We start from the raw sequence: 72,089 nt of genomic DNA, 5'->3' as shown, positions 1-72,089 counted from the left end.
TGCTCAAGCATCTTGACTGCTCATGACATTCTCAGATCTCAAGACAGACACTAGACATGGATGTACCTTCTGCCCAAGAAGTCCTTTCTAGGAGGGCCAGGGGGAAAAAAAGTGGAGGGAGTTGTTAGGGTAAACAGTGAGGCTTCTAATGCTGCAATACTGATTATTTGGGATGGGAGAAATGACCACAGTGAATTCTGGGCTAATCAAAAAGACCTCAGGTCTTACAACTGGGAGATAAAAACTAGTGGATCAAAAGTTTTAGTACTAATTTATATGGTTTGTGCAGTGTGCAGTTGCCAGAGGAAAAGCTAATCTGTTAGGCTCTTTGGGTTGTAAGGTACAGAGAGGTTTATCCAGATTGCTTTGAACATTGATGGTTTATGAAGCTACATGTATAAGGCAGAGTGCTGGCCATACAGCCAGGTCTCTAGTGAACCTTTATGCAGCTCAACAACTATCCTCCCCCATCCCCCGGGCGTAGAACATAGTTTGAAAATGTGAAGATTACACAGCAGGGATCCCCAACCAGTACCAGTCTGTGGCCTGTTAGGAACTGGGCAGCACAGGAGGAGGTGAGCAGCAGGTGAGCAAATGAAGCTCCATCTGCATTTACAGCCCTGCTCCATCACTCACATTACCACTTGAGCTCTGCCTTCTGTCAGATCAGCGGCGGCATTAGATTCTCATAGGAGCGCAAACCCTATTGTGAACTGCACGTGGGAGAGATCTAAGTTGAGCTCCTCATGGGAATCTAATGCCTGATGATCTGCCACTCTTTCCCATCACCCCCCAGATGGGACCGTCTAGTTGTAGGAAAACAAGCTCAGGGATCCCACTGAGTCTATATTATGGTGAGTTGTATAATTATTTCATTATATATGACAATGTCATAATAATAGAAATAAAGGCTGGGCACAGTGGCTCACACTTGTAATCCCAGCAATTTGGGAGGCCGAGGCAGGTGGATCACCTGAGGTCAGGAGTTCGACACCAGCCTGACCAACATGGTGAAAACCCGTTTCTACTAAAAATACATAAATTAGCCGGGCATGGTGGTGGGTTCCTGTAATCCCAGCTACTTGGGAGGCTGAGGCAGGAGAATCACTTGAACCCAGGAGGTCGAAGTTGCAGTGAGCCGAGATCATGCCCCTGAACTCCAGCTTGGATGACAGAGACTCCGTCTCACTAAAAAAAAAAAAAGAAAAAAAAAAGAAAGTGCGCAATAAACAGAATGCCTTGAATCTCCCTGAAACCATGCCCCAACTCACCATCCCATCCGTGGAAAAATTGTCTTCCACGAAACTGGTCCCTGGTGCCAACAAGGTTGAGGATGGCTGTTATACAGGATTCAGTGTGGGTCTAGCAACTGGGTGATCACTCTCCTTCCCTCAGCAGCAGGAGGAGCCAATGGCTGCTTTAGCACCTCACCATCCTTTCGATTCAGCTTCTCCGTCTTTTCCTCTGCTGTTCACATCTTTACCTGCAAAATGTCCTTTTTTTTTTTTTTTTTTGAGATAGAGTCTTACTCTGTCACCCAGGTTGGAGTGTGGTGGAGTGATCTTGGCTCACTGCAACCTCCACCTCCCTGGCTCAAGTGATCCTCCCACCTCAGCCTCATGAATAGCTGGGACCACAGGCACACACCACCATGTCTGGCTAACTTTTTGTAATTTTTGTAGAGACAGGGTTTTGCTATGTTGCCCACGCTGATCTCAAACTCCTGAGCTCAAGCCGTCCGCCTGTCTCAGCCTCCCAAATTGCTGGGATTATAGGCGTGAGCCACTGTGCCCAGCTGCAAAATGCTCTTTATCTCCATCTGACCCTATAGTGTCTGCTCACTCATAGCTTCAGGTCGTCTTACTGCCTCTTCTGTGTGTCTTTCACCTTTTGCTCCTCTTACCAATTGTTCAATGCCCAATATCTCCTATTTTAAAATTCCCAAATGATCCCTGGGGTCCTCTGTGGCTCTGCTGATCTAATTTCATTCTGCCAGTCCCCAAATACCCTATCTGCTCTTTCAGGCTACTTGTCTTCCCTCCTGTATGATTGCCATGTTACCTACTATTCTAGAGAAGACAGCAAAGACCATTGTCTGTCAACTATGATGTTTAAAGGGAAAAAAGGTCCCTTCTATCCCATTTCCTATCAGAATGGATTGCATTGCCGGATCAGCTGATGGCCCCTGGTAGACTCAGAGGATGTTACAATGTGAAAGGCAGTGTGGAGAGGGAAGAAAGCTTGTTCCCCATTCTTCATACTGTCATGGAGAAGGGGAGAAAGTATGGGCAGACATGTTCACCGCCATTTTCCTCTTTTCCTTCACATAGTCCTCCGGAGGGAGGAGGAGTGACTAACTGGAAGAGTGAGGGTGGACGTGCTCTCAGCTTACCCTCGGCAAACTCAGATTCTGTGCTCCTCCACACAGAGAACTTACCAGAACATGGTCTCACTCTCAGAAAAAGGAGGACTACGATTTTGACAATAAATAGTAGGAAGCCTGGGGAGTTCAAGCCATGGTCTCTTTTCTCAGTTGGAAAGCTAGTCTTTTGATTTTTTTTTTTCTGAGACGGAGTCTTGCTCTGTCGCCCAGGCTGGAGTGCAGTGGTGCCATCTCGGCTCACTGCAAGCTCTGCCTCCCGGGTTCAAGCGATTCTCCTGCCTCAGCCTCCTGAGTAGCTGGGATTACAGGCACATACAACCATGCCCAGCTAATTTTTTTTTCTTCTTTTTTTAGATGGAGTCTTGCTCTGTCACCCAGGCTGGAGTGCAGTGGCACGATCTCGGCTCACTGCAAGCTCTGCCTTCCTGGTTCAGGCCATTCTCCTGCCTCAGTTTCCCGGGTAGCTGGGCCTATAGGCGCCTGCCACCAAGCCTGGCTAATTTTTTGTATTTTTAGTAGAGATGGGGTTTCACCATGTTGGCCAGGCTGGTCCCGAACTCCTGACCTCTTGATCTGCCTGCCTTGGCTTCCCAAAGTGCTAGGATTACAGGCATGAGCCACTGCATCTGGCCATTGGCCTGTGCAACTTCTATGATGATGCTGCGGTTGCCCTGGAGTTGGCTTAGGAAGAAGGGATGTGGTTAATTAGCTCATTTCCCAATAGTGCCATTCCTGGGCCTGGATGCTTGGGAAAGCACGCGATGCAAGCTTTAAGTACAAAATAGAGTGGTTTGCTTTAAGAGTCCTAAAGCAACCCGAGGAATAACGCAAGATACCCTGCAGGAATATCAGCCTCCTGCAAGGGAGTCCCAGGCCCATGACTCTATCCAGAAAGATTCTCCATTCCTCATTTTCCTCTATGGCTACCAGTCAATTTCTGAGGTTTGACTGAATTATCAAATTCAAATCTGCCCAGATGTCAGTGTTATCATTTTCGTGTCTCCTGATGGAAATATTCTTTGATTGGTTACTAAGACCTCTAAACCAGCAGAGCCCATAGTTGAGGAAATGAGAATGAAAAACTATCTAAGTGGGTTATTAGATGTAATAATGAACGATGTTAACACTCATTTCTTTTCTTTTTTGAAACAGGGTCTTGCTCTGTCACCCAAGCTGGAGTGCAATGGTGTAATCATAGCTCACCGCAACCTCGACTCCTGGGCTCAACTCTCACTTCAGGCACGTGTGTGTCTCACCCAAGGCATCGAAAATATACCTGGTACATCTGGCCTCCAAGTCCTGGTAGCATTTTTTTTTGTTTTTTGTTTTTGAGACAGAGTCTTGCTCTGTCACCCAGGCTGGAGTGCAGTGGTGTGATCTTGGCTCACTGCAGCCTCCAACTTCCAGGTTCAAGCAATTCTCATGCCTGAGCCTCCCTAGTAGCTGGGACTACAGGCACGTGCCACCACGCCTGGCTAATTTTTATAGTTTTAGTAGAGATGGGGTTTTGCCATGTTGGCCAGACTGGTCTCAAACTCCTGGCCTCAAGTGATCTGCCTGACTCGGCCTCCCAAAGTGCTGGGATTACAGGTGTGAGCCACCACGCCTGGATGATATTTTGAAGACTTCATATAAAAATAAGTACCTCAATAAGTTTTATATTGACTACATATTGAAATGATACTATTTTAGATATCATGGATTCAGTAAACTGTGCTTTTAAAATTAATTTCACCTGTTTCTTTTTACTTTAAAAAAATTCAGCTACTGCCAGGCACGGTGGCTCACGTCTGTAATCCCAGCACTTTGGGAGGCCAAGGCAGGCAGATCATGAGGTCAGGAGATCAAGAACTTCCTGGCTAACACGGTGAAACCCCATCTCTACTGAAAATACAAAAAATTAGCCGGGCGTGGTGGTGGGCTGTAGTCTCAGCTACTCGGGAGGCTGAGGCAGGAGAATGCTGTGAACCCGGAAAGCGGAGCTTGCAGTGAGCCGAGATCATGCCACTGCACTCCAGCCTGGGCAACAGAGCGAGACTCCGTCTCAAAAAAAAAAAGTTAAACATGTGACTCACATGATTTTTCTGTTGGACAGTGCTGCTCTAAAGGCTTAATTTGCTTTTCTTACCATAATAGCCCTCATGACTTGGGTTAGAGAGTCAATTTGGAAATTATCCCAATTGTTGAACTTACTTTTTCCAATTGTACACTCAACCACAAGATGAGTTTGGGGTCTTATTAGAGACTAATTGGAATCAAAGCTTTATAATCTTATCATGAGGCTGCCACTGACTGGTAATCCGTGACAGCGTTCTAGTCTCCCATTGTTTCAAAGCCGAAGGTTTAGATACTTTCCTTCCCTACGTGTACATCTACCCCTATGAATAGCTGTCTTTTTGGAGAAGTTGAGGGGGAGGAGGCTGAGTATATACCTGTCATGTTACCACAGCCTTTTTTTTGAGGATATGCACCTTTCCTTTTATTAAAGGGGCTCAGAGTCTCTGAAATTAATCAGACCTGGGAATTGAGTGAGGAGGCAGGATTCTATGGTGGTGGTTCAAGTAAGGCCTCTTATCACCAAACTTGGAGTTTTTTGGTTTCATACATCAAATAAAACCTTGTGGTGGGCTACCCGTCTGTTTCAATTCTGGATCTTCTGTTTAGGTAATTAGGTACCACCAAAGAGTCAGGCTATTCAGATGACTACGTAAGTATCTTTGGCAGTTATGACAACTGTAGATTCCATGCCTTCGAAATGAAGTGCTGATGCTTGGCCTTGCTTGTGTGTTCTACTCCCAATTCCATAACCCTTACTGGAATTAGGGAGACTGTGTCATCCCATAAGGAGTGCACTTCATCCCATTTGCATCCATGGCCCACAACTGCTTTACAGAGATTCTAGCTCTCCTTGCACCAATGCATTTCTCAATGGTTTGGTGATGTGAGTATATTGTTAGTCTTTATTGGAGTGGCATGATTTTTTTTTTTTTTTTGAGATGGAGTCTTGCTCTGTCACCCAGGCTGGAGTGCAGTGGCATAATCTTGGCTCACTACAACCTCTGCCTCCCAGGTTCAAGCGATTCTCCTGCCTCAGCCTCTTGAGTAGCTGGGATTACAGGTGCCTGCCACCATGTCTGGCTAATTTTTGTAATTTTAGTAGAGATGGGGTTTTGCCATGTTGGCCAGGCTGGTCTCGAACTCCCAACCTCAGGTGATCCGCCCACCTCAGTCTCCCAAAGTGCTGGGATTACAGGCATGAGCCACCACGCCCGGCCTAGAGGGGCATAATTTTGAGGTGGGTGAATCACATATGATAAATCCATTCCCAAGTCCCCATCTTCCTGTCTTTGCATTCCTTCCTCTACATTGTAGGCAGAAATTTCTGGCCTCTTGGCTTCATTTGGTGTGGTCTATCTTTGAATCACAGTTTCCTGTCAGCAAACTGAGAAAAACAATTAGAATCACTCTTAGCTGCTGGAGCTGGCATTTTCATCCAAAATCTCTGGAAAGAATACCGTATTAAAAAATTTAGCCTAACCTGCCAGGTGAGGTGGCTCATGCCTGTAATCCTAGCACTTTGGGAGGCAGAGACAGTGGATCACCAGAGGTCAGGAGTTCAAGACCAGCCTGGCCAAGATGGCAAAACCCCGTTTCTACTAAAAATACAAAAATTAGTCTGGCGTGGCGGCGTGCACCTATAGTCCTAGCTACTCAGGAGGATGAGGCAGGAGAATTGCTTGAACCTGGGAGGCGGAGGTTGCAGTGAGCTGAGATCGTGCAACTGCACTCCAGCCTGGGTGACAAGGCAAGACTCCCTCTCAAAAAAAAAAAAAAAAATTTGCCTCACCTTTATCTATTTCCCTCTTTCCTTGGTCCAGCCCTTATGCTTACAGGCATTCTCCAGGGTTTTGCTAATAAAAATGAGCAAATGCTTAACATCCTTTTGATGTTTTAGCTTCCTTCTTCATTCTGGATCCTCAAGGGCATGCTGGCTGTCATCTGGAGGCAATCAGAGATGGTAAGAATGCCCGGTATAAAGAGAATTGGCAACGGTAACTCCCTATAGCAAGGTGGGTTCCCTGACAGAAGAGGAAAAGGAGGGAGAGCTGCATTTGCTGGCAAGAGAGGCTCACTGGGACTTGGGATACTCTGAGTCACATGAATTCCCCCAAACCAATTCTTCTAGGCCGACTTCTTCTTTCTGATCAATGCCATAACTTTTGCAATAGATCTGATGAGGCTATGAACTCAGCTAATGTTTTAATTCAACATACTACAGAATGAAACTTTGAGTGTTAGGAAGCAGCAGGGAATACCAAGCTGGTCATCAAATCTGAGTGGTTGGGAAACTGGAGCAGGGAGATAAAGTCAGCAGGACTGAGAGCCAGTCATATGCAGGAACAGATTGGAGAGGAACGTTCTGGAGGAGTCAAGTGAAGGCAGGAAGTCAAATGAAGTGGGTTGTGATCCTGACATGGACTTTTTTTTTTTTTTTTTTTTTTTTTTGAGACAGAGTCTTGCTCTGTCACCCAGACTGGAGTACAGTGGCATGATCTCAGCTCACTGCAACCTCTACCTCCTGGGTTCAAGTGATTCTCCTGCCCGAGCCTCCTCAGTAGCTATGATTACAGGCATGCATCACCACACCCAGCTAATTGTTTGTATTTTTAGTAGAGACGGGGTTTCGCCATATTGGGCAGGCTGGTCTTGAACTCCTGACCTCAAGTGATCCACCTGCCTCAGCTTCCTGAAGTGCTGAGATTACAGGCGTGAGCCACTGAGCGGGGACCGGACTTTTCTTAGGTGTTAGCCTCCTGGGACTTTGGGCAGCCTGCCCCTCCTAAGGAAGGCTTAGGGTTGGTTTGAAACATTAAAGAGTTCCCATTGTAGAAAGTGAGAGTGGTACGTTCCCAACTGACCTGTACGAAACTAAAAAGAAAATATTTCAGCCACATTTAGGTCATAGGAATGGGGGAGAAACAGAATTCCTCACTAGGATTAGAGCGACAACCTTCCTGCTGGATGTCTGTACCTTCAAGCTCATTCTCTCTGATCCATCCTCCACATAGCAGCCAAAGAAATCTAACACACGAAACCTTCGATTACTTCCTACTGCCTTCACGACAAAGCCCACATTCTGGAACCGGACTTTGAAGGCTCTGTGTGCCCCGGAGCTGCACAAAACCTAAATTTGCAATCTGTAGTTAATTTTCCCTGTGTAAAAAGTGAAACAAATACGGGTAGGAACAGAAACAGGGTGAGGAGCTTGGAAGGTAGGGAAAAGAGACTTCGAGGCCAAAGAGAGAGAGAGAGAAAGGATACTACTGCCAGTAAGAAATCCTTGATCAAGGATTTTTAGAACAGCCATGTCTAAGGAGCAACTTTTTTTTCTTTTTTTTGTTTTTGAGACAGGCTCTCACTCTGCTGCCCAGGCTGGAGTGCGGGGGTGCGATCTAGGCTCACTGCAACCTCTGCCTCCGGGTTCAAGCGATCCTCCTGCCTCAGCCTCCCAAGTAGCTGGGATTACAGGCACGCACCACAACGCCTGGCTAATTTTTGTATTTTATTTTTTCAGTAGAGACGGCGTTTCACCATGTTGTCCAGGCTGGTCTCGAGCTACTGGCTTCAAGCAATCCGCCCGCCGGCCTCCCAAAGTGCTGGGATTACGGTTGTGAGCCACTGGCCCCAGCCAGGAGCAACTGTAAAGTTGTTTGTTGTGCACTGTAGAATGGCGTTGCAGCCCCTGCCTCACAATTCATAAACCTCAACAAAGCTTGAAAGCACTTTTACTTCCCCACTTTCTTCTTTCACACCCCTACTCCTGTGTTTTGAGAAAATTTAGAATTTTAGCCAAGGCTATTAAATTTTCCTCCATAATGTCTCATCTGATTTAAAATTCTCATTATTCCATGTCACGTTAGCATCTATTTAGAGTATGACAATTACAAGTTTCATTATTCACCGTTGTTTTCTTGTATTCTTTGTCTTTCCCTGTTGCCAAGTTTTTTTAAACAAACTATTATTTTAGGCTGGGCACAGTAACTCACGCCTGTAATCCCAGCACCTTGGGAGGCTAAGGCAGGTGGATCACCCGAGGTCAGAAGTTCAAAACCAGCCTGGCCAACAAGGCAAAAACCTGTCTCTACTAAAAATACAAAAATGAGCCAGGTGTGGTGGTGTATGCCTGTAATCCCAGCTTCTTGGGAGGCTGCGGCAGGAGAATTGCTTGATCCTGGGAGGTGTAGGTTTAAATGAGCCAAGATCGTGCCAGTGCACTCCAGCCTGGGTGACAGAGCGAGACTCCATCTAAAAAAAAAAAATTATTATTTTAAATTGACAAATAATAATTATACATATTCATGGGGTACAAAGTGATGTTCTAATATATATAATGTAAAGTGATCAGATCAGGATAATTAGCATATCCATCCTCTCAAACATTTATCATTTCTTCATGTTGGAAACATTTAATATCCTCTTTCTATTTGAAACTGTGTCATATATTATTGTTAACTATAGGGATCCTATAGAACACTAGAACTATAGGAACTGTGAATTCTATAGAACACTAGAACTTATTCCTCTTATTTGGCTATAATTTTGCGTCCTTTTTTTTTATTTTTATTTTTTTGAGGTGGAGTTTCACTCTTGTTGCTGAGGCTGGAGTGCAATGGCACAATTTCGGCTCACTGCAACCTCTGCCTCCCAGGTTCAAGCGATTCTCCTGCCTCAGCCTCCTGAATAGCTGGGATTACAGGCACCCGCCATCATGCTCGGCTAATTTTTTTTTTTTTTTTGTACTTTTGTAGAGGCAGGGTTTCACCATGCTGGCTAGGCTCGTCTAGAACTCCTGACCTCAGGTGATCCGACCGCCTTGGCCTCCCAAAGTGCTGGGATTACAGGCGTGAAGCACTGAGCCTGGCCTCCTTGCATCCTTATTTTCTTAAGTACTTTCTTGACTAATTTCCTCAGGTTGAGTACATGGGTAGTATACTTTCTGAGGTCCTACAAGCCCCTAAATACCTTAGTTTTGCCCTCATATAATAAGATTTGGCTGGATCTAAGATTTGCCTATCACATTCCCCCCCAGTAACCTTCAGTATTGCCGATAGTCCAGCAATGGTCTAACTCCCTTTCCTTTGTCAATAACTTGTTCTTTCTGGCTGATGACCGTTAAATTTATCCTTCGGGTTAAAAAATTTAACCCTGTTTAATTTTTCCCCATTTTCTTCTTTTAGGACACTTCTTTGTCTGCAAACGCGTCCACTCATTTTACCCACCTGGGTCTAGGAAGTCGTTTAAATCTAAAGAAGCAAGTCTTTGGTTTTCTTCTCTCTCTTCCTTTTTCCTTCTGGAAATCCTATTATTAGACAATTTAAGTCTCCACCTAAATGGTCCTCTCTGTCTTGTATTTGTGTATTTCTCTTAGTATTTAGTATATTTTGTTTTGTTTTGCACTGGGTTACGGGGATCCCACTAAATGCTATTTTGATTTTCAGAAGTAATCATTCTTTTTAATTTCTACATTGAGTCATACTTTTCAGTTCCATAATTTCATTTTTTATGCTCCAATTGTATCTTCTTAAATGTCCTATTATGTTTCTCCTCCTCATTAGGTTTTAACTGAAGTTTACTTCTCTTTCTCTTATTAATTCTGCCTCTATGTTAGCCGTATTTTCCGGTCATGCAATTTGGTCTTTCTCCAAGAAATTGCATGTTTCCTTTGCAAGTCAGCTGTTGGAATTCCTCAAGCCATAGTGAACTGACTGCCACTGGATGGGCCAGCAGTAATGAGACAGGCAGCTGGGACTTTCTGTTGGGGTTTTTGGGGGTGTGGTCTCTGTTCTCAGATGCAAGAAGTGAAACCTTTTTTTCTAGTGCCACTGAAATCGATGGAATTGATCAGTTTCTCCCAGATGATGGTCATAGCAAGGCAGTAAGGCAGCCAGATTGGGATCCTCATCTCTAGATACCAAACTATGAGCTCTGAGCTGTGTCTAGACTCTTCATTTGGTGGTTGAATTGTCCTAGCTGGGAGGGACTGAAAATCAAAAGTGATCAGCCAATACGGGTTGTCATTTTCCTAGAATTTCCCAAGGATAGGCAAAGACAGCACTGTTGGCCCGAATCAGTGGGACTCTGCGGGACAGTGTTTCCTAGCCCCACTTGGCAGCTTTGGCTCAGTCTCAGTAGTCACAGCAATGGTACTCCTCCATTCATTTTTTGCCCCTTGGGCTAATCCATGAAAATAAAGTAAAAATTTTAAGTTCCAGCCGCCCTAGTGACAAAATTCAAACTACCAGTTTTTAGGAGAAAAAGTATGAAAAGAAAACCTTCTGCTAACTTTTCAACAAGTTTTCCTCTGCCTTACTTTCTCTGTCTGGTGCTAGATCTCTTACTTGCCAGTCAACATCTGCTATTCCGTGGGGCCTGGCTTGCAGAGTCCTGTGTGTTGTAACCTCTGGTGATTACAGGTCTATTACGCTTTGCTTAGAGATCAACAGAGTGGCTTCCTAGAGTCTGAGCCTCAACCCTCTAGGCTGCAAGACTCCCACCTCCACTCCACCATCCTTGACTTGTGGAACATGCATCCCCCTGGGGATAAAACTCTACCGAGATGTTCCTTTAAGAGTGGCTGGAAGTGCCTGCATCGGAACCTCAGGAAAGCTGATAAAGTTGCAGAGTCCTTGCTTTCCTCACGTGGGAGGGGGGCGCTGCTGCTGGCATTTAAGATGATTCTGATTCATGCTACAATCTGACAACCTACAAAGCCACATGGAAGAAAATTCTCTTCCACATGGCCTAGAGAGACGTAAGCATCCACGTGCTCACTGCTCTCAGTGCTCAGAGAAGAGAACACCTGGGAAATTGTCTTCGAATTATATAGAACCAGTTGTCCACTAAATGAATAACAGCTGGAAGCATTCCAACCTGGTAAAACCCCTTGTATGTTGCCTATGATGTGGGCGCATCTGATTCCAGGTCATATGTGCAATGCTCTGCTGCAGACACTTTAGCTTTCAGATTTTGTGGGCTATTGTTATAGGAACACAGGTCTACGCAATGAGGTCTTGTAGTTGCTTCCTAAGCTTTGCACATCAATCCATTAGCTCTAACATTCTGGACAATATTATTGCTGGCTACCACAGCACTATTTATAATAGTTCAAATGAATCAGATTGATTTTCTCCTTGAACACTAGAATATTTACTCTGAATCATCAAGGGCAAAAGGTCAATTCCCCTCAAAAAGATCATGCAACCCTCTCCATCAGAGGATAAACAATTCTTCAAGGATTGAGGAAAGAAAAGTCACTTTGGGCCAGGCGTGGTGGCTCACATCTGTAATCCCAGCACTTTTGGAGGCCGAGGAGGGAGACCTCACTTGAGGTCAGGAGTTCGAGACCAGCCTGGGTAATATGGTGAAACCCCGTCTCTACTAAAAACACAAAAATTAGCTGGGCGTGGTGGCAGGTGCCTGTAATCCCAGCTACTCGGGAGGCTGAGGCAGGAGAATCACTTGAACCCGGGAGGTGGAGGTTGCAGTGAGCCGTGATTGCACTATCGCACTCCAGCCTGAGTGACAGAGTGAGACTCCATCTCAAAAAAAAAAAAAAAAAGAAAAGAAAAGTGACTTTGTCCACTGGGTAGCCAAGCTTTCATTTTGCTTAGTGACGGAGTCTAGTACTTGAGATCCATATCATAGCAACACAAAACTTCTATTGAGGATGTAGCTTTTCATATGCATCATTCCCTTCACTTCTGACATTGGTGTCCACTGAGGCATAGAGACATGGTACAGGATACAAATGGTGATGCTGGAAAGTGAACCTAAGTCTGGCTGTACAATCTACACACCTCACCACTGTGTGATCAGCTGTAGGCTTAATACTAGTTAGACAGGCATGCTTACCTGTATTTGTTCATTAATTTGTTCAATAAAAAGGACTTTGTGTAAGGTTCTACATCAGGTGCTTGGGACACAAAGTCAAGCAATTTATGAACCCTCCCTGACCTTGCCATTTCCAATCTAATGACAAACACAAAGAACTAAAGGGGCAATTAAAATAATTAGTGTAAGTGCTAGAGCAGAGAAGAAGGGTGAGGCTGGGGAGGCACAGACACAGGGTGCATAACCATGTGAGTGTCAGTCAGAAAAGCCCTCCTGGGGGAGTTGGCTTCTAAGTTGAGTCCCAAGGGCCGAGCAGGGCTTAGAGGAATTGGGGGACCCCGGTGAAAGCAACATGCACCAAGGCCCAGAGCGGGAAAGGCCAGGCATCAGGAAACTGGAGGAAGTTTACTTTGAGGAGGGTTTATATGAACAGGTTAGGAAAAGAACTGAGAGACAAGCAGGAGGGGTTGGCTGGGGCCTAACCTAAAATGGTCTCTCTGCTGTGAGAAAAGCTTGGTCTTTATCCTGATGGCAACATTAAGCCATTAGAGTGTTTTAAGAGGAGGAGTAACAGGCTCAGCTTTTCTTCACAGAGGAGGAGGAAGCTGCTGATCCACACGGGAGGGATGAACTTGCCTGCAGCTCTGCTCTTAGATCACAGAGGCCCAAGTTCAACTGGCACGGGGGCTGCAAACCTCCTGCTCAATAGCATATATGACCAGAAAAAGAAAACATCTGAAGAGAATTATGAACATGCTACATGCGTCTCTAAAGTATAAATGACTAAAACTGACTTTAAAACACAGAAATGAATATTATCAATGAAATAAACTGAAAATATTATCAAAGTGCCAGACCTATAAAGTTTTATGGATACATTCTTTTAAACTTTTTTTTTTTTTTTTGGAGACAGTGTCTCGCTCTGTCACCCAGGCTGGAGTGCAGTGGTGTGATCTCTGCTCACTGAAACCTCTGCCTCCTGGGCTCAAGCGATTCTCCTGCTTCAGCCTCCTGAGTAGCTGGGATTACAGGCACTCACCACCATGCCCGGCCAGTGTTTGTATTTTTAGTAGAGACAGGGTTTCATCATGTCGGCCAGGCTGGTTTTGAACTCCTGACCTCAAATGATCTGCCTGCCTCGGCCTCCCAAAATGCTGGGATTACAGGCATGAGCCACTGCACCCAGCCTCTTTCAAACTTTTAAGGAACAGATAATTCCTAGCTAAGTAGTTTTTTTCTGGAGCATAGGAATAAAAATAGCCCAACTGACTTTGCATAGTTAGCATATTCTAACTCTGAAGACTAGAAAATATATTATGAAATAATAACAAATGAAGTTCAGGAATGTATCTAAAAAACACTACTCAAAGGCCAAGTCAGCTTTATTTCACAAATGCAGATATATACAGACTCTGAAAATATTATTACTTCAAAGCTGAAAATGGTTTTATTTGAAAAGAGGGAGGGAAAGCAAATTTGGAAAGACTAATCTTTGATCTGGACAACTTCCACGGGCCATTTAGTTGCCCAAATGCTAATCAACTATTTCCATGCCTACTCTATCTTACCTTGAGGAAACACCTTCCTAAATGCAAAGGTTCTAGAAGAGTGAAGGACTCAGCTGAGCAATATAAAAGCTATTTTATATTGCTAAAAGGAAAAGATGTGGAACAAGCAATAAGAAAACATTTGGATCCTCATTTAAATGAGATTAAAGCCTGTAATCCCAGCACTTTGGGAGGCCAAGGCAGGCGGATCACCTGAGGTCAGGAGTTCAAGAACAGCCTGGCCAACATGGTGAAACCCCATCTCCACTAAAAATAGAAAATTAGACGGGCATGGTGGTGGGTGCCTGTAATCCTAGCTACTTGGGAGACTGAGGCAAGAGAATCACTTGAACCTGGGAGGTGGAGGTTGCAGTCAGCTGAGATCGCACCACGGGGCTCCACATTGGGCAACAGAGCAAGACTCGGTCTCTAAATAAATAAATAAATAAATAAATCAGATTAAGAAGTGGAAGAACATCCAATGACTAAAAATCATACATACAAAAATACTCAATCTCACCAGTCATTAAAAAGCCATATATTTAAAGAATGATGTAACTTTTCATCTGTCAAATTTAGGAAGATTTAGAAAATAGCTATTCTGACTCCTAACAAGGATGACAAGTAATGAGAAATGCACACACCTTCTCTGGAAACCACTTCAGCAGTATGTGCCAGAATGTGGGAAGGAAATAATACATTGAGAGTGATATTTATTTTTCCTTTGCAAACATTCTTATCACCCCAAAAGAAAACCTGTTAGTAATGACTACTGTTAGTAGTCGTGCCTCATTCCTCCCATCCCCTAGCCCATGGCAACCACTAATCTACTTCCTGTCTCTATGGATTTGCCTGGTCTAGACATTTCATACAAACACAATCATACACTATGAGGCCTTTTGTATCCAGCTTCTTTCACTTAGTGTAACATTTCCAAGGTTCATCGATGTTGTGGCATGCATCAATACTTCATTTCTTTTTCTTTTTTCTTTTTTTTTTTTGAGACAGAGTCTCACTCTGTTGCCCAGGCTGGAGTGCAGTGGTGCGATCTCGGCTCACTGCAACCTCCACCTCCTGGGTTCAAGCGATTCCCATGCCTCAGACTCCTGAGTAGCTGGGATCACAGGCACGTGCCACTAGTCCATCTAATTTTTGTGTTTTTAGTAGAGACAGAGTTTTACCATGTTGGCCAGGCTGGTCTCAAACTCCTTACCTCAAGTGATCTGCCCGCCTCGGCCTCCCAAAGTGTTGGGATTACATGCGTGAGCCACCACACCTGGCCCCTCATTTGTTTTTTAGGGATAAATAATATCCCATTGTCTGTATATGATCAAGTTTTGTTTGTCCATTCATCAGTTGATGGACATTTGGGTTGTTTCCACCTTTTGGCTAGTATGAATAATGCTGCTATGAACATTCAGATTTTTACGTGGATATGCTTTGTTTCCAATTCTCTTGAGTATCTACCTAGAAGTGCTTTTGTTCATTTCTTATGTTTCAGGTTTATAGTAAATATGTACTATTTTTATGATCCAAAACTAACGTGTGACTTAAAGAAAACAAAACACAACAAGAATCAACGGGCTTGTAGGATGTTGGTAAGATAGATTTGACAGGGTCACCTCTTGATTCCTTCCAAAAACTGCCAGCTTCTCAAAGTTTAAGAAAAAAAAAAAAACAAGCCGGGCACAGTGGCTCAGGCCTGTAATCCCAGCACTTTGGGAGGTCGAGGAGGGCAGATCACAAGGTCACGAGTTCGAGACCAGCCTGACCATCGTGGTGAAACCCCCGTCTCTGCTAAAAATACAAAAATTAGCCGGGCGTGGTGGTGTGCGCCTGTAATCCCAGCTACTCAGAGGCTGAGGCAGGAGAATCGCTTGAATCCGGTAGGCAGAGGTTGCAGTGAGCCGAGATGGCGCCACTACACTCCAGCCTGGGCAACAGAGGCAGACTCTGTCTCAACAAACAAAAAACAAACAAACAAAAACCCAAAACCAGAACTAGAAGTTTCCAGAAGGGGAAAACAAAATTTTAGTATTTTACTCATGTGTAGGGTGAGGGTGAGGGGTTGGGAGCATGAAATAGCAAACACCTTACTAATCCAATCAGAGGGTGAAAAGGTATTAAATGACATTTGTGCCAGAATTAATGTTTTGATTCTGGTTTGACTGTCAACAATAGACCTTTCCCGAGTAACTATTACATGAATGCACTGGAGGGAAGGGAAGGGTACAAAGAGAAAAAAAGCACAAAAAAGGACTACTAAGATATGCAAAGTCCAGGCCCCTGAAAACTGGAAATGACCGCAGACACCTAAGTGAAATGCCTGACAAAATGAAAGGGACAAAATGTGGGCACATACAACTCTGGAAAGGTCCTGAATTGAATGTGAGCTGAGGTTTAAAGGAGGAGAGTATCTTGACCAGGTGCGGTGGCTCACACCTGTAATCCCAGCCCTTTGGGAGGCTGAGGCAAGCGAATCACTTGAGGACAGGAGTTTGAGACCAGCCTGGCTAACATGGTGAAACCCCTTAAAAATACAAAAATTAGCTGGGTGTAGTGGCGCACGCCTGTAATCCCAGCTACTCAGGAGGCGGAGGCACGAGAATCGCTTGAACACAGGAGGTGGAGGTTGCAGTGAGCAGAGATTGCGCCACTGCACTCCAGCCTGGGTGACAGAGTGACACTCTGTCTCCAAAAACAATAAAACAAAAAAACCCAAAAAACAAAAAAACCAACAATAAAGAAGGAGAGTATCCCCATAGGCAGGGAAAGTTAGGATGAAGGGAGAGAAACTTTCAGGTAAGGAAACAGCATGGGAGCAAGGAAGCTCTGGTTCCACGTGGAAAAGAGTCGGCTGGTGAGAGTGAGTCATTGGGTTGGGGGTGGAGAGCTCAGGCTGGAGACGGTGATGTGAAACGAGAATAGAAAATTAAGGACCACCTTTTCCTGGGCTTGGAGTAAGGCTGAGGAACATGGGGTCGGAGAAAGAAGCTGAAGTTAGAAGTCAAGCTCTAAGTCAATGTAGAGACAAAGCAGGCAGTAAAACAAGCAATATAACCAAAAATAAGCGAATCAGAACAAAATGAAAAAGGGCAGACTGTGGGCAGGGCTAGGGTGCCCACAGCTGCTTCTGGGATGCCGATTATGCTGTTGGGAGACAGTCTAGGATAAAGTCAGGGGACTGGAAGATGGGGATGGACAATTGCCCTTCATCGTCTCTTACTGACCCAACTTCTTAGGACATTTCTCACAAATTCAAATCAGGCTTAGTTTTTTGGCTTAGTATTACTGGGACCTTGGGTGGAAGTGCATCTTTGTTGCAGTTTCCAAATATCTGTGCCCATCACTTTCATGTCTTTTTCACACGCAGCCAAACCTAAAGCATCTGACTTCTGCTTCTTCCACTCTGATAACTGGCTTCCTGGGAGCTGCCTTTCTTCAAATGTTTCCTTGGCATCACAGTCATATGGGTGCTCTCAGTCAGGAGCAATTTCTGGCTTTGAAAGTCCCACCCTTTGTCTCTCACTGTAGAAAATGTATCACTGTGTAAAACAAGAAAAATCATTCATAAAGAAGCTGTATTCCTCCCACGCAGACATTTCATCTATCAACATCCGAGACAATTCACTATGGCGGAGACCCACGCTGGCAACTCTACAGGGAGTTTCCCGCCCCAGAGTTCACCAGCCTCTTCTCATCCTTTATGGTCAACGGCCCCTCCCGTGACCACTTCCTTCTTGAAATCTCTCTTTTCAAGGTTACTGTGGCACTCCTTTCACTATTTCTTTCTTCTTTGGGAGGAAAAAAAGCACTAACTGTCCCTATGCTCATGTACATGACCTCGTCGAATCATCTCTACTGCCTCAGAAGGTGCTTTAATATCTCCATTCTACATGGTAAGAAAGCTTGGCTCAGAAACATGAAGGAAGCTTCCTAAAGTCCCATAGCTACCAAAAAGCCCATTTGGACCCCAGGTTTGGCAGCCTCTTTTCCTAGATGTTTTTCTTCCATTGTCTCTCTAAATAGGTCCCCAAGATTCTGTCCTTAGTTGTCACCTGCTGACACTTTGACTTTGGTTATGGTCACTGTCTCAGCCATCACCTCTGGGGAAATGACTCCCAAGTCACCACTTCTAACCCATTCCTTTCCCCTGCTCCAGAGCTGCACAGTAAATAGTCTGCTGGATTTCTCCAGCATGTTCCTTAGGCTGGCCTGGTGTTGGTCAGTCATGAGGGGAAATGATAGAGGTTTCATGGCTGGCGACAAGGGTTGGGAAACAAAGGTGGCATGACTGCAATGGGAGGTGTGAAGGCAGCAAAGCAGAGGCGCAGATACTCAGTCCTGTAGAGAAATAAATGATATCCCTAAATTGCTTAAATTAGATAATTACAAGTCCATGCTATTAGCATGGATGTCTTAATGATGATTAGTCTGAACAGCACAACCACATGAAACCATTCCAGACACCCACAGTCTCTGCCAATTTCTCTCGGAACTGAGGAGGGGCCATGTGAAAGGCTTAGCACATTTTGGTTCTTAGGCAACTAGCTGCTTAGGGATCTCTTAAAGATACGTATTTTTGTTTTTAGAAAATACTAAGATAGTGATTTTAAACTTTCTTCTAGGTATCAATATTTTTAAAGCAAATTATCCAACTAAACACATATCCTTGCAGCTCTGCAGAGACAGGTCTCACCATTTTGCAATATTTGCTTTCCTTTCACCGAAATGAAGTTGATATGGTCGTAAACTATAACTTGAAATGAATAAATAACTCAAGCACTAGATCCTGATAAACTTCAAAAGGAAAGGTCTGAACTATTTTCATTCTCATGAAGAGTCTTGTGGTATGTATCAATCTTATCAATCATGTATGTAAAGCATTTCACTTTAAATGAGCTTTATAGTAATTTACATTCTTGTTCTACAGGTTTGAATCTGATTCTCTAAGTTAGGATACAGATGGTTATTAAAACTGTGATATTTTTCCTCCTTAAGGTCTAGGTAAATTTTAAAGCTAGTGTAGGCATAAATTTAACTGTGATCCAGTGGAGAAATATACCACACTGGAAGCAGACAGAGGGGCTACTCCCAGCTCTGCCAGCAGCACCATGCCTACCTAACCCTATGATGACAGCTCTCACTGTGGGTGTCTCAGCTTCTTCACTCTAAAATAAGGGTGAGGGATCTCCAAGATCCACCTAGCTATGAAATTCTAAGACATACTCAACTTTGTGTTGATCATTTCTTAAACTGTAGGGTTAGAAGTACACAAATGAGAAGGAATGTTTGTTTACTGGGCCAGATCCCTTTTAGGCTGTGTCTTAGTTTCTTACGGCTCCTGTAACAGAACACCCATAGACTGGGTGGGTTATAAACAACAAAACTTTCTCAGTTTTGGAGGCTGGAAAGTTTTAAGATCAAGGACCTGGCAGATTCAGTGGCTAGTAAAAGCTGACTTTCTGGTTCATAGCTGGTCACCTTTTCGCCATATCCTCACATAGCGGAAGAGACAAGAAAGATCTCTAGGGTTTCCTTTATAAACATCAATCCCATCCTGAGGGCTCTGATCACCTACCAAAGATCGCACCTTGAAAGACCCTCCTCACATTGGGGATTAGGTTTCAACATAGGAACTATGGAGAGACAAAAGTATCAGCTGATAGCAAATTCTTTCTACCCTGGATTTGTTCTCCCGTTAAGAACATTCTTTTCTCATGGGATGGTGGTAAAACAGCCTGTGAAGGCCTCCAGCTTGGGAGGGACCTGGCCTTGGAAAGTATGTAAGGTCCATCTCCCATCTGGGTCTCAAGTAATAATGCCATTCCATTCCTTCCTTTGGATTTACCTTTTCTAGGAGTGGTAAGATCTAAAAGGCTGAGTTCAAGCTGGGAGCCCTGGAGAGAGGGGCCCAAAGGACCACTGGCTCTTTTCTAAAGGTCATTATGAGCCAGTCATTCTCACAGTAGAATCACGGGTAGAAGAGCTCAGGCCTCACCCAGAATGATTACACCAAAATCTATGTGGGCAGGGCCCAGGGGGTGTGTGTGCATGTGTGTGTTGTGTTATGTGTTGTATACAGGGCCCAGGGTGTGTGTTGTGTATTTCTTTTTTTTTTTTTTTTTTTTTTTTTTTACAAGTTCTCCAGGTGATTTTAACAGGCAACCAATGTAGAAAAGTCATACTTAAGTCACAGGACTGCCTATGTCCTTATTTATTTTACCTATGGCTCAGGTAAAAGGAAGATTTCAAAAGGAATACTTGACAGAACTCTTCTAATAATTCTGATGTGAATGGTGGAACATGCTACTTATAAAAACATAGAAGAAAAGAACAAAAAATACGCTCTTGCTAATGTTTTGATTGTATTCAAATTTTTATTTTTTGAACAAAAATTTAAGACAATGATTTTAAATAATAAAACATGGTATATATTCTAGACACTGTTTTTTTTAAAGATTTATTAAATTTAGACTCCTATAGTTCTGTTGTAATGCTTTCTTCAACATTTATATTATTTCTTACCATTTTATCATCACTCCAAGCTTGCTAAACAAAGAATCACTCTGTTTAAGTGAAGCTTTACATTAAGGAAATATTCCACTAGCACACTGAACAAACCTACAGAACTGTCCTAGTTTATATTTACAAAACACAAGAAGTCTGTCCAGCCATTTTGGTTTTGTTGTTACACTGTCCATACTGTGATCAGCAGAAAGCTAAGTAATACACAAGATTACACTTCGGCAGTGCAAAGGATGGCATCAACCAAACTTCATTAAACAGACCAACAAGTACAAACATGGTGAGCAAAGTTCAACTCAGGTAATAGTGATTAAAAACAAAACATGTAGTGGGTCACAACCAGACTGGTTTTCACTGTGCAACTTTCCTCAGGGAAAAATACCCATTCACAGAAAGAAAGGAATATGCATCCAAGCCTTTGTTCATAAAGAAAATGCCCTTCAAACAAATTCATCATAAGGCTAAAAAAAAAAAAAAGAAAGAAAAAAGGATGAAGCAGTTTGGCCCAGAGAAAAGCTTAAATATAATGTGTATACATACTTATAGATATGTTGCCATTTAAACCATGGATATAGACATTTGACAATTAAATGAATTGGCTCAGTAAAGTGAAAAAGTGTTTTCTATAAATATGTAGTTATTGCTGATATGCTACACATTATGCTTTGACATGGAGACTGTAGTAACTCAGAATTTAAAGCTGCCATATTGCCAGTGTTAGCCCTGCAGTAGGCATTCCTATGGACAACATGCCATCCAATCCTGAAGAAAAAGCAAAACACCACTACTAAACAAAGAAAAGGCTTATGCACTGTCCCTTACATTTTTGTTTTTTTAAAACAAAACAAAACAAAACAAAAACAAGTCCAGTTCACCACAAGTTAAGCACAACCCGGCGAGCAAGTTTAGCGGCATGATGGGGATTAAACAGTGAGGTACAGCATGCATTTACAACCAGCGCTGATCTAGCCTATTTTGTCATATAAACTGGAATACAAAAATCCAATTTAAATAAGACTAGACTAACTATAATAGTAACAAAAAACAAAAAAACAAACAAAAAACACACAGTAGACTTAGTTTGATACTGATTAATTTTAAGAGTAAACTCATCCTGTCCCCTCTTAATACTCTACTGCAATTTATTTATTGATGGCTAGAATATTTACTGACTTTAAAAAGATATTAAATACTTGTATCATGAAATTACATTCTTATTAACAATAAGACATACTGTGTAAGAAAATAGCTCATGTGAAATGTGTCTGAAATGCATTTTTTCCTTACAACTATCAAAACGTCCACTCACACTAGAACAAAACCACTCCCAATCCCCCCTGAAAAAACATTAAGGGAAGATGGGGTGGCCTGGGGGAGGAGCAAGGAAGGAAAAGATTTAGCTATACTAATTACAGCACAGTGATTAACAATGGTTCAAGACAGAACCAACAAGAGTTGGTCAAAAAGATGCCTTCAATACATGGCTACAATTAAAAACCAAACTCAGCCGCTTTTGGTTCATTGCAGTGAGACCAAAAAAAATATCTCTCACAGATTCATATAAATACTAGACTCCAGCTCTTTTTTTTTTTTTTTAAGTTTTTCTGTTTGTTTCTGCAAGGCCTAGCTATCTCATTACAATTTATATTTGCTCTGCAACAACTACAAGAGGTAGGCATAAAGCATGAAAAAGTTTCTCAGTTAGTACCTCGCCATGTGTTGTTCACTGCAAAACCATTCACTTTGGACATGAATAGTCATTCCTTCTAGTATCTTCTAAACCCTAAAGCAAAGCTGCTGCCACCCGTAAATGTTCTAAAAGAGTGTACTCACAAATAAGAAACTTTCTCTACTGAAGGATACTGTCATAGTGTTTGTTGCAGAGCATCTCTATATATATTTATTTATTTTAAAAAAATAAACAACAATGATGAACAAACCCAGGTTCCTAGAACCAATTCTCTTGATTCTCTACTTCCACAAAATAAAGTGTATCATTTGGCCAAGACTACAGATGTGTTTTTTTTTTTTCTTTTCACAGATGCAAGTGCCATGCAAAAATAAATTAAAGAACAGATACCAAAACATACATGTGATAAAACTACAGAAGGTAGATCTTTAAAAGCATTTATATAAACATAATTTATAATACTTCTCTTTTTTCCTTTATATACAGTCACAAAGCTGTAGTTATACATCTAGGATTTCCTCTGCTGTACCCCCACAGCGTAATCTGTAGCGACCAGTTCTCCAGCTTATAGTTGGGTCCCATAATGCAGACAAAAAAATGTATATTGTCATGGATTCGCGGATGAACCAGGCAACTGCATAATCAAGTTTTGAAAAACACAGTGTGCCACCCTAGGAATGGAAAAAAATTTTTTTTAACTTCATTCACTGTCAAACTAAAGACACGGTTAAAAAATTAAATTCTTGGATTTCACTTTTCTAAGTATACTACGTAAAATCAAGTCTGCTTCCTTATGTAATTTAACTGCCATGCTATACCGTTCAAGAAAATGCTAATTGCTAATGAAGCATTAAAATAACTGCTATCTTAACGTATTTTTTTTTTTTTTTTTTGAGACGGAGTCTTGCTCTGTCGCCCAGGCTGGAGTGCAGTGGCGCAGTCTCGGCTCACTGCAAGCTCCGCCTCCCGGGTTCACTCCATTCTCCTGCCTCAGCCTCTCCGAGTAGCTGGGACTACAGGCGCCCGCCACCACGCCCAGCTAATTTTTTGTATTTTTTTTAGTAGAGACGGGGTTTCACCGTGGTCTCGATCTCTTGACCTCGTGATCCGCCCGCCTCGGCCTCCGAAAGTGCTGGGATTACAAGTGTGAGCCACCGCGCCCGGCTATCTTAACGTGTTATTAGTTTGAATACTCACTGATTTAATTAACTTCATGTTTTTGGAACCTTAATAAAAGTGATTATATAACCAATAGAAAGTTGCAAATCAACTTAAGTTTTGTGTCAACATTCTACTAGAGAAAGTAATGTTCAAACCTGACACTAACCTACAGTGGGAAGCTGGAGAATGGCTCAGACAGATTTCCTCCAACTTTTTCTAAATTGAAATAGTTCTAGTTCCACCAAGGGACTGCCAACCTTTTCATGCCTATCCACATACCTGGACACCCCTGAGTTGAATGTAGTCAAATATAAACCATGCCAGGCAATGACACATGAAAAATACCATAATATCCCATCTGAATACATGGTGGGCTGCCCATCCAATAATTAAACTGGCAACAAAGCATTCTGAAATTGGCTCACAAATTATTGTAGCAGGAAGCATGTTAATCCGTAGTTTGGTCCACCTAGAAAAACAAAAAGGATTTTCTTTAAAACAATATCCTGGCTACAAGACGAATCCTTTTTTTCCCCTCAAATAATCAATTTTTTTACCTTGTGATAGAAAGGCCATTCTCTTTAAACTTTTTTTTTTTTTTTTTTTTTTACTTGAGACAGGGTTCTGCTCTGTCACCCAGGCTGGAGTGCAGTGGCACTCACTGTAGCTTCAATCTCCCAGGCTCAAGCGATCCTCCCACCTCATCCCACCAAGTAGCTGGGACCACAGGTGCACACGCCACCACACCTGGCTAATTTTTGCATTTTTTGTAGAGACAGGGTTTCACCATTTTGCCCAGGCTGGTCTCAAACTCCTGGGCTCAAGCAGTCCTCTCGCCTTGGCCTCCCAAAGTGCTGGGATTACAGGTGTGAACCACCACACACAACCTAAATTTTTTTTTTTAATGACTCTCTTTTCTATTTTTGTCTAGGATGTCAAAGAAAAATGTCTTTAAATTAATTTGTATGGCCTGCGCTCTGATGAATACAGATGATAAAATTTAATCAGTAAAGAAAGTTAGAAAATAGAGATTAGCATATTAAAAAATTCAGTCTCAACATTTCTCTATTCAGTGCTTTCAGTGTTATACAGCAAATAAAATACATTTAGACATTAAATTTATCTTAAACACAGATGTTAAACTCTATTTTCTGGAACTAAACAAAAATCTTCAACCTTTAGGTATATTTATTTAACCACATTAAACCTGTAAAAATTACCACCCCCCAGTACTTTCCTTTTAATGATGTATAGAAAGAAAACAGTTGATTTACCTGATCATTCTGGATTGAAACTGAGAAATTGAATATGAGCCAGAGTTTTGCATTGCAACTTGAGTGGACATTGCAAACCTCCAACCTCTGAAAATTAAGATAATTAGAAAATAAGTTATGATGATGAACACACGCAAGTGTAACTGGTTATGCATTCAGTAATCATTATAAAGACCAGGCAACTGCCAGTATCCAGGGTGGGCCCAGCTTTCAGGATTAGCACATGACTTAAGGTCTACCACATGTATGGATGTTTTAGCAATTATGCTGGCCTGTGACAGCACCATCTAAGAACCAGAAGAAACTGTACCCACCTTACTTTACAATTTAAGAAACTTAAAATGCAGTCATTTTGAAAAAAAATGGAGGGCTCCATATTTAATAGATTAGTCACTGATGACTACTAACCAAACAACAAGACATGTAAACAGAAAGTGGCATTATGGATCTCACGGGAGACACCAGGAAACCATGAACCACATGAACACAATCATGACAGAATTTGTATTTGAAACACACTTCAGTTTTTAAAAAATTTAAAAGAATTCTCACACAAGGCAGTGATCTCCTTTAAAAACAAGTATTTTAGGCTGGGTGCAGTGGCTCATGCCTGTAATCCCAGCACTTTAGGAGGCAGGCTGAGGCGGGCGGATCACGAGGTCAGGAGTTCGAGACTAGCCTGGCCAACATGGTGAAACCCCGCCTCTACCAACATACAAAAAAAAGTAGCCGAGCGTGGTGGCGGGTGCCTATAATCCCAGCTACTTGGGAGGCTGAGGCAGGAGAATCGTTTGAACCCAGGAGGCGGAGGCTGCAGTGAGCTGAGATTGCGCCACTGCACTCCAGCCTGGGTGTCAGGGCGAGACTCTGTCTCAAAAACAAAACAAAACAAAACAAGTATTTTGTGACAGAGAAATGCTAAGTCAGTCATATGAATCTTTCAGTGGCTTCTTAGCAAAGTATCATATAATTCACTGACAAATTTCAAATTTTGAAATGATAGTCTTTAAATTTTCACCTACTGGTTTATGACTGCACTGATAGTTTTAATTCTTCTAAAACACAGAAATTTATATCTATATAGTAAAAATTCTAAACACAGAAACTTACTTTTAATCACTTTAAAACACATTAATTTGAAAAATGTAGAGGAATCAGAACATTTACTTTCTTCATTAGTACATATCTACAATTCTATAATTAGAATATGAATTACTCTCTAAAATTATTGATCTGCTGGGTGTGGTGGCTCATACCTGTAATCCCAGCACTTTAGGAGGCCGAGGTGGGCAGATCACTTGAGTTCAGGCGTTCAAGACCAGCCTGGCCAACACAAAGAAACACCATCTCTACTAAAAACACACAAATTAGCTGTGCGTGGTGGTACATGCCTGTAGTCCCAGGTACTCTGGTGGCTGAGGCACAAGAATCACTTGAACCTGGGAGGCAGAGGCTACAGTGAGCCAAGATCACGCCACTGCACTCCAGCCTGGGTGACAGAGCAAGACTCTGTCTCAAAAACAAACAAAATAATACAATTATTGACCTATTCTGTACTTACTAGCAAAAAAATAAAATTAAATTAAAAAGCCCTAATCTATAGGTTGAACAAAAAGAATAAACCAACAGAAGTTAGGTAATAAAAACACTATGACTTCATTTAGTTGTCTTACCGGTCAGCTATTGCTTTGGCCATAAAGTAATCTTCGGCAATGTACTGAGCAAAAGCTATAAGTCCTCCTGCTTGATCTAACACATCTTTTCTCATTAAACAAGACATTCCTGTCACACATTTGAAACCAGTTACATTGGCAGAGATATAGTATCTTGGATGTGAAGTTCCAAAATATACCTGCCCAAAAAACCACAAATGTGTATGATTAGAATTTCATGTTAGAAGTATGGTGTTTATGAACTGTTTTTCCCAATGGTTTTTTATAAGTATGATTGAGTGAATATCCTATTATTCTTACGTAGACTACCTGAATAAAAAGCGGTACACAATATTGCTTTCATAGAGCAAGCACAGTTAGTAATCTAAAAATGCATCCAAATAAAAATTTAGTTACAAAATAAGGTAAAAAATATCACTCACTGATATATAAAATATTAACAAATATTCAATGTATCTTGTTTTTAGGTTGTTCATGTAAATATACACACACATCTACTTTACTGGGATCAATATACATATTTGTATGTTATGTATATGTGTGTATATATACATGCATGCATACACACACCACCCATAGGTATATCAACCTTCAGGACAATCCTATTTTTTTGGGGGGTCGGGGGTGGGGAGGGGACACAATCCTGTTTCTTAATTCCTTTTCTTGCATCCTTTTGTAGCTAGCTGCTCCCTCTCCCTTAGTCACTAAGATTCTTCCCAATTTCCCCACTTTTTCAACGTATTTTTCATAAGGGGGATACTAAAATTCTCTCTCATCCCCTACTGCCATTTCTCTACATATACTCTGAAGTCATAAGATATATAAGCTGATAAATCAATGGTAGAAAAGGACTGTTATTACCCTACTTAGCAGACATAAAATCCTATTTATTATTTACACCTCAGATATGTTGCCTTTTCTAATTAGCCTGAAATAAAGGGTAGTGATCTTTCTCAGGAGTTACATCTCACTCCTGAGATGTGAAGTTCCAAATATACCTGCCCAAGAGTGCAGAGCAAGAGAATTCTAAGAGGCAATTACGATTATGACTCTTGCTACCTACCCTGAACCCAGACTCCAGTGAAGCCCTAGTGTTTGCGGGACTGAACTGAACCTGACTTCTAAGAACAGAGGCACACATCTTAATTCCTTAGTAGTTACTGAGGTCTTAGGAATGAGATGTTAGTCACTGAACTGAATGCGCCTAGGATTTCTTTACAGTTGAGAATGATTAATTCTAAGTATGGCAGAGTGACTTCCAGAGATTAAACCTACACTAAGGGAATGGGTGTATTCTAGGAGATACATCACGGAGATGTTACTGACATCTGTATCAATTTGGATATTTCTAAGACAAAAATACAATTTGGTATATTAGAATATATCGTATTTTATTTTAAAGCGGCCACTCAGTTTCTTTTTCTAAACAAAAATTCTGGTATTTAAGACTAACAATTTCTTGCAGTAGGACAAATATATTTACAGGCAATATTAAGAAAGAGCTCACGGTTCAAACTGCCAAAGGCCAGATGCAAGTTCCCACAACGTACCTTTACCCCTTCAGATATGTGGCAATCATAAGACTGCAATTCAAAAGAATATAAACGCAGATATGCTTAAGAGCAAGTTGACATATTTAAAGACTGAAATCACGTATCTGTCCTTATAACGTTACAACAAATTTTTCCTCCCAAATGTTTAACAGTACAGGAATGATTAACTCAAGCATAGGAAACACATACGATGGCCTATGATACAGCCAATAAAAATTACTTTTATGAAAAGCTATTAATGATATGGGAAAAGCTTACAAAGTCACAAAAATAAGATACAGATTATTTTTAGAATACTATCTCAACAATGTTTTCTAAAGGGCCCAGAAGGGGGGGAGGGATAATAAAGACTCCAAAGTGTCCAAATGATACAACAAACCTTTATTTTTAAAAACAGAAACTTCCGGCCGGGCGCGGTGGCTCACGCCTGTAACCCCAGCACTCTGGGAGGCCAAGGAGGGTGGATCACGAGGTCAGGAGATGGAGACCATCCTGGCTAACATGGTGAAACTCTGTCTCTATCAAAAATACAAAAAATTAGCCGGGCGTGGTGGTGGGCACCTGTAGTCCCAGCTACTCAGGAGGCTGAGGCAGGAGAATGGCGTGAACCCGGGAGGCAGAGCTTGCAGTGAGCCGAGACTGCGCCACTGCACTCCAGCCTGGGCGACAGAGCAAGATTCCATCTCAAAAAAAAAAACAAAAAAAACCAGAAGCTTCCTGTAATTGTTAGGGTTCTAGGTTGTTGGTTTTTGTTTTTTTTGCATCTTATACTTTTCCATTATTTATAGTTTCCTATGGATGTTACTATTTCTAAGTTGGAGAAAAAATAAAATGAAAACGTAAGTTTCTCAGATAATTATTAGAAATATGTTTTAAAAGGACATCAAATAGGTTTTATAAGGACTTGTATGAATACATTTTCTTTTCTGTATATTTGAAATACTTTGTGATATTTTAAAAAGGTTCTTTTCAAGGCTGGGCGCAGTGGCTCACGCCTGTAATCCCAGCACATTGGGAGGCTGAGGCAGGCAGATCACTTGAGGTCAGGAGTTTGAGGCCGGTCTGGCCAACATGGTGAAACCCCATTTCTACTAAAAATACAAAAGTTAGCCAGGTGTGGTAGCACACCTGAAATCCCAGCTACTTGGGGGGCTGAGGCAGAAGAATCATTTGAACCTGGGAAGTAGAGGTTGCAGTGAGCCGAGACCGTGCCACTGCACTCCAGCCTGGGCAACAGAACAAGGCTCTGTCTCAAAAAAAAAAAAAAAGCCGGGGGCAGGGAGGGGGCCAGCGGTTCTTTTCAGATTGAATGTTTGAAAGAACAATATAAAGAACTGAACTCTAGCACTGGAAGTGAATACTACAAGGCAGGAGGTTAGACTGTGTTTAGCTGGCAATAAGACCACAGGCATTTCCTGTGCACAGCTGCTCACTGCCAGGGTACAGTCAGGGTCCCAAGAATTCCCTCACTAATGAAAACAGCTGCTCTCAACTCAGGGCTTCGAGAACACAGCAGGTAGCCAAATGGACTTAACACAGTTAACTTGAGATACCTAATTCCAGCTCCCAGTTCCAAGCTTCTGGGAAATGAGGGGTCTGATACCATGAACATGATTTATAACCACCATACTCACCTGCTCTAAGGTGGCAGCAAAGCCCTGTCTGTCTGCTACGTAAGGCAGCCCGTGAACCAAGCCTACTTTTTCTGTCATTTGATTCACCATGTCAGTAAGCGTATCTGGAATTACTACAATTTAAAAAAAAAAGGCAGAGGGGGGAGAAAAGAAAATTTGTTTTTAGTAGAATGCCCACTAATATATTTTGTGAATTGTTATTAAATTCTTAATAAAATACATTATTTTAAACATATGGATCTAATAAAATGAATCTCAACCACCTTTCTGAGGAGAATACAAAATTTCAGAAGGGCCTCATTCTTTTTTTTTTTTTTTTTTTTTTGCACCCACCACCATGCCCAGTTAATTCTTTGTATTTTTAGTAAAGATGGGGCTTCACCATGTTAGCCAGGATGGTCTTGATCTCCTGACCTCATGATCCACCTGCCTCAGCCTCCCAAAGTGCTGGGACTACAGGTGTGAGCCACCATGCCCGGCCTATTACACTTCTTAACTGGCTGTTGCTGGTGTATAAAAATACAAAACATTGGCTGGGCACGGTGGCTCATGTCTGTACTCCCAGCACCCTGGGAGGCCAAGGCAGGTAGACCACTTCAGGTCAGGAGTTTAAGACCAGCCTGGCCAACCGGGCAAAACTCTGTCCATACTAAAAATAGAAAAATTAGGCTGGTTGCGGTGGCTCACACCTGTAAGCCCAGCACTTTGGGAGGCCGAGGCGGGAGGATCACCTGCGGTCAGGAGTTCGAGACCAGCCTGGAGAAGGGCCTCATTCTTGAAAGCTAATTTATACATTTTTTAGCCCAGTATATACCTACTATGTACCAGAGTCAGAATATACTTTGAAAAAGTTACCCCCGTCGGAACTTCTAAATTGGAGTAAGGACAATGTGTCCCAGTGGGAAAGGTTCAGGAGCAGAGTTAAGGGCCTCAGTTCTTGTGCTGGCTTCTCTACTCTCTAACCATAGGAAATGAGACTACTTTCTCTGTGAGTATCAGATTTCCACACAGGAATGGAATGTGATTACATTGAACAGAGATCTGTACACTGAAAAACATATGATAGTAAATAATTTAAGATAGCAAATATGAAGAATGAACATCATCTCTGACCAGCTGATAAATTTGTAATGGTCCTGATTAACTCATAGGAGTGTGACATTTATGTTCATTTTCTAATTTGCATTTTAAGCTAATAAAAAATTTAAATTATTGCCCAATCTTTAGCAAACATCTCATATCATTTTTACATGACCTTATTTTTCATTTCCTTCAAGTCTTTTGAACTAAATCTACTGTATAAAGAAAAGTTGTATTTGGACCTTAAATACTCATTACTCTTTTAGGCAAATAAAAAGAACTCATGAATGTATCTGAGATTGCTTTTAGCGTTTTATCTTCAAATTAATAGTTTTATAAAATAAATGAGAAAAAAATCTCACCTCTTATTCCACTATCACAAATCCATATAAGATCATACTTTGCAACTTCATATCCTGGCATTAAATTATTAATTTTAGGATTAATGCCAACCTTTTTGCCACCTAAAAATGTAAACGTACAGTAGTAAAAGATTTATGCAACATTAAAAATACTTTATACTGGATACATGATAGAAATGAAAAGTCCTTGCATATTTAATAATTAAAATAAACACTTTCATATTATTTAACATTCTCTATTATTCATAATAATATATTTAGGAAAAAACTGTCCATTCTCAAAAGCAAAATTGTATCATTTATCTTTGAAAATTCACTGTTTCACTTTTTCCATTTCTTAAGACCTTGCCTTAGTAGTTAAGTATGAGTCAATATTTAATAGGAATTGTACAACATGGCAACTATAGCTAACAACAATGTATGGTATACTTGAAAATGACTGACAGTAGATTTCTCACCACAAATAAAGTATAAGTACATGGGAAAGTATACAACAACGTGTTGTTTACTTGAAAACTGCTAAGAGAGATTTCCCACCATGAATAAATACGTGTGGCAATGCATATGTTAATTAACTTAATTTAGCTATTCCACAATGTATAGATATATTTCAAAACATCATGCTGTACACCAAAAATATATACAAATTTTATTTGTCAATTTAAAAAATAATCCTAAGGGAAAAAGCTACAGGTGTCATTTTGAAGCTATAATTAAAACAGTATAAATTCATAAATACAGTAAGATTATATTTAATAAAGATTTATTAAATATAAACACACATGGCCGGGTGCCATGGGCTCACGCCTGTAATCCCAGCACTTTGGGAGGTCGAGGGGGGTGGATCACCTGAGGTCAGGAATTCCAGACCAGTATGACATGGCGAAACCCCATCTCTACTAAAAATTAGCTGAGCGTGGTGGCGCCTGACTGTAATCCCAGCTACTGGGGAGGCTATACTCCCAGCACTTTGGGAGGCTGAGGCAGGTGGATCACCTGAGGTCAGCAGTTCGAGACCAGCCTGACTGACATGGTGAAACCCTGTCTCTGCTAAAAATACAAAAAAATTAGCTGGGCGTGGTGATGTACGCCTGTGATCCCAGCAGCTGAGGAGGCTGAAGCAGGAGAAGTGCTTGAACCCGGGAGGAAGGGGTTGCAGTGAGCTGAAATCGCGCCATTGCACTCCAGCCTGGGTGATAAGAGCAAAAAATCCATCTTAAAAAAAAAAAAACCCAAAATAACCCCATAAATATATGACAGTAAATAATTTAAGACAGCTCATGTGAAGAATGAGCATCTCTGACCATGAGTTGATAGATTTGTAATGGTCCTGATTAATTTGTAGGCGTGCTACACTTACATTAATTTTCAAATTTGCATTTTAAGCTAATAAAAAATTTAAATCATTGCCCTATCTTCAAATAACAAAGATCTGATATCATTTTATATGACTTACTTGTTTTTTAGAGAGACCACATCCGTTCCATGTTAAAAAAAACACTAATGGCAAACACACCTCTACAAGTCTTTCAGTAAGCCTGTAAGCTTTTGGAAAAATACCCTTCTAGTAATGTAATAAAAGTGAATTCTATCATTCACTCCAATTATAGTCAGTAAGATCCAGAAAAGGCCACACATTTAAAATACTGAAGAAACAAAAAATAACAGACCCTCATGTCTGACGAATGGGAAAAATATTATTTTGTGTGTGATTTTTGTTCATCTCAGATATGAAAAAAAAAACCTTTGTTTTTATAACTTTTCTCAAAAGGACGTAAACACCTTTCAGTACTCCAACAAACATATTTAAAACAAACATGGCTAACACCTTAATCTTCAGTTCAATGCAGAGATTACTGATACTTAATACTATCAATGGAAAATGGTTACTACAGAATTTGTTACTTACCTATAAACAATCTAGCATCAACATTTGGATATTTTCCAAGAAGCTTCTTACATACATCAATGGCTGGATCATCATGATCTTGTACACAAAGGAGCACTTCATACTAGTCAAAAAGCATTGTATGTAAATTAAATTCTTTAAAAAACTAAGCACTTACTAGCATGTATTGATTAAACAAAAAGCACAGGAAGAAACAAGCAATTGTATTATGCAAAGTTTTAAAAGAGAGCATTCACAATGGATGCAAACACTTATGATAACAAGTGTTGCTTTAATGGAGTGAAGCTTCTAATTAGGAGCCTAAGCAGAAGAAATAAGGAAGAGACTGGCAGTGCCCACAATTGCAGTCTTGCCATTCCCAGACAGGAATCTCCTAGGAATTAACTGGATCTCAAGCTTGTCCATGGCCATCATTACTGAAGATACACTAACTGCTCATAGGGTGCCTAGCAGAGTAAAAAGTGACATCAAAAGAACCAAAATAAACATACCCTCTCTCTAGAAGCGCTGTCTCTACACTTAATATTATTTCATGAAGGTACAACAAATTTCATATAAAATTCCATTATAATAAATTTAAAGGGTCCTTCGAAATTCATCACATGAAAAGGACAAAGATTACACTTTTTTGTTTCATAACTTTTTGAAACAAAACAGAATTTGATTTGAAGGGACATTTACTATCTTGAAATGCATGCTTAGCCTTGTAACTATGAAAATACCCACAACTTTATTTTGCCCAGTGCTATGTTTAGATTTTTAACAGTAAATTAAGAAAGGCATTTCTTAACACTTGCCTAGCTGTGACAAAATTACCCTGGGGCTGGGCACGGTGGCTCATGCCTGTAATCCCAGCACTTTGGGAGGTCAAGGTGGGAAGACTGCTTGAGCCTAGGAGTTCGAGAGCAGCCTGGGCAAAAAGGCGAGGCCCTGTCTTTACAAAAAATTTTAAAAATTAGTTGGGCATGGTGAGGCATGCCTGTGGTCCCAGCTACTTGGGAGGCTGAGGTGGGAGGATTGCTTGAGCCCAGAAGGTTGAGACTGCAGTGAGCCGAAGACTGCACCACTACGTTTCAGCCTGGGAAACAGAGTGAGACCCTGTCTCAAAAAAAAAAAAAAAAAAAAAAAAAAAATCACCCTGGGGCATTTATTTTAAAAAGAGAATTGGACCCTATTTTAGACTTTTGAGTCAGAATCTCTGGGGTGATCTGACATGCAGCCAGATTTATAAAATCCTGAACTGAACCCCTAAATTTCCATTAACAACTCAATTTTTTTTTTTTTTTTTAGATCCTGCCACCATGTCCGGCTAAATTGTATTTTATAGAGACATCATTGGCCAGGCTGGTCTCGAATTGACCTTGTGACTGCTTGAGGATTACAGGCGTGAGCCACCACGCTCAGCCAACAACTAAATTTTTTAAGTATTTGTCCTTAACATACAAAAATACTACTCTATTATTTGTAGGATATGTATTCTGAGTAGTGATTTTTTTTTCCAGAAGTGGTAATAAATTCATGTTGACTCAATGAAGAAATTTCCTACCAAATCTTTTCTAAAACTGGTTGAACGGCCAGGCACGGTGGCTCATGCCTGTAATCCCAGCACCTCAGGAAGCCAAGGCTGGTGGATCATTTGAGGTCAGGTTTTTGAGACCAGCCTGGAAACATGGTGAAACCCTGCTTCTACTAAAAATACAAAAAATTAGCCAAGTGTAGTGGCACATGCCTGTAATCCCAGCTACTTGGGAGACTGAGGCAGGAGAATCACTTGAACCCAGGAGGCGGAGACTGAAGTGAGCCCAGATCACGCCACTGCACTCCAGCCTGGGCGACAGAGTGAGACTCCATCTCAAAAAACAAAACAAAACGACGACAACATAAAACTGATTGAACATTTTTAAGCACAGAAGGGAGGTTAATTATGTCCATGAAAACATAACAAAGCTAACTAACTCAAGAGAACAACAAAGTCTGTTATATTTACTTCCACTGATAAGCATACACAAGTAAAAAATAGAAATAAAATGTTTATAGTGCCTGTGAGCATAACAATTGTTTGCCCACTACCTATAATCTCAGCAAAAATTGCCAATAAAAAAATTTGTGGGCCAGGTGTGGTAGCTCAAGCCTGTAATCTCAGCACTTTGGAGGCTGGGGCGGGTGGATCACCTGTCAGGAGTTCGAGGCCAGCCTGACCAACATGGTGAAACCCCGTCTCTACTAAAAATGCAATAATTAGCAGGCCTGGTGGCACACGCCTGTAATCACAGCTACTTGGGAAGCTGAGGCAGGAGAATCGCCTGAACCTGGGAGGGGGAGGGAGGTTGCAGTGAGCCGAGATTGCACCACTGTACCCCAGCCTGGGCAACAAGAGTGAAACTCCATCTTGGGGAAAAAATCAAAATAAAAATAAAAGAAATTTGCAGTTGATCACAAAAGAACCAAGACTAAGGTTAATGAAGAAGGTTTAGCTAATAAGATTTTTTGTCAGTGAAAAACATGTTTTCTTAATAATTAAGTTGATGAGGAAAACAATGTATATTTTCCTCATACTTTCTACCTACCTACTGCTGTTATTATATATTCTATCCAATATCTACCTCTAATGATGACTGACGAAAATTGCCACTCAAGAGGTACTGAAACCAGCTTGACAGTTACCTGGTCTCCAGAGACCAGATAAAAATCTGAAAATGGAAAGGGCCCTACTTCTACCATCCTCCTAAGATTTCCTTAAGAGCTGACTCTAAGTCACAGAAAGTGTCAGTCAGCCTCCCATCCAGACTCTCAAAACAATGTTTGGCTGAGACACCAAAAAGACGATGGCCTTCACAATAACGATTAGAGAGGTTAAGTGACTTTTGAAACGGCAAAAGTAACAATGAGCTTTCCTACTATAGGAGGCTGCTCAGCCAGGTTTGCTCTAAAGAGTTCCTTGTTTTTCCAAACATAGCATAGTTTCTTTTTTTTTTGAGACGGAGTCTCGCTCTGTCGCCCAGGCTGGAGTGCAGTGGCGCGATCTCGGCTCACTGCAAGCTTGGCCTCTCGGGTTCATGCCATTCTCCTGCCTCAGCCTCCCGAGTAGCTGGGACTACAGGCGCCCGCCACCACGCCTGGCTAATTTTTTGTATTTTCGTTTAGTAGAGACAGAGTTTCACCGTGCTAGCCAGGTTGGTCTCAATCTCCTGACCTCGTGATCTGCCTGCCTCGGCCTCCCAAAGTGCTGGGATTACAGGCTTGAGCTACCGCGCCCGGCCAGCATAGTTTCTTTAATGCTTTTTTTTTGAGACAGGGTCTTTCACTGTCACCCAGGCTGGAGTGCAGTGGCGTGATCTTGGCTCACTATAGCCTCAACTTCCCAGGCTCAAGCAATCCTCCCACCTCAGCCTCCCTAGTAGCTGGGACTATAGGTGTGCACCACCACACTCGGCTAATTTTTGTATTTTTAGTACAGACGACGAGCTGGTCTTGAATGCTTGGGCTCAAGTGATCTGCCCACCTCAGCCTCCCAAAGTGCTGGTATTATAGGCATGAGCCACTATGCCCAGCCTTTAATGCTTTTTTAATGCTATTTTGTAAGTACGAGTACATATGATGAAAGGAAATGTTTATAAGTAATACAATTCCATAAAGTACAATAAAAAACTAATCTTAGCTTTTATTTTCCCCAGCAAGAGGAAACTTTGTAAAAATATAGTACTAGAAATATACTCAATGGGAAGAAAAATGCTATACTAGTGTTAAGTAGGGAGGTTATAAGTAAGGGAGGTACAGTCTGCCTTTATTCAGATGCAAGGTTTAAAGTTTTAATTTTTATTGATTACACTGCTTAAACATAATTTTTAATTAAAAACAAATACTTTCTAATTAGCCAGAGTGTAAATGAGACTCATATTCATATTATCCAAAAAAAAGTTCAGACTCAAATACATAGTAAGATTCACTTGTTTTTGATATTGGAAATTACACCAAATTGGAGGCAGCATTCCAAGTATTTTCAAAAGTATCAGATTTTAACCAGGAATCATTTTTTGGCTATCAGCTCTGTGTCTTCACAATTTGATCAGATATTTTATTTGCTAAGAATCCCTGTATTAAAATTGTTAAATCAGGCCAGGCACGGTGGCTCACACCTGTAATCCCACCACTTTAGGAGGCTGAGGTGGGGGGATCAACTGAGGTCAGGAGTTCAAGACCAGCCTGGCCAACATGATGAAATCCTCTCTCTACTAAAAATACAAAAATTAGCCAGGGGTAGTGGCATGCGCCTGTAATCCCAGCTTCTCGGGAGGCTGACACAGGAGAATTGCTTGAACCCAGGAGACGGAAGTTGCAGTGAGCCGAGATTGTGGCATTGTACTCCAGCCTGGGTGACAGAGCAAGACTCTGCCTCAAAAGGAAAAAAAAAAAAAATCAATTCTATAATTGCAAAAAAGAAAAAAATATCATAGTTATGATAGGTTCACTGTTAATAACTCTGATAGTTAATTTACATATTCTTCACATAGCCAGAATTTACTGAAGTAAAGCCAGCAAGCCACTTTAGATGCAGATTATTGACTATTCCTGCTACTGCTTAATCTCTCCCCAAATCCCTTCTATGCTGGTGACAAATGAGTGTTCAATGTTGTGGAAAATGAACTGCATCACCTTTTCACTATTTTATGTTTTCCCAAGGAATGAGTATCAGTATAAAAGTAGATTTGTAAGATGTATACAGCACAGAGGTCTTTCAGGGCAACTAGTCTAGTCTCACCAAAATTGAAACCTAGAAATTCAGAGCAACTACCAGTAGTAGCAAATTTTCTTGCACGTGTCCAAAATTCAGTAAAATTTTAAAACTTCAACATGTTTTATTATTTCCCCCCAAATGGCCTATGATAGTCCCAATCGAATATTAGAAGAGAAAGTTATGTCCAAAATGAAAACATTTCCATAATCTGGTAAAACGACGTTCACACCAGGCAAAATGCAAATATGAAAGGGCACTGCGTCTGGCAGTCACGTAAATGTTTATTTTGTGTCTCCTTGACTTTTTGGTGACACAAATGCCTTGTCTGTTCACACTCAGATATGCGTGATTTCAGTGGTTTAACTTTAGTCTCCCGTGGAACACTTGCCATTGTAGTTGGTTTTTACAAAGTAAATAAAATGCTGTGAGATCAAATATTTCCCTTAGATTGCAGGTACTTTGCACTTCTCCTCTGCTTTCCAAACTTTCTATTTATATAGCTAAATATACTTTTATAATTAGAAAATAAAATTCTGTACTAACAAAGAATAATCTGCAGATGCTCTTCTTCATTTTACAATGAATGTCAAAATAGCTTTCTCCTCAACCCACTTAAATAACTAAATGGAAAAAGAACTACTACTCTAAGTGAAAACAAGAGCTCTTGAGATCATTCTAAACTGTAATTTCCAAAACAATTTTTTATTTCAATTTTTTAGTTTTTTTTTGAAGGTGGGGTCTCACTGTGTTGCCCAGGCTGGTCTTGAACACCTGGCCTCAAGCAATCCTCTCGCCTCGGCCTCCCAAAGTGCTGGGATTACAAGCACAAGCCACTACGCCTGGCCAAAATCTTCATTCAAAAGAAATCAGTTATGGGGTCATTAGAAATGTTCATAATCAATGGATACATATATCCCTGGGGTTACTTTTAAAAATTCTTTTGGTAGGGCATGGTGGTTCACGTCTGTAATCCCAGCACTTTGGGAGGCTGAGGTGGGCGGACTGCTTGAGCCCAAGAGTTCAAGACCAGCCCTGGCAACATGGCAACACCCTCTACAAAAAATACAAAAATTATCCAGGTGTGGTAGCGCATGCCCATAGTCCCAGCTACTAGGGAGGGTGAGGTGGGAGGACTGCTTGAGCCTGGGAGGCCGAGGCTGCAGTGAGCCATGATTGTGCCACTGTGCTCCACTCTAGGTGACAAAGCAAGATACTGTCTTAAAAAAAAAAAAATTCTTTCTACAACTAAACCCCTCACTAACCTCCTTCCTCAAGCATTTAAATCCCATGACTATCATCTCACAAGCACTACAACATAAAAATTCCATAACCAATTTTAAGAGTGGTTGAATGGGGAAAGTGGAAGAGGATGGTTAAAAAACTGAAATGTGAGATTAAGTTTCACAATGATAATGCATATGACTCTAAGCTATGCGCTAAGATTCATTCATAATCAATGAAAAATTTCTTTCATTTATAAACATTAATTCTCCTTTGCATTTACTTTTATGGAGCTTGAAAATCTTCCATTTTTCTTACTGCAAAGCTTATTTTACGATTAATTTTATTTATATCTTTCTTTCTGAATTACAAAAGGCTAAGTTTTACATTTTTTAGTTTGAAGAAACAAGTATATATCTTATTTTTTTAATTATATATTTAATTGAAGTTAACACGTATTTAATTTAAATATCTAAAATTATTAAACATATAAACACACAGAAACTAGAACATACAATTTTTTTGCTTCAAAACAGCTTCCAATACTCTAAAATTGGTTTCTAAACTCCAAAACTCCAAAGCAATAATGTAAAAACACTAAAAATACAACTGAATGATACTCATGTCTACCTACTTAATAAGTGCTGCATTAAGGCTATCACATCTGTGTCTTCTCTATTCTTTTCATTGGTGCTACCGAGAAAAATAAAGGCTAAAAGAAATGAAATAAGAGCATGAAAACCAGTCACCATGAGAAGTGTAGTGTGCATATCATCTTCCTTCTGACTATTTGAGCTACCCTGTCCAAAAAAATTAAGAGGGACGACTCTCCCAGTAGCAAAAATAGCTATGGAAAAACTGAGGCAATAGGGTAAAAATTGAGGCAAGTGAATAGAGACCGCAAAGGGAAAACTAAACTGTACTGAAGTCAAGTGGGTAGAAGCTTAAAGACACATTCTTCTCACAAGTGATCTGTTACCACCAAAATGCCCTTTCAAAAGCAGTCTCAGGCAATTTAATACAAAGCTGCTGTAAAGCTAAGTACAAAAATCAAAGTTATCCTAAGAAACTACAGGTGGACTACTAAAGCAAAGTGATAAAAAGAATACTTTCATCTCAAGAAAACTAAGTTCTCCAATTAAGGGAGTACACCGAGTTTATAGATATACAGATTATACAGATAAATGGTATAAGCAATACAATTAGCTATTAAAATCAGAACAGTAAGGAAATTAAAAATGAGGTAAGATGAAACCCTACCTTACCACTAATTGTAATCTATTCTTGGCTCAAAGCCAGTTTCTCCGGGGAAGTCATGTTTAGTTCTGGCTGTACTGCAACCCATTTCAGACCACTAACACTGCTTTCTCCCTCTCCTTGTCTCCTCTTCCTATTGTTCATGTCCAACTCTTATGGAAGAAAATTTTTATTTTCAAACTACCAGGCACTTGACAATGTCTGAGTTTCAGCAGGTTTACTCAGGGATCTCTACTTCACACGGACATATAGGTGGTTAGAAAGGGAATTTACACCCCTTCCTCAACCCTATTTCTGTTCTGTGATGACTACTACTAAAGCTTATATTTTATGAGGCCAAAATCATCATGAATTTTTAATACTTCACCTTATACAGTGTTAAAATCCCTAAATGTTTATCATGAGGGGAACAAAACAAAACAAAAAACCGTAACACTGTACTTACTTTGGGATAATCCAATTCAAAGAATGTTTCCAGGTTGTTGATTAAGTTAGGATCTACCCCTTTCAGTGGTTTCAGAAGAGACACACCTGGGAGCTTGCTATAAGGCTGTTTGTCAGTTGCCTTCTTGTTGAGGTGTAATCGGCTAAAAAGCAAATGATACAAAAATTATTTCTATAGAATACATAAGTGTCAAATCAAAGCACTGACAAGCTATCAATAAATCACTAAATTCTAAGTTAAGATTTTGAAAAGTTGACATCTTTCTAAAAGAAGATCCAAACATGAAGGGAAGTAGAACCAGGTAAGCATGGCTTTGAATGCAGCCCAACACAAATTCATAAACTTTCTTAAAACATTATGAGATTTTCTGCGATTTTTTAAAGCTCATCAGCTATTGTTAGTGTATTTTATATGTGACCCAAGACAATTATTCTTCTTCCAATGTGACCGAGGGAAGACAAAAGATTGAATACCCGTGATGTACTCTCTGACTATTGCTGCAGTCACAGAACTACGCCAGGCATAGCGCAAGCATTTCAATAAAATACATGGTGAAGAAATGAATGGCAGTGTTAGCCCAAAGATTAACTCCTCTTCCTCTTAAATTGCCAGCAAAGTGGCCACAGAACTATAAAAACAGGTAAAATAAAACTCCGTCTGCAGCAGAAAATTACGAAAGGATAACCAGAACTTTCTGAGAAATTTCTCTGCAGTGGAATAATACACAGTTAAAAGAAGTGTCAGGCAGTCTGCATGGCAAGCAAGATAATGGGACAACTGGAACTCCCAATATTAATAAGGTCTGAATGGCAGGGGTAGAACAGAAGGAAACTGAAAGTAAGAAAAAAACTCAATGATGAGAAAAATGTCTATTAATGACACTGGAAGATATACCAGTGCCACCAGTTCATAGATAAGTGACCAAATGGCCAAAGTTCTCACTGCTGGTCCATTGCAAGGATGCTGCAGCACAGCAGGGCTCCTAATGAAAGAAGCAATGCCACCCGGGTGTGGTAGCTCACGCCTGTGTAATCCCAGCACTTTGGGAGGCCAAGGCAGGTGGATCACTTGAGGTCAGGAGTTCGAGACCAGCCTGACCAACACAGTGAAACCCCATCTCTACTAAAAAAAAAAAAAAAAAAAAATTAGCTGGGCGTGGTGGTGGGTGCCTATAATCCCAGCTACTCGGGAGGCTGAGGCAGAAGAATCGCTTGAACCCAGGGGGTGGAGGTTGCAGTGAGCCAAGATTGTGCCGCTGCACTCCAGCCTGGGCGACAGAGTGAGACTCTGTCTCAAAAAAAAGAAAGAAGCAATGCCAGAGAAGACAGAACGTGCCCCAGTTAACATCAGGCTGTCACAACAAGATGCCATTCAATACCGTGGTGAAGTTTCTAAAGGAAGCCACTGAAGGCTTCCTCCTACTTCTCGTAAATACGTGACAAGTACTTCTCATAAACAAGTCTCCAAGCATTCGACAGTAATTAGACACTAGAACAATCATGGGTCCATCTGCAAGATATTCTAAGACACATGTTCTTCCACATTTTAACATCTCTGACCATCAATGGTACCTTACAATTGCTGCCACCCAGATGGCAGCTCTGACTTACTGTGAAAATCAGCCAATGAGAACTTCCAGATGATCAAAAAATACTTGCATCAATGCATTTTGATTTGATAAAATCCACTACTAAAATTGGGAAAGACTTTTGGAGGGACAACAGTACCACCACCCAGACCACTTAGCCACGGGCTTGGTCTCTAAGGCAGGTGTGTGCTATAGCAAACATCTAATGTTTTAGATAAAGTCATACAGTTTTACACACACATGCACACACGCATGCACACACACATCAGGTCTACAATGGAAAAACTTTAAAACCAACAAGAAATTTAAAGAACAGGGTGGTATCAATTTCTGATACACCAAGTACCAGAAAATACTGGAGCACCATCTATCGCAGTGCTATTCAAAGTGTGGTCTGGTCCAGCATTGCTTTTTACTGGTTTGCAAGTGAGAAACAATTGAGTGAAACCTTTTAGAAACTTGTATAGCAATTTAACATTGCCATGACATCAACCATGTGATCAGCAATTTATTTTTATTGTAGTTTACCAAAGTATTGTATCATGGCAGATTGGAATTTTTTTTTTTTTTTTTTTTTGAGACGGAGTCTTGCTCTGTCGCCCAGGCTGGAGTGCAGTGGCGCAATCTCGGCTCACTGCAAGCTCCGCCTCCCGGGTTCACGCCATTCTCCTGCCTCAGCCTCTCCGAGTAGCTGGGACTACAGGCGCCCGCCACCACGCCCGGCTAATTTTTTTTTGTATTTTTAGTAGAGACGGGGTTTCACCGTGGTCTCGATCTCCTGACCTCGTGATCCGCCCGCCTTGGCCTCCCAAAGTGCTGGGATTACAAGCGTGAGCCACGGCGCCTGGCCGGAATTTTTTTTTTTTTAAGACGGTTTTGCTCTGCCACCCAGGCTGGAGTGCAGTGGTGCGATCTCAGCTACTGCAACCTTCGCCTCCCGGGTTCAAATGAATCCCCTGCCTCAGCCTCTCAAGTAGCTGGGATTACAGGCATGCACCACCATGCCCAGCTAACTTTTTGTATTTTTAGTAGACACAGAGTTTCACCATGTTGGCCAGGCTGGTCTCAAACTCCTGATCTTAAGTGATCTGCCCACCTCGGCCTCCCAAAGTGCTGGGATTACAGGTGTGAGCCACCATACCCAGCCAGATTGGAAAATTTTAAAGAACAACTGCTTTGCCATAAATAGTTTGGAAAATATTGCTCTACAGAGTTCATCTGGAGGACCAGACAGGCAAAACCATGACCTAAAATGCATATAACCACAAAAGTGATCATTATTCTATTGCTAACAAAATAGCAGACTAGATGCCTGAAACCCACCGGGTAAAGAACATCTAGACTGCTGGGGAAAAAAAATTTATATTACACAATTAATTGATTGAACAGGATATATACATATGAGACAGGGTCTTGCTCTGTTGCTCAGGCTGGCATGCAGTGGTGTAATTATCTGCATCTCCCAGGCTCAAGCGATCCTGCCACTTTAGCCTCCCCAGTAGCTAGGATGACAGGTACACGCCACCACACCAGGCTAATTTTTTTTTTTTTTATGGAGATGGAGTCTCACTATATTGCCCAGGCTGGTCTTGAACTCCTAGGCTCAAAGAATCCTCCTGCCTGGGCTTCTCAAAGTGCTGGGATTACAGGCATGAGCCACCACGTTCAGCCTCTGAACTGGTAATATACTGATATAGCTCAAATCACTAAATATATTAAAAGGGTCTGATAAAAGAAATCTGTCACCACTGCCCCGCCATCTGCCTGTTTCCATTACTGCTTCCCCAGCATTACTAGTTTCTTGTCCTTCCAGAGGTTTTAAAAATGCATATACAAGTCCAAATATATACACACATTTATGGTATATATGAATTATATATGTACATGTTCATAAACTTTTCTCTCTTCCTTTTTAATACAAGCGTAGTAAAAGCATGTTTTAAAATACATAATTGAACCGTTAGGAAAATAAAGAAGCGTCTCTAAGGTCAGAAGTGAGAAAAAAGTCTCTCAGGGACCGAGTGCTAGAGTCCATGCTTGCCTCCTGACCATCTATTGGTTCTTGGTGACCTGGAGATGGAGAGAAGCCTGAGATAAGAATGACAGGACAACTGTTCTGAGAGCCTTGTGTAAATCTGGACTCCCTGAAAGGCAAGCAGAAAAATCCTGGTCCATAGAGGGAAGATGCGGATGCTCTCTATCTTGGATTCAGTCCTCAGTGAAACAGAATAAAAGAAAAAAGTCTTGGCCAGGCACAGTGGCTCATGCCTGCAATCCCAGCACTTTCAAAGGTGGAGGCAGGTGGATCACTTGAGGTCAGGAGTTTGAGACCAGCCTGGTCAACATGGTGAAACTCCGTCTCTACTAAAAAATACAAAATATGGCCAGGCATGGTGGTGTGCACCTGTGGTCCCGGCTACTTGGAAGGCTGAGATATGAGAATCCCTTGAACCTGGGAGGCAGAGGCTGCGATAAACTGAGACTGCACCACTGCACTTCAGCGTGGGCAACAGAGCGAGACTTCATCTCAAACAAAAACAAAAACAAAAAAGAAAAAAGTCTTCTTGGAGAACACCTCACCAGGTGGGTTTGGGCCAAGAATGCAACCTCCCTGTGTACCTGAACAAAACCCAAGAGAAGGAAATGAGGGAAATCATCATATATGACCACAAATAACATGAAAAGAACCACGCAAGTTCTAGAAATGACAGTTACGATCACTGACATCAGAAACTCAAAAGACAAGTAATAGAGAATCGTGCATACTCACAGTTTACGAAAGAATTGGAATCTAGATTAGAAGAAGCTACCCAGAATGCAGCCCAGAGAGAGGGCCAGGCAAAGACACAGAAATCATGAAAAAGTTTGAGATGTGGATGACAGAATAAGAAGGTCTAAAATCCTAGTGATTTTTATCTGTTGGTCCCACTGAGTGATCCTTAAGTGCTATTAAACTACCAAAACAATGCAGGTCAAGGGCTGGCCAAGTAAGAGAGAAACCTGGCCCACTAATAATCTCAGTGCCTGTGGCGAGGCTTTAGATCAAAAACAGCAGCAACGAAGATCATCTAAGCTGTACCGAATAGTCTAGAGGCGATTACATTTTGGTAAAGTTTAGAGTAGATCCTACTTTTCCCTTCTCCCAAGATGTTTTACTTTAAATACCATTAGATACACCTCCTCCTTTGAAGAACTTTTCGTGTTGAGAATGCAGTATTTTATCACAGATTCATTCTGACTCTCCCAACAGCCACAAATTCCTCTCTAGGTTTATGGATGAAGAGAATTGTTAAGTACTGTATCTGAAATTTCTACTCAAAATAAGCCAGACTATATCACGGGGCCTTTAAAAAATGTATTTGTACCTCCCCTCTGTCCCTGTCTTTCTCTAATATTTTCTTTCCAAAACCCAACGGGTTTGTTGTGTACCCCCTAGGGTACAAGATCCTACCTTGCAGAATACTGTTTTGACTTACATAATGCAACCAACAAAGCCACGTGGTACAAATTACTTGAAATGTTTGTCAAAACAATAAGAGAATATCCATTAAGTCACCAAATAAACAAAACACCTCTAGCACTGGGCTCAGCACACAGTGGTACTCCATGACTACTTTGCAGTCACTTACTGAACAACATCTTTAGAGCCCCAAATGTACACTAGTCATTATCATCTGCACTGGAATGCAACAAGCAACAGGTGAATTCCCTACCGTCAAGGAGCTGTGGCTTAATGGGGAAGTTGGGGTGCACATGCCCAGAAGCTCTTCTCCTTACAAAACTCTTAAAGATGTCAACAAAGCTTTGCTCTGGAGAATCGTTCCACAGGCGGAAACTGCCTTTGGCCATGACCAGTGTGTTGGAAGCCAATCTACAGATTTCTACACAGAAATCATGAAAGAGTTTGAGATGTGGATGACAGAATAAAAAGCTCTAAAATCCCAGTGATTTTTTTCAAAAAAAATTTTTTTAAATCCCAGTGATTTTTTTTCAAAAAATGTTTAAAATCCCACGGTTTTTTTCCAAAATAAAGAAGAGTTTCCAAGGTCAGAAGTACCCTGGTGGGCTAGTGCAGTGGCTCATGCCTGTAATTCTAGCACCGGGAAGACGAGGCAGGCGGATCACTTGAGGTCAGGAGTTCAAGACCAGCCTGGCCAACATGGCAAAACCCCATCTCTACTAAAAATAGAAAAATTAGCTGGGCATAGTGGCACACGCCTGTAATTCCAGCTACTCGGGAAGCTGAGGCACAAGAATGACTTGAACCTGGGAGGTAGAGGTTGCAGTGAGCCGAGATCCGCACCACTGCACTCCAGCCTGTGTGAGACGGAGAGAGGGAGGGAGGGCACTGTGATCAATTGCCTAGTGTTTCAAAAGTGGCCTCGATCGTGGAGCACTTAAAGTGGGGCAGTATTATAAGTGGCTCAGACAGGGTCTTACAAGTTTTACTGGTTTCTAACCAGTTTTCCTTTTAGTGTCTCAGATCAGGGTTTCTGCATTTCCTAGACAGTATGAACTTGAGCCTATGATTCCTACACGTTGCACAAGCTTTCTCATGGGTGTCCATTTCCACCCTCAGCCTAGGGCAGACGACTTGCTTTCTAGGTTCTATACTGGGAATCCAGTTCTTACCTTCCTATAATGCATTTGGCTTGCAGCCTTGACCTTTTTGTTGGGGAAGTGGTGTGGGGGAGTACTTTTTATTGATACATAATGTACATATTATAAAGTCACATGTAAGTACACAGCTCAAAGAATTTTCTCAAAGTGAAACTCTCATGTAACCAGTACCTAGATCAAAAAACAGTATTAGCAGAACCCCAGAAATCCCCTCGTGTCTCCTTCCACATACTATGCTCCCCTCAAGGGTACTCACCGTCCTGACTCCTAACACTACAAACTAGTTTTGCTGGCTTTAAATTTTTATATAAATGGAATCTGTCTGGCCTCTTTGGGTTGCATTATGTTTGTGAGATTCATCCATGTGTTACATTTAGCTATCATGTATTCACTCTTGTTACAGGATAGTTTTACTAATATACCACACTTTATCTTCTGTTGATGGATATTTGGGTTGTTTACAGTTTGAGGTTATTATAACTAGTGTGCAGCATTGACTCTGTCCTCACACTAGTACTAAAAACCCTACTCTTTCCACCACCCCCCAAGCCTTCAACTTTTGGACAAGATGAAGAAACGCTAACTGGATTTACTCTCTCCCACCTGAAACAACCAAAAAATCAGAAAAATACAGGAGACAACAGTTTTGAAGATACTAGACATCAAGCAAAGGAAGATAGTGATTCCTATGACACAGAAAATAAGGTAGGCTGGGTGCGGTGGCTCATGCCTGTAATCCCAGCACTTTGGGAGGCCAAGATGGGAGGATAATTTGAGGTCAGGAGTTCGAGACCAGCCTGGCCAACATGGTGAAACCCTATCTCTTCTAAAAATACAAAAAATAATTAGCCAGGTGTGGTCTCACGTGCCTGTAATCCCAGCTACTCGGGAGGCTGAGGCAGGAGAATCACTTGAATCCGGGAGGCAGAGGTTGCAGTGAGCCAAGATCGCTCCACTGCACTCCAGCCTGGGCAACAGAGCAAGATTCCATCTCAAAAAAAGAAAAAAAAAAAAAGAAAATGAATTAAAGAGCTGGAGTCAAGAGTCCAGAAAAACAACATCCAGCACCCAACACGGTGAAATTCAAAATGTTTGGCATCTATTAAAAAATTTCCAAGCAATGCAAAGAATCAGGAAAATATACCAATGAGAAGACATATCAATAAATTAAAACCCCACCGGGATTCAAATTAGCAGACCAGACCAACCCACTGCTTTGCATTCCCTCTTGGTTTCTGGAATATGCAGATTTTCCTTTCATATTTTCAGGCTCTGGGTGTGTAAGTATCTAATCATTACAGCATTTCCATGTGTTAATAGGAGAGGTGGTTCTCACATGTGCACAGGCCACCTCTCATTCAGAAGTCAAGTCTGAATGGGATTCTGCAAATGCAGTGTGATACAGGCTATCATCAAAGTATGTTTGGAACACTTTGAGAGAAGAGAGATGGAAGCATCCAACTATTCTTAGGAGGCGGTCTTTCCAGACTCTCATACTCCAAGGGTGGCCCATGGACCAGCAGCACTGGCAACACCTGGGAGCTTTTCAGAGCTTCAAAATTTCAGGCCTCACCCTCCAAAACTACTGAAACTGAATCTTCAGTTAACAAGATCTCTAGGTGATTCACAGGCACACTCAAGCTTGAGCAGCACTGCTTTAAGACTCATCTCTGCTATAAATTCTTCGTGACTTCACAGACAAGGCTGAAAAGACCTGGAGCTCATCCTCTAGGCAAGAAATAACCATGAAAGACTAAAAGGAAGCAACCAGGATCATTTTTGTATTTATAGAAGTCAAGAGAATAAAGTACAGGCAGGGGAGATGGAAGGCAAGGGAAAAATATTGCAAAGGTCCAAAAGAAAGAGAGAGGCACACAAACCAGAAAGGCATAAGAAACAAGTGAAAGGCTGGGTGCAGTGACTCATGCCTGTAATCCCAGCCAATTTGGGAGGCTGAGGCAGGTGGATCACCTGGGGTTGGGAGTGCAAGACCAGCCTGGCCAACACAGTGAAACCCCGTCTCTACTAAAAATACAAAAATTAGCCAGGTATGGTGGCGCACACTTGTAATCCCAGCTAGTCGGGAGGCTGAGGCAGAAGAATCGCTTGAATCTGGGAGGCGGAGGTTGTGGTGAGCCGAGTCTGCACCACTGAACTCCAGCCTGGGCGACACAGCGAGACTGTCTCAAACAAAACAAAACAAAAAACAAAACAAAACAAAACAAAACAAAACAAAACAAAACAAAACACGCACACAAAAGAAACAAGGGAAGGAAGCAAAGTCAAGAGAAGGTGAGAACTCAGAATCAAGGAGTTTAGCCAATAACTGATGATGGTATTGCTGGAGGGGGAATGAGGGAGAATGAGGGGTATACCTGGGTCAGGCTATGGTAACTAGTTGTGCCATTCATAAAATCTAGGCACAATGAGAGATGGGAGAGAGTAATGAACTTTTGAACATACGAACTTTAATTTACACTCAAGACATCAAGTGGTGATGTCTCATCTAAGAGACCAGAGGTTTGCAACTTTTAGTATAAATAATGCCCACAGGTAGAGATCACAAGTGAATGAACCAGATGAAGAGACTAGGAATCTGCATTTTTCACAAGCATCCCAAATGATGCAGGCTGGCAGTAAACTACAATTGGAGAAACACTACAGTAGAATGTAAATTCTCCAGAGCCCAGCAAAGCAATAATACATAGTATGTTCTCAATTTTTAAAAATAATTTTGAATAAATGAAGAGCAAATAAACAGATACAGGGAGCTCAGCAGGTAAGGTTAGCCTACAGATAAAAACACAGAAGCCATCCACCATAAGGTAAATACACAAGCTCTCCGAGGCACAGCATTCTTAGAAGATGGCCAAGAAGGAATATATTATTATTGAATCAGTAATGCATGAAGGAGAGGCCGGGCACAGTGGCTCATGCCTGTAACCCCAGCACTTTGGGAGGCTGAGGCGGGTGAATCACCTGAGGTCAGGAGTTCAAGACCAGCCCAACCAATATGGTGAAACCCCGTCTCTACTAAAAATACAAAAATTAGCCGGGCATGGTGGTGCACCTGTAATCCCAGCGACTTGGGAGGCTGAGGCAGAAGAATTGCTTGAACCTGGGAGGCAGAGGTTGCAATGAGCCAAGATTGTACCACTGCACTCCAGCCTGGATGACAAGATCGAAACTCCCTCTCAAAAAAAAAAGAAAAGAGTAGACTGAAAGTGGGGATCAAAGAAGCAGAAGGACAGCCAGGATGCAAGTAAAGTGACAGAAGGGTTTATCTGGCCAGGCTGTTTTCTTTCTCAAAGGGTTCAAGAAAGTATAACACTGAATGCTGCTGGAGAGACCAAGATAAGAATGGTAATGTCCAGTAGATTACATATGTACTTACTGCTATCTCTGAGCACTTTTGGCAAGAATTCGGGCAGTTCATGGAGGATAAGGGTAGATAGCTAAAAATGGGTTAAAAAGTAAATGAATGGGAGCTGAGATGTGATAACAGTAAACAAACACTAGTTTCTACTGAAACCTGACAGTGAGTGAAAAGGCCAAAGAGTGGAACAGAGGGCTTCTAGTTTAATTTTTCTAGTTTTTTTTGAGATACAATCTTGCTCTGTCACCCAGGTTGGAGTGCAGTGGCAATCATAGCTCGCTGCATACCACTGCCTCTGGCTAATTTTTTAAAATTTTTCTGTGGCGATGGGGTCTTGCTATATTGCTCAGGCTAGTTTTGAACTCCTGGCCTCAGGCGATCCTCCCCGCCTTGGCTCTCTAGTGGAACTTCCCCCCCGCCCCCCGAGATGAAGTTTTGCTCTTGTTGCCCAGGCTGGAGAGCAATGGCACAACCTTGGCTCACTGCAACCTCCACCTTCCAGGTTCAAGCGATTCTCCTGCCTCAGCCTCTGGAGTAGCTGGGATTACAGGCGAGCACCACCACGCCTGGCTAATTTTTTGTATCTTTAGTAGAGACGGTGTTTCCCCATGTTGGCCAGGCTGGTCTCAAACTCCTGACCTCAGGTGATCCACCTGCCTTGGCCTCCCAAAGTGCTGGGATTACAGGCGTGAGCCACCACGACTGGCCTCTAGTTCAATTTTTTAAAGACTACTTGAAATTCTTTAAAAATTCAAGAAGAGCTAGCCAAAGGGCAAAGAGAGAAAAAGAAAAAACTAATTTAAGGCATGATGGGATCCACAGTATGAAGTAGGAGCTAAAGTCATCTACCAAGGATGCGGTAGAATGAAGATTTAGAAGTTTTTTTAAGTGATGGGTGTCAGAGCTAAACACAGAAAAAAAAGCACTGCCAGGCAGCACCGCATGCAGGTTTAGCTGAGCCCTGAGACTACCAGTGTGTAGTAGTATTAGTCCACATGGCTGTGTGATTACCCTCTGTAGGATTTTCAAAGTTGAGCAGCTATAATTATTGGATGGATTGAAGATAACAGGGAAGACTGATATGAGGTGAGGCAAGAGGCAAGATAACGAAGTGATGAACTGTGGGCTCTGGGCTAAATGGAGAATTAAATGAAGCCAAGAGGTGGCAGGTGCTGGACGCAACTGTGGGCAGACAGCCTGGGGCAATGATTCTCAGCCTAGGCTGCACATCCATGTCACCTAGGGAGTTTTGAAAATACTGATGCCTGAACCAATTTAATCATGTCTGTAGGGGTAAGACCCAGGCAGCAGTCGTTTCTTTTTTTTAAGCCCTCGATGTGACTCCATAGTGCAGTCAAACTTGACAACCACAGGTCTAGAAAGACTGGGTGACCGAAGAACGGAAAAGGTCTATAATCCCAGCACCTGTGGAGGCCGAGGCGGGTAGATTGAGCTCAGGAGTTCGAGACCAGCCTAGCCAACACGGCGGAACCCTGTCTCTACAAAAAACACAAAAATTAGCCAGGCGTGGTGGCACGTGCCTGTAGTCCCAGCTACTCAGGCGGCTGAGGTAGGAGGATTGCTTGAGCCTGGGAGGTCAAGGCTGTAGTGAGCCATGATCGCACTACTGCACTCCAGCCTGGGTAACAGAGCAAGACTCTGTCTCAAAAAGAAAAGAAAAAAAGCCAAGGTGGGAACATTTTTTTTTTTTTTTTTTTTTTCTGAGGCAGAGTCTCGCTCTGTCACTCAGGCTGGAGTACAGTGGCATGATCTTGGCTTACTGCAACCCCCGCCTCCTGGGTTCAAGCGATTCTCCTGTCTCTGCCTCCCAAGTAACTGGGATTACAGGCGCCTGCCACCACACCCAGCTAATTTTTGTATTTTTAGTAGAGATGGGGTTTCGCCATGTTGGTCAGGCTGGTCTTGAACTCCTGACCTCAGGTGATCCACCTGCCTCGGCCTCCCAAAGTGCTGGGATTACAGGTGTGAGCCACCGTACCTGGTCTGTCTCATTTTTAAATAACTTCTTTTACAGTTTTGTTTTCAAATTTGGCTTTTGCAAGAGGAAAGCCTGGGATGCAAGGAAACCCATGGGAGACAGGTAAAGGTTAAACAAGGAGGGTGGGCTCCTTCCCCTTCAGATGGTGGGAAGCAGCCTCTGCAGCAACCTTAATACGGCTCTTCACAAGTGAGGCACAAGGATTTCACTCGGCTGGGTACAGTGGCTCATGCCTGTAATCCCAGCACTTTGCCGGGTTGAGACGGGGGAATCACTTGAGGCAGGAGTTCGAGACCAGACTGGCCAACATGATGAAACCCCATCTCTATTGAAAGTACAAAAATTAGCGGGGCATGGTGGCGCGTGCTTGTAGTCCCAGCTGCTTGGGAGGCTGAGGCACAAGAATCACTTGAACCCAGAAGGCAGAGGTTGCAGCGAGCCAAGATCACACCACTGCACTCCAGCCTGGGAGACAGAATGAGACTCTCAAAAAAAAAAAAAAAAAAAAAAAGAATTTCACTCTAGGTTTCTAAGGAATAATATGAATTCCACAAGGGCAAAAGTTCACCTTGCTTAGTAGCCCCAGCATGTGTTGTTTTTATAATTCTGCTGTGTGGTTCTGCTGAACCGATTTATCTGACTCTAGGAATTTATCTTCCCTGCTCCATGTCACAAAGCTTGTTAATATTTCGTGTAAAATTAGGTTCATTGCTATATCAGCAGGTCCTTAACTTCACATAGCCCATGCCAGCAATTTCCAGTGACTAATGACCTTTGTTATTGTTATCACTCATGACTATATTACTGTCTGTTTATAATCGGTATGTCGTGACCAATTTACCACATGTATCACTTATTTCAAAAATGGTATTGCTTCAAAATGGGCTTCATAAGCAATACAAAGCACACCTTCTTGTGCAAGCTTAACTTTGCTAACACAAATTCTCTCACAGAAGGTAAAATAACCAATAGCGAGTTAGCTCTATAGGAAAACACAAACTCTGCCCACTGGACAATGGGCTTACTACACTACAGAATGTAAAAGATTCCACCACCATAGAAAACAAATAGGAGATGGCCGGGTGCCATAAGGGGCACCTAACTCAATAACGAACTGAAGTCTAAAATGACTTGAATGAGTAGGAGTTAATTAAGCAAGAAAAAAGGAAAGAAAGAAGGAAGAGAAAGAAAAAAGAAAGAAAGTAAAGACAATTCCAAAGAAAGCACATTGCACATTTGGGGAAATGCCAGTAATACAACGTTGCTGAAGAAGCAACAACACAGGGATGGCTCAGCTCCCACAGAGCTGTGTTTGTCTCATTAAGGAGTTTGAACTGTAACCTGGAGGCAATGAGGATTCATGGTAAGATTTTAAGCTACTATGATCCAAGATTAGTAATCCAGAAGGATAAAGGCTACAATAAGAAATATAAAATCGAAGAGGCACAAGGCTGCAGCTAGAGATACCAGCGAGTAGACATAGCTTCAATATCTAGGATAGATATGAAGGTGTACTGAACTAATTAATGTCAGAGAGAAAGGGAGGGATAATGAATGAATAGAACCATCACTGAATATTAAAGTCTTGCAATGTCCACTTTGCTCTTTTTCTTTTCTTCAACTTTTAAGTTCAGGGGCACATGTGCAGGATGTGCAGGTTATATAGGTAAACATGTGCCATGGTGGTTTGCTGCACAGGTCATCCCATCACTACGTATTAAGCCCAGTATCTATTAACTATCCTTCCTGATGCTCTCCCTCCCTACACTGCCCCTCACACTTTGCTCTTTAAAGCTATCACACTATAGTCTAATTCTGTATCTTCCCAGGCTCAGGTTAAAGGGGCTGAATTGCTGGACTGCCTTATTCATTTCCCTGAAAGTAGCCCTGTAGCAATGATCCTGACTGATGAACGTTTGACCACAGTCCAAGGGCGTTCTCAGGACTAAACCCAAAAAAGACGTTCTCAATTTACATTCCACTAAGGCTCGGAACACCAAGTATTCATGAATTTAAGGCAAAGATCGTACTAACTAAAAATAATACCCCAATTGCTAAAATTTACATTAAAAACACAACCAGTTTTTGACAGATAGTTTATCGCAGTTATCCAGACACGATGAGTATGCAAATTCCATTCAAAAACTATGCATCAGGTATTGAAGTTGCTGTACATTAGAAATGGCATATTTGGGCTGGGTGCAGTGGCTCACGCCCATAATCCCAGAACTTCAGGAGGCCGAGGTGGGGGGATCACTTGAGCCCAGGAGTTTGAGACCAGCCTGGGTAACAAAAATTAGCCGGGCGTGATGGCATGCACCTGTAGTCCCAGCTACTTGGGAGGCTGAGGTGGGAGAACTGCTCGAACCTGGGATATGGAGGCTGCAGTGAGCCGTGATCGAGCCACTGCATTCCAGCCTGGGCAACAGAGAAGACGGTCTCAAAAAAATAATAATAAAAATAAAGGAAGTATGTTTGTAGAAAGCAGAATTAACTTTAAAAATCTTAAAAAATTTCCAGGGGGCCAGGCACGATGGCTCACACCTGTAATCCCCAGCACTTTGGGGGCCAAGACAGGTAGATCACTTAAGTCCAGGAGTTCAAGACCAGCCTGGGAAACATGGCAGAACCCCATCTCTACAAAAAGCACAAAAATTGGCCAGGCATGCCTGTAGTCCCAGCTACTTGGGAGCTACTTAGGAAGCTGAAGCAGGAGAATCATTTCAGCCTGGGATGCGGTGGTTGCAGTGAGCCAAGATCGTGCCATTGCACTCCAGCCTAAGCAACAGAGCAAGACCCTGTCTCAAAGAAAAAATACACACACACACACACACACACATCTATATCTATAGATATAGATATAGATATAGATATATATACCTCCAGGTAAAAGGACCTCTGTTTTACTTGAGGGTAGCTAATATTTAAGGACATATAAATTATTTCCACACTAGCCTAGCACCTCCAGTCGAAAGATAAAGCCTGATGCTAAACATTAGGACCTTATGTACACAGGGAAATAATAATAATATGAGGTGGATGGGATAGGGGAGAGAGCATGAAGCAAAGTTTCTGCTTAGATCACTTCATCATGCAGCAACGTGGCTCCCAAGGGCTAAAAGGGAAACACTACCACCAGTTCTAGGCTTTTATACAATTTCACCTCAGGCCCCAGGCTATCAAGCCACACTAGCACTCACAAAAGTTAACCCATAAAGGCTATTTAACTTGCCAAGGCTATAATCTTTAGTTATTTTTAGAAAATCTTCAATCTCAACAATAAGACTCTTGAATTTGAAATGTCTCTAATCTGAATGTTATCTTTAACATTGTAGGCAGAAATTCTACAAACATCTGCCATCTAAAATAGGTTAAGAAAGGGCAATGGAAGCTTTGAAACATACCCAAGTATAAAGCAGATTTTAGTTTATAATAAAAATATTTCAAAAACAGTGGAATAATCAAATAATCATCTGATAAGTAATTTTGGACAAGTCTCTAAATATTTAGAAGAAACTATGATTAGGGCTCTAGCTCTCATATAACGAAGTAAAATACTGGGTGAATTTAGGGTAATATGTGAAAAAATTAAGAAAAAATAAAAATACTAAGAGGAAGCAGAGACTAACATATATAATAATTTGGAGGAAGAAGGAAGATATAAAAATTATAACAGAGTTAGAAAACGTAAAAGAAACAGAAAGACCTGTCTACCTAAAACACACATGCACACACACTTTTCTCCATGTCAAACATATGTACAAAGTTAAAAGACAAAAAACAGACTGGGGAAAAGAATGCTACATATGACAGATAACAGAAAACAACCTTTATATCAGAAAGATGAATTCAGCAACAGATTGCAGCACAGGCAAAGGATTATGAGTATGTAATTTACATCTAAATGTAACTAGCATGTAAACATATTTTTAAAGTGCTCAATGTAACTTTAAAGGAATGAAAATAGAAACAGAAAACAGTGAAATGCCTGCTACTTAGTGTTTGTAAGGCAAAATGGGGCCATCATACAATGTTACCAGGACTGTGAATATACATAACATTTCTATGGGGCCAATATGTATCAAAGTTTAAAATGTGCACCACTTCTGGCCCAATAATTCCTCTTTCGGAAATATAACTGAGATCATTTATCAAAGATGTATGCATATAAATTCATAACAGTGTTGTCCGTAATCTAGATAAACTGGAAACCACCTAAACATCCATCAATAATAATAAATCTTAGTACCTGGTAAACTAAAATATCATGCATGTATTACAAATGATGTAGAGATCATACAGATATTGACATGCAAAAAATGCTCAAGACATTTTACAGGGCAGTTTCATGTGAACAGGGGCCTTGTATGCTTGTTCTTCACTCTTCCAGCAACTAGAACAGTGCCTTGCACAAAACGGCTTTTCAATAAACATTTATTAAACAGATGAACTTTAAAGCAGGTTACAGAACAATAATCATAATACAGCCCTTTTCTCTCTTCCCCCTTCCCCTCCCTCCTTCTCTCTCTCTCACACACACAGATTGGAAGGATAGTCACGAAAAGTTAACAAGGTAATGTAGTTTTGGTGTGTGCATGTTTTAATTTTCTCCATCCCTCTCTATTGCATAAATTCCTTACACAGTAAGCACTTTTTATTTTTATGACTGTAAAAAGTAACAATTTTTTTAAAGAAAAAGAACTCACATATTTTAAATTAACTCCAGAATGTGCTCAGTGGAGTTAAGCTCACAAACTCCAAAAACTAAAGTCAACAATATCCAAGTGGCATGTTTTCTTTCACTTTCAAAGAAATATCAGTATAACTTGTACCAGCATCATCTTTCTTAGTACCAGGAAATACAGTGTTTCCAAAAGCAAAGGCACACTTTTTCCGCAGTAAAAAGGAAAAAAAAAAAACAAAACTAAAAGTAACTAAATTTCTTAAAGTCTCTTCCACTAACATGCACTCTATTCTAGCTCATGGTAACGATTACTATATACAATTGCTCTTTTTCCCCCCAGACTAAAAATCCAAGTGAATCGACATCAGTAATGTGCTCTATATAATTTTTTCATTTCTTTACAGAGGCAGATTTCACCTTAAACAATTCCAAACTAGCCACATACCCCATGTCTCTATTCACGCCATCATCCAGTTCTATTTTACTTACACGCTTCATCACAATCTCATAACCTTATTTGGATTTTATCTGCTCCTTCCTTCTAGAATGTAAGCCCCATGAGGACAGGAATTCTGTCCTGCTCACCACCGTGTCCCCTGGCCAAGAACAGTGAATGGTATCTAGGCCTCAAGAAGTATTTGTTAAACAAAAATGGAAAGATGTGGCCGGCGCGGGGAGAGTACAAATCTACATGAGACAATAAAACAAGGAACTGAAAAAAGGAAAGAAAATCACGCTGAGATGTACAAGCTGACAGGACCCAAAGCTATCATGCCAGCTCGGAGGTTTGGTGGACATTTTTGAGGGTGGACAGGTGCTTCACACCTATCTAAGCGCATAGAGCCCTTCCAGGAAGAAGAAAATCCACAGGGAAGTGTCCAGATAGCTGTGAGCAGCTCCCAGAAAAGTGGACACAATCACCACCCTAACAGAAACGTGGCCCAGGTCGGGAGAAAAAAACAATACACCATACATCTCGGCCCAGATGAAAAATCACACGAATCCCCAGCATAATCACACCGAGCCACCACCTTCAGCCTGACACGTAAGAGCAGTCTCCTTTCGCCTGGCTGGGCCGTCGCCTGCAACCCAGCAAACCCTTCCCACGCCCAGCACTTTTCCCTCGCAAAGACCACCGCCACCGCCGGTCCGAGGGGCGAGGGAACGGGGGGAACAGCCTGACGATCAGCTTTCTCCACCCCCGCCCGAGCCCAGTCCCCTTCAAAGCGCAAACGTTTCCCATTTTCGCCTGTCCCCGAGGCCCGGACCCCTGCCCCGAGTCCCTCCTGCGGTCCCTCACTCACGTGTAGATGATAGCCATGAAATGCATCAGCCACAGCACCAAGAAGAGGATGAACCCGAAGACGGCCATTCCCTCCAGGGCCAGGTCCAGCAGCGCCATCCCCCGGCCCGCCGGCCCGGCCCGGCCCGCTGCGGCCGCCAACACGGACAACGCTCCCGCACGAGGAGGACAGGGTGGGCGCCCGGTGCGGGGGCGCGGGAGGCGAGAGGAAGGTGGGGAGAGGAAGGGGCGGAGGGGGGTGGGGACGGAAGGGGCGGGCAGGGCCTGCGCGCCCCCGCCCGCGCGCTCTCGCCCGCGCGCTGTCTCCGGCGCGCTCGCGGGCGGCTGCGGGTGCTGCGGTCTCCCGGCTCTGGTCGAGGCGACCGCGGCCCCGCGCTCCGGTTCGCCTCTCCCGACCCTCGCGGCCGCCGGCCAGACCCTGCGCGCCGGCACCTCCGCCGCCTCTCTCCGTCTCGCCGCCGGGCTCCCGGCCGAGCAGCTCCGCCGCCGCAGCTCCGCGCACTAATCAAAACCGGCGGCTCGCGCCCCACTCCTCGGCGCGTCCCGCCCCCGGAACCGCGGCGCCCGCCTCTCCCGGGGCGGTGCCCCCGCCGCTCCACGCCCACCCTGTCGCCCGCGCGCCCGCTGCGGCGCCGGCGAGAGCGCGCCGGGGAGATCGTGTCCTGCTGCCCGCGGGACACAGGCCGGGCTTCCTCCGGCTCCTCGCTCCCGCTGCCGCCCACCTAGGCGGAAAGCGCTGCAGCGCTGAGCCAGGCTCCCTCGGTGGCGGTGGCGGCTCGGGACCCTGTGCCTGGCTGGAGGCTGCTCTCCCTCCGTCCGGCCCTGCTGTTCCTGGGTGCCCCAGAAAAAACACGGGTTCCGGGCAGCTGCCGGAGCTTGTCTCGAAATCCAACTTCCAACGCCGCGTCTGCAGCCTCCCCGCCGGGCACTGCTACTGCTCGGAGCAGCCAGGCCCTCCAGGCCACGTTCCTGGGCGCAAGGGATGCCCATTGCCGTCCCTCTTACTGCTTTTAATGCTGTGGGATTTTGGATCAAAAGGGACCTGAGAGTAAAATAATCTCCATGCGCCTCACAGATCTCTAAGCGCCTTAGCGACCGTGTGTATTATAAAAAGAAATTCTCAAACTCAGAATTAAAGAATCAGTTGATACTGAAATCCCCTAAGACTGCTGTCCAATACGGTAGCCACATGTGGCTAAGTGAGGGTAGGAAAGGCAGCTCGCCACCCTTTGGAGTAGTGTAAACAGTACACCAGATGTGGAAGACCATCTCCTTAGTAAATTTTATATTGATTGCATGTTGAAAAGATAATATTGGACATATTACATTAAATTAGGTAAATTATTAAGTTAATTTCTCTTTTTAAATACTTTAACTGTGGCTAGCTACTAGAAAATTTTGATTGTACGTGTGGACAGCACAGCTCTAAAATGGGAAGAAATGTCACTTTGGGTAGTAAGGTAACTAAGTATTTATCCTAATTTTAAGTCATCCCAGGAAGATGCTAGTACTCAATGTTTGTGTTTCTTCAATCTAGATGAGTTTATACTATTTCTGCATTGTTTTATGTTTATTGTTGCAAGTGATTTCCTTTTAAATAATCCACGACCTCCCTTGAGATATTTCAGAATTGAATTCAATTTTGAAAAGTTGTGGCTGGGCGCGGTGGCTCACACCTGTAATCCCAGCACTTTGGGAGGCCGAGGCAGGTGGATCACAAGGTCAGGAGTTCAAGACCGGCCTGGCCAAGATGGTGAAACCCCGTCTCTACTAAAAATACAAAAAATCAGCCGGGCATGGTGGTAGGCGCCTGTAATCCCAGCTACTGCGGAGGCTGAGGCAGAGAATTGCTTAAACCTGGAGGGGCGGAGGTTGCAGTGAGCCGAGATCGCGCCACTGCACACCAGCCTGGGCAGCAGAGCGAGACTCCATCTCAAAAAGAAAAAAAAAAAAGAATTTAAAAAAAAAGAAAAAAAGAAAAGAAGTTGTTTATTATTGCTGTTTGTGATAGTTAATAGTGACTGAATGATCTACCTCAATCTGCAATTAAATGACAAACTACAACTAGAAGAGTTAATGTCCGAACCATTCCTCGATTAACATCCTTGGCTCCACTGGTGTAGAATCAGTGGGAAAGAACAATGCTTCAAAATCAGATTCCCACTGTTCAGAGTTACTGGTTGATAAAAATAGCAGGATAGAGGGCCAGGCGCAGTGGCTCATGCCTGTAATCCCAGCAGTTTGGGAGACTCAGGTAGGTGGATTGCTTGAGGCCAGGAGTTTGAGACCAGCCTGGGCAACATGATGAAATCCTGTCTCTACAAAAAAAAAAAAAAAAAAATTAGCCAGGCACGGTGATGGCACCTATAATCCCAGCTACCGGGAAGGCTGAGGTGGTAGGATCACCTGATCCTGGGAAGTGGTGGCTGCAGTGAGCTATGATCGCGCCACTTAACTCCAGCCTGGGTGACAGTGAGACCCTGTCTCAAAAAAAAACAGAATAGAATCCTAACGTCGAAATAACGTTCCAAACAAAAATTTACTATTGTAGTTAATTCTAAGGCACACTTCAAAAAAACACTTAACAAATTCTAATTTCTCTGAAATGGGAATGCATCTCACAGTCAATGCCATCTTACAATTAATTGGCGTGTGTTTTTTCTTTTCTTTTCTTTTCTTTTTTTTTTTTTTGAGGTGGAGTCTCGCTCTGTCGCTCAGGCTGGAGTGCAGTGGCGTGATCTAGGCTCACGGGAACCTCCGCCTCCCGGGTTCAAGCAATTCTCCTGTCTCACCCTCCCGAGTAGCTGGTACTACAGGTGCACACCACCAAGCCTGGCTAATTTTTGTGTTTTTAGTAGAGACGGGGTTTCACCATATTCAGGCTAGTCTCGAATTCCTGACCTCAGGTGATCCACAGGCCTTAGCTTCCCAAAGTGCTGGGATTACAGGCGTGAGTCACCGTGCCCAGCCAATGGCTTGTGGGTTTTTTTACTCAAATATAAAATAATAGTGCATCTTAGTGATATATAAAATAATGCTGCATCTTTAAATGCCCTCTTAGATTTGAGGAACACCAATTGCTTAATTTAAGCATTGTTTTGTATGCTGCATTTTTTCAAAAATGTTTTCTGGAACCTTACGGCCGGGCGCGGTGGCTCACGCTTGTCATCCCAGCACTTTGGGAGGCCGAGGTGGGCGGATCACGAGGTCAGGAGATGGAGACCCACGGTGAAACCCCGTCTCTACTAAAAATACAAAAGAAAATTAGCCGGGCGTGGTGGCGGGCGCCTGTAGTCCCAGCTACTCCGGAGGCTGAGGCAGGAGAATGACGTGAACCCGGGAGGCGGAGCTTGCAGTGAGCCGAGATTGCGCCACTGCACTCCAGGCCTGGGTGACCGAGCAAGACTCCGTCTCAAAAAAAAAAAAAAAAAAATGTTTTCTGGAAGCTTACAACAAAGGATTTTATACAGTATGACCAATAACACAAAAAAATGAGGCCAAAGAAATGTGAAAGTAGATATTCTTAAGAGTTAACAAATTTGCTAAATTAAGTATAATCAGTAGATTAGAGATCAGTTATATTATACTTGACCCTAGTTAAACTATGTTTACCCAAACTTCATTTTAAAACAACAGCTTTAGAAAAGGGAAGAGTATGAAGACAGTATAAAGACCCGTGGTTGCCATGGAGCAGAGGAAAGAGGGACAAACAGACGACAGAGGATTTTTAGGGCTGTGAGTGAAACTATTCTGTATGATCCTATAATAGTGTATACATGTCATATATTTGTCAAACCCCATAGAAAATACACCAAGAGTGAACCCTAATGTAAGCTATGAACTTTAGGTGATAATGGTGTGTTAATGTAGGTCCATCAGTTGTAACGAATATGGTGCTCTGATGCCAGATGTTGATAGTGGAAGAGGCTGGTGGAGGGAATGGCAGGGGGTATATGGGAACCCTCTGTACTTTCTGCTCAGTTTTGCTGTGAACCTAAAACTACTCTGAAAAGTAAATTCTTAACAAAAATTAGTGAGTGTTCCACTAAAGGTGTTCTACATATATATTTATACAAATATGTGTATAACATTGGAAATGCTATAAATGTCTGAATAAGATATACCAGTTTGTGGCTGGGCGCGGTGGCTCAGGCCTATAATTGCAGCACTTTGGGAGGCCAAGGTGGGAGGATCGCTTGAGCCCAGGAGTTTGAGACCAGCCTTGGCAACATGGCGAAACCCCATTTCCACAAAAAATAGAAAAATTAGCTGGGCGTGGTGGCAGGCAACGTGGTTAAACCCTGTTTCTACAAAAAATACAAAATTTAGCCAGGCATGGTGGTGGGTACCTGTAATTCCAGCTACTCGGGAGGCTGAGGCAGGAGAATCACTTGAACCTGGGAGGCAGAGGTTGCAGTGAGCCAAGATCATGCCACTGCACTCCAGCTTGGGTGCCAGAGCGAGACTCTGACTTAAAAACAAAAAAAATTACCAGTTTGCCATCGTGGGCACTTAAATATTTGTTGACTGAATGAATAGATAAAATGTTTATTTATCCATTGACAGAAGTCACTTAAATTTTTCTGAAAATTTTCACTGGAAAAATTTCAGTGACTTCTGAAATTTTCTGGAAAAAATTTCTGGAAAAATTTCTCAGCTTTCTCCTTTGTCTGTAAAGATTTTTAAATGGTTTTTCTTTGTGAGAAAAATACACATTAACTTCCATACCTCCTCCTTTATCTTATAAAATTAGCTAAGGAGTTAGAGTAATTAGTTTTAGTTCAACTAATCACGTCCTGAAGACCTACTCCAAAGCCCATACTTGACAGTCAACAACATAATTTTCGTCTCAATATCAGACATATTTTCCATCTTTGTCATTGTTATAAATAATTTTTCATTTAAACATTTTAAAGATCACAATTCAGTTTTCTATGGTGAGTGTATTGTTATTTTTAAAAGATAGGCGTACTGTAAATTTTCAGCCCTATAAAAACTTAAAAAATAAGGTGAAAACAAGGTGATCTTCCAGAAACTGAGTAAATTTGAAGTTTCATAAACAAAGGACACGGTGGCTCACGCCTGTAATCCCAACACTTTGGGAGGCCGAGGCGGGCGGATCACGAGGTCAGGAGATCGAGACCATCCTGGCTAACACGGTGAAACCCCGTCTCTACTAAAAATACAAAAAATTAGCCAGGCGAGGTGGCGGGCGCCTGTAGTCCCAGCTACGCGGGAGGCTGAGGCAGGAGAATGGCGTGAACCCCGGGGGGCGGAGCCTGCAGTGAGCCGAGATCGCGCCACTGCACTCCAGCCTGGGTGAAAGAGCGAGACTCCGTCTCAAAAAAAAAAAAAAAAAAAAAAAAAAAAAAAAAAAAAAAAAAAAAAAAAAAAAAAATCAATTGACATGAAATTTGTGGTGCTAATGCCAAGAAAAAAGGAATTCTTGTATTTTATCTAAACATGTTTAGAATTAGGTCGAAAAATACCTTAACTAGGCCAGGCGCGGTGGCTCACGCTTGTAATCCCAGCACTTTGGGAGGCCGAGGCGGGCGGATCACGAGGTCAGGAGATCGAGACCACGGTGAAACCCCGTCTCTACTAAAAAAAATACAAAAAAATCAGCCGGGCGTGGTGGCGGGCGCCTGTAGTCCCAGCTACTTGGAGAGGCTGAGGCGGGAGAATGGCGTGAACCCGGGAGGCGGAGCTTGCAGTGGGCCGAGATTGCGCCACTGCACTCCAGCCTGGGTGACAGAGCGAGGCTCCGTCTCAAAAAAAAAAAAAAAGAAAAATACCTCAACTATCAGCCCAGGTGATTAACTTACATTGGTTTGTTATGCATGAAATGGTAACTTTGTAAAAGCCTTCAGATCCTAAGATACTGTGTTACTGTAAATTGCCTTTAAATGATACAAAGTTTCCAGGCAAATTATCAGTTCAGGGCCTGATCTTGATAAACCACTGGTATCCTGTGTTTATATATGTGGGTGTGGTCCAGGGGAGTGACTAGAGTTTACTAGAGTTCATGTTCTTCTCAGCTGCTGTGTTCTTCTCAGCTGCTATGCTAACTCATATCCAAATGCCTAATTAAATTCTTTTTTTTTTTTTTTGAGTTGGAGTTTCGCTCTTGTCGCCCAGGCTGGAGTGCAAGTGGTGCGATCTCGGCTCACTGCAGCCTCCACCTCCCGGGTTCAAGCGATTCACCTGCCTCGGCCTCCAGAGTAGCTGGGACTACAGATGCACGCCACCACGCCTGACTAGTTTTTGTATTTTAGTAGAGACAGGGTTTCACCATGTTGGTCAAGATGTTTTCGATCTCATGACCTTGTGATCCGCCTGCCTCAGCCTCCCAGAGTGCTGAGATTACAGGCGTAAGCCACTGCACCTGGCCTAAAATCTTTTTTTAAAAATCACATACTCGGCCGGACACACCTGTAATCCTAGCACTTTGGGAGGCCAAGGCAGGCGGATCATGAGGTCAGAAGTTTGAGACCAGCCTGGCCAACATGGTGAGAGCTTGTCTCTACTAAAAATACAAAAATTAGCCAGGCGTGGAGGTGCATGCCTGTAATCCCAGCTACTCAGAAGGCTGAGACAGGACAGTTGCTTGAACCTGGGAGGCAGAGGTTGCAGTGAGCTGAGATCATGTGCCACTGCACTCCAGCCTGGGAACAGAGTGAGACTTTCTCAAAAAGCAACTAATTAATTAATTAATTAATTAAATTAAATCATATACTCATTTTTCTTTTAAAATTTCATGCTTAATCTTATTTCAATCCATACTTTCCTAGATCGAACCACTAATGTTTATTCTTAACGGAAGCTAAATTCAAAAGATGTTCAAATATGCCCCATGTAAATATCAACTGTTTTTGTTTTTTCGGTTTTTTTTTTTGAGACAGGTTGCAGTGAGATCACACCACTGCACTCCAGCTTGGGTGACAGAGCAAGACTCTGTCTTAAAAAGAATTACTAGTTTGCCGTCAGATCCCAGGGTTTAGCACCTTGTGGGCACTTAAACACCTTCTGTCACCCAGGCTGGAGTGCAGTGGCATAATCACGGCTCACCGCAGCCTCGACCTCCCAGGCCCAGGTGATCCTCTCACCTCAGCCTCTCAAGTAGCTGGGACTTCAGGCACCTGCCACCACTCCAGGCTAATTTTTTTTTTTTTTTTTTTGGCAAAGTCTCGCTCTGTCACCCAGACTGGAGTGCAGTGGCATGATCTCGGCTCACTGCATACTTTTTAAATTATTTGTAGAGATGGGGTTTTGCCATGTTGTCCAGGCTGGTCTCAAACTCCTGGACTCAAGGAATTCACCCATCTTGGCCTCCCAACGTGATGGGATTCTAAGCTTGAGCCACTGTACCTGGCCTCAACTATTATCTTTTTAAAAGTGTTTTTGGAAATTTATTTCTTTTTAGATATATAGTTATGACTCATTCTAGTTTATTTAAGCTCATAATGCTAAAATCTTCACCTAGACTATGTATGCAGCTTGTGTGTGTGTGTAAACAAACTCAGTAAGTTTATTGTGGAGAGAGATTGACTAATATTTACTGAACAAGGGAACATAAATGACATGGTAGGGAAATTATTTAACTATTAACTTGATTTTCACAACAGTCATAAACTGTACAGTTAGAAGCCAAAAAGATTAAGTTAAATGCCCAGATGACATTCAATAAGTGAGAGCGATGGAGTTTGGACCTGGCTTTGTCAGACTCCAAAGCCAATGCTATTTAAATAAGCAAGTACAGTATTGAGTTAATTTAAACAACATATAGTAGATGTTCAACTCTCAAAATTCAGTTTGCAAAGTAGATTTTGGTCTAGCATTATTTAGTTTAATAACCAATGTAATGTATACATCACCATCTGAGATTTAGGAAAGTCAATTTTACCATCTGAGACTTAGGAACGTATATCATGTTTTTCTGCTAAGATGTGCTGGGAATTTAAACATCTTGCTCTTTCCTTCCACCATATCATTTGCTTCAGTTAAGAGGAATTTTATGAAACATAATGTCATTGCAGAACAACTCATTAAGAGCACAAACAACAAGTGGAAGAATTTAAGGCCGGGCACGGTGGACTCACGTAATCCCAGCACTTTGGGAGGCCGAGGCGGGCGGATCACGAGGTCAGGAGATCGAGACCATCCTGGCTAACACAGTGAAACACCGTCTCTACTAAAAATACAAAAACTTAGCCGGGCGCAGTGGCAGGCGTCTGTGGTCGCAGCTACTCCGGAGCCTGAGGCAGGAGAATGGCGTGGACCCGGGAGGCGGAGTTTGCAGTGAGCCGAGATAGTGCCACTGCACTCCAGCCTGAATGACAGAGCGAGACTCCATCTCCAAAAAAAAGAATTTAAAAGAACAATCTTTTTCAAGTGCTTTTTTTCTCACAAAATAATTCAGGAAAATTCCAATAAAATCTGTTTCTTATTGTATCATTTTACAGAATTACCAACAATATAATTAAAACTTGACTTTAACATTTACTTTTTTTTTTTCTTTTTTGAAACGGAGTCTGGCTCTGTCGCCCAGGCTGAAGTGCAGTGGCACAATCTCGGCTCACTGCAAGCTCCGCCTCCCGGGTTCACGCCATTCTCCTGCCTCAGCCTCCTGAATACCTGGGACTGACTACAGGCACCCGCCACCACACCCTGCTAATTTGTTGTATTTATAGTAGAAATGGGGTTTCACTGTGGGTCTCGATCTCCTGACCTCGTGATCCGCCCACCTCGGCCTCCCAAAGTGCTGGGATTACAGGCTTGAGCCACCGCGCCCGGCGACTTTAACATTTACTAAGAAACAAAGGCTGTTAAGATAAACTAGACCTCCTGACTTTAGAATCTCTACAAAATACCTTCCCTATCTTAAGAATGCTTTCCTTTAGGTTACCGTATAAACTATTGGCTAAGCCTGAATACTGTGAAAGTCAGACAGGCTGAGTTTGAATTCTGGTCCACCATGTGACCTAAGCAAGTCACTTAACCTCTCTCGCCTCAGTTTTTTTATTTTTATTTTTATTTTGTAGAGAAAGGGTCTTGTTATGTGGCCCAGGCTGGTCTTGAACTCCTGACCTGAAGCAATCCTCCTGCCCTAGCTTCCCAAAGTGCTAGGATTACAAGAGTAAGCCACTGTGCCTAGCCACTTGCTTCAGTTTCTTTGTCTATAAATGGACTGTTGTGAGGACTAAAGTTAACATATGTAAAATATTTATAACAATTCCAGGGACGGAAATGGATATAAAGTTTTATTATTATTCCTCAATTGAGAAAGTACATTTGTTCTGTCTCATTTCATCTACATTACTAACTTTTGTTTTCTCTATTTCTCTGTTTACTGTTTCAACCTATAAAAAATAAAATTACCTATTAGAAGGATTTATCTTTGGCAAATTATTCCTTGTGACAGAGCATGCAATACTTTACAATTCTTAATTATTACACAAACCAGAGTATGTTGTAGATCTCATCTTCTTGCTAATATACCTGGTGTAGTCAATCAGAAACAAATGCAATTAGATGACAATTGTAGGAAATAGGAGAAATATAATTGAATAGTAAAGAGCAAACAAAGATACTTTTATTCCATGGGAAAAATAAATTTCAGGCCTTGAAAGAAAATATTCGCTACAAGCCAGCATAATGTTAGAAAGGTACACAAATTGGCCTTCTGAAATAGTGATATCAAATAGCCTTTAAACTATTTTTGGTAATTTTTGGTAATAAATACCTCATAAAATATAATTAAATGCATCAGGATTGGGCCGGGCGCGGTGGCTCATGCTTGTAATCCCAGCACTTTGGGAGGCCAAGGCGGGCGGATCACGAGGTCAGGAGATCGAGACCATGGTGAAACCCCGTCTCTACTAAAAATACAAAAAAATTAGCCGGGCGTGGTGGCGGGCGCCTGTAGTCCCAGCTACTCGGAGAGGCTAAGGCAGGAGAATGGCGTGAACCCGGGAGGCGGAGCTTGCAGTGAGCCGAGATTGTGCCACTGCACACCAGCCTGGGCGACAGAGCGAGACTCCGTCTCAAAAAAAAAAAAAAAAAATGCATCAGGATTAACACGAGACAAAGTTTTCAGTCAAGTTTATGTAAATATATTATTTTTTGAAGCTCAGAATTGGCAAAAGGTGTTATAATGTTTACACAAATTGGTACCAAACTAACAACTAATTTGTGAAAAAGATGCATCCTCCCCTAGTCTAGTAATTTGATAGTTTGGAAATCATATCTAATTGTTTTTAGCCTTTTATATCATTGTAGGTATAAATTTGAAGTGTTGTCTAATACCCAAAAAAGCACGAAACAAAGCATTTTGCAATACAAGGAAATAGAAACAACTATTAGGGCCTTCCCTATCACATAAGCTCATGCCTAAATTCAGTTGCCAACCCACCTTAACTATTTTGGGATCCCTCATTAACAGTCATCAACAGTTAATGATGGGAGCCATCATTAACAGTCATTTCCTCTATAATAGAGAACACTGAGCAAAATTATTAAGACTGTTAAGATGATAAAGTAAACAAATTAATGGATTTTCCGTTTAGTTATTTATTTTCCTTTATTCTTCAACAAATATTAAAACGTACAAGGCAGCCAGGCATGATGGCTTATGCCAGTAATTTTAGCACTTTGGGAGGCCGAGGTGGGAGGATCACTTGAATGCAGGAGTTTAAGACCATCCTGGGTAACATAGTGAGATCCTGTCTTTTTTTTTTTGTAGTAAAAAACAATACACACACACACACACACACACACATCTATACATACATATATACATACATGTATACACACATGCATATACACAGGCATACACACATGTACACACACATATACACATGTACACACATGCATGTACACACACGTACATGCACACATGCACACACATGCATGCACACATGCATGTATGCACGCATATATGCACATATGTATGCATACATGTATGCACACATGTATACATGAGGTTGGGCACGGTGGCTCATGCGTGTAATCACAGCACTTTGGGAGGCTGAATGTGGCAGGTTGCATGGGCCCAGGAATTAGAGACCAGGGTGAGCAACATAGTGAAACTCCATCTCTACAAAATATGCAAAACAGCCTGCACCTGTAGTCCCAGATACTCAGGAGGCTGAGGCAGAGATTGCAGTAAGCCGAGATCACGCCACTGCACCCCAGCCTGGGCGACAGAGTGAGATTCTGTCTCAAAATAATAAAATAATAATACAATAAAATATGTGATGTTCCAGGTACACAGTGTTCTCATGCTTTGGATACAAAGTTAAAAATAACATAATCTTTTTTTCCTCCTGGAGAAGTTTACGTTCAGCTGAGGAAGAGAAATGCAAAAATATATCATTGCAATACAATGAGTGTTGATATAGAGATATGAGAAAAATTGGGAGTTGGGAGTGATTACTTTTATTCCAGAAAGTCTAGAAAGACTTCATGGAGAAGGTCATCTGGGTCCTGAAGAAAGACTAAGACATTGCCAAGAGTGAGGGAAGTGCAGCTGGGCGCCTATAACCCCAGCATTTTGGGAGGCCGAAGGGGGCAGGTCACTTGAGGCCAGGAGTTCAAGGCCAGGAGTTCAAGACCAGCCTGGTCAACAGGGCAAAAACTCATCTCTACTAAAAATACAAAAATTAGCTGGGCATAATGGCAGGAGCCTGTAATCCCAGCTACTCGGGAGGCTGAGTCGGGAGAATCACTTGAACCCAGGAGGCGGAAGTTGCAGTGAGCTGAGATGGCGCCATTGCACTCCAGCCTGGGTGACAGAGCTAGACTCCATCTCAAACAAACAAACAAAACTTGCATGGCCTTAAGAAACAGTTGACCTGGGTTAACTAATAAATTCATTGATCTGTAACTGAAAATCCAGTATGACCTATGAATGACCATCTAAAGCAGGACTCGTTTGAGAAAGGAGACACTGTTAACAATCAGCCTAGGAGAAACTGAGGCTGTCACAGAGTCACACCCTATATAAAGCAAACAAGAGTCAGGCACAGTTAAAAAATGGAGTTCTTGCTCCATTTTTCTGAGATAGTCTTGGCTCGCCCCCCTCTATGCGTCAGTATTTTACTTTACTTTATTTTATTTTATTTTATTTTATTTTATTTTATTTTTGAGAGAGAGTCTCATTCTGCCTTCCAGGCTGGAGTGCAGTGGCAAGATCTTGGTTCACTGCAACCTCTGCCTCCTGGGTTCAGCGATTCTTATACTTCAAGCCCCTGGAGTAGCTGGGATTACAGGCATGCGCCACCACACCCAGCTAATTTTTGTATTTTTAGTAGACACAGGGTTTCACTGTGTTCACCAGGGTGGTCTCAAACTCCTGACCTCAAGTGATCTGCCTGCCTTGGCTTCCCAAAGTGCCAAACTGCTTCCCAAAGCAGTTTTGTCTTTAAGCTGACCTCTCTCATGGTTGTAAGACAGCTGCCAACAATTATCAGTACTTCACATCCAGGAAGAGAGCAAGTGTTAGTTGTGACCTAACAAAAATCTTAAGCCTTTTTATTTTTCTAATGGTTACCCTTGAATACCATTTGTTAGGCTATGGCAAGGCAGACTAGAATAGTCAAAAGTAGAATTTATTGAAGCTGGTAGTAAGGATAATCCCATTCAAACTGCAAGGTGACTATGTAATGAATGGGGGAGGAATAGAATTGGAAAGATAATCACAATAGCCACCACACTGAGTTTTTCCAAAATAGAAAATTTATAGGAAGTCTTAAATATGAAAGATTCCCGGTTAGCTCTTCCAGCTTGTTCTTTTTCTAAATGATAGCTTTATTGAGATATAGTCACACACCACAACATTCACTCCTTTAAAGCATACAACTCAGTGATTTTTAGTATCTTCACAGAGTTGTGCAACCATCACTACCCAACTTTAGAACATTTTCTCACTGCAAAAAGAAACCCCATACCCATTAGCAGTCATTCCCCATTTCCCCTCCCCCCAGCTCCTGGTAACTACTAATTTAATTTTTTTCTATATAGATTTGCCTATCTTGACTATTTCATAAAAATGGAATTGATGGGCCGGGCATAGTGGCTCACGTCTGTAATCCCAGCGCTTTGGGAGGCCGAGGCAGGTGAATCACCTGAGGTCGGGGGTTTGAGACCAGCCTGACCAACATGGAGAAACCCCATCTCTACTAAAAATACAAAATTAGCCGGGCGTGGTGGCACATGCCTGTAATCCCAGCTACTTGGGAGGCTGAGGCAGAAGAATTGATTGAACCCAGGAGGTGGAGGTTGCAGTGAGCCGAGATCACGCCATTGCACCCCAGCCTGTGCAACAAGAGTGAAACTGTCTCAAAAAAAAAAAAATTAACATATTATGCAGCCTTTTATGACTACCTTCTTTCACAGCATGATATTTTCAAGGTTTATTCATGTCATAGTACATATCAGTACTTCATTTCTTTTTATAGCCAAATAATATTCCATTTTATGGATATTGTTTCTCCATTCATTAATCGAGTTGGATTTGAGTTATTTCCATGTTTTGGCTATTATGAATAAAGCTGTTATGAACATTCATGTACAGGTTTTTGTATAGGCACATATTTTTTATTTATCTTGGGTATATACCTAAGAGTGCTGAGTTGTATGGTAACTTTATGTTTAACTCTTGGAGTTACTGCCAGACTCTTCTAAAGTGACTGTACCATTTTACAATCCCACCAGCAATATATGCAAGTTCTCATTTCTCCACATCCTCACCAAAATTTGTCATAACTGTCTTAGTAAGGGTGAAGTGATTTCTCATTGTGGTATTTCTCATCAATACCACAATGAGAAATCATATGCTAATGATGTTGAGCATATTTTAATGTTCTTATTGACCATTTGTATATATTCTCTGAAGGAATATCTATTAAAAGCCCTTCCGATTTTTAAAATTGTGGTTTTATCTTTTTACTATTTAGTTGTAACAGTACTTTATGGGCTGCTTGTGGTGGCTCATGCCTGTAATCCCAGCACTTTGGGAAGCCGAAGCAGGTGGATCACTTTAGCCCAGGAGTTCGAGTCCAGCCTGCCACATGGTAAGACTCCATCTCTACAGAAAATACAAAAATTAGCTGGGTGAGATGGCGCACACTGGAGTCCCAAGTATTCAGGAGGCTGAGGTGGGAGGATCACTTGAGCC

At 42.1% G+C, this 72,089-nt stretch overlaps 1 protein-coding gene across 1 annotated transcript; it reads right to left on the bottom strand.

The window, feature by feature from the left end:
• Nucleotides 1-20,181: 20,181 nt before the first annotated feature.
• On the bottom strand, nt 20,182-58,420 carry UGCG (UDP-glucose ceramide glucosyltransferase). Its single transcript, XM_032164870.2, has 9 exons — nt 57,915-58,420; nt 40,344-40,485; nt 32,686-32,788; nt 30,777-30,878; nt 29,335-29,447; nt 26,148-26,326; nt 24,475-24,561; nt 23,480-23,669; nt 20,182-22,710 (listed from the first exon to the last, which is right to left on the bottom strand). The coding sequence occupies exons 1-9, from the start codon at nt 58,010-58,012 to the stop codon at nt 22,540-22,542; spliced, it is 1,185 nt and encodes a 394-aa protein (XP_032020761.1). The 5' UTR covers nt 58,013-58,420; the 3' UTR covers nt 20,182-22,539.
• Nucleotides 58,421-72,089: the final 13,669 nt, after the last annotated feature.

This window comes from Hylobates moloch, unplaced genomic scaffold, assembly GCF_009828535.3.
Source record: "Hylobates moloch isolate HMO894 unplaced genomic scaffold, HMol_V3 SCAFFOLD_10, whole genome shotgun sequence".
Lineage (NCBI taxonomy): Eukaryota > Metazoa > Chordata > Mammalia > Primates > Hylobatidae > Hylobates > Hylobates moloch.
The sequence above is the reverse complement of the archived record's forward strand: the minus strand, read 5'-3'. Positions and strand labels throughout refer to the sequence as shown.

What these genes read in the sequence shown, in the direction of transcription:
- UGCG (XM_032164870.2), bottom strand. Translation starts at nt 58,012, where the DNA reads ATGGCGCTGCTGGACCTGGCCCTGGAGGGAATGGCCGTCTTCGGGTTC. An exon ending in TTGTGATAGTGGAATAAGAG is followed by an intron (nt 29,448 to 30,776) that starts GTGAGATTTTTT and finishes TTTAAATTGTAG; the next exon opens with TAATTCCAGATACGCTTACT. An exon ending in TTCAACTCAGGGGTGTCCAG is followed by an intron (nt 22,711 to 23,479) that starts GTATGTGGATAG and finishes TTCCATTCCTAG; the next exon opens with GGTGGCACACTGTGTTTTTC.